We start from the raw sequence: 72,089 nt of genomic DNA, 5'->3' as shown, positions 1-72,089 counted from the left end.
CCCCATTGGAGAAGACTATTGACCCCTAAACCCTCAAAAGTGCCATTTTTGGGATCCATACCAATACGGATAGACCAAACAACCTACCCTAATGGATCCAAAAGTTTGTCCAAAAGGGTACTCGAATAAAAAAAGGTTTTGGGGAGTCCTTTGAAATTTTTCTGAGCATTTGCCCAAAAACCGGCAAGGTAGGGCTAATTGGGGCTCTAGGGCTACTAGGCCTAGAAAATAGGAAGAAGAGGGAGCAATGAGAAAATGGCTATACTATTATGATTGAGTCTTTGGATGTGCTCATCGGTTCGGGGTTGTGAGGTATTTCAATGTCTATCCAATTTGTACTTTATTGAAATCACAATTGGACCACCGGGAGAGTTGCTTGCAAAGAAGGAGAGTTACCTACACAAGAGAACATGCATTTTGTATCAAAGAAGATACAATTGGTATCAGTGTCAGCTTCAACACTTGGTATCAACAAATTGGGGTCATAATAACTTCTGCATATCAAAGGGGAGATGATGCAGTCTGACCTATGGGTAAATTATATTCATTGACACATGTTCCTTCAATTGGTATTAGACTTGTATATGCAATAGGTATATGATTTGTATATACATTTGATTGCTGAGCAATTGGTGTTAGTTGGTGTCTGAGACCTCCATCTCAAGTGCTGTGGATTGAGAGGATGCAAAATATGATGGTCAAAGGAGGAGAAACATTTGGTAGAGAAAAAGGAGGAGAGAAAAATATGTCAATGCATGGTAGAGACAAGAAGGAGATAAACCCTATCGGTGCCCTTTTGCATTGTTGTCAAAGGGGGAGAGAGAATCTGTAGTATGCTGGATACTGCATGCATGAGAATCTAAAGCACACAAAAAGGGAGAGAGAGAATCTGTAGTATGCCGGATACTACATGCGTTGACATCAATGCCAAAGGGGGAGATTGTTGGCATTGCATTGTCATTGATGTCAACCAGTATAGGATCACAACCAGTATGGGATATTGATGAGCAGTGTTATCATTGATGCATACCAGAAATTGTGTCATTGATGTCAATTAGCATAGTAGGTTACTGGTAAGGATAAGAATGTCATCCAACATAATGGTCATTGGAGTCACCAGTACACAAGTTAGTGTTGACTTGTGTTGAAGACATATATTCAAGACTGGTATGGTATAACAACCGGTAAGTGGTATGTTGGCAGTGCATTGTTGCCAACTAGCAAGTGAACAAGTAGGGTGAGCTAATACAGAAGTGGCAACCGGTATGCTATTGGATATTTGGATGTGAAAAAATAGGACTCCCACCAGATAAATACGCAGTCACTAGATGACGAGAGGACTCACAGAGAGTGTGCCCAATCGGATCATATGTGCCTGATTGAAGATGTATATGGTCAATGCCAGCTAAGGCATGTCAGTGCAATCTCAGAAGCAAAATGAGATGACAAGGATCCACTCCCACCAGTAAGTGGAGCTTATCCCCTAACATGCATGAAATGCATTACATCTCTCCAGGATAGGTTGCCAAGAGTTAAAGGCAGGTGATTTAAGGCTCACATCAGATAAACTGGTGAAACACTAAGTTGCCTTAGGTGCATGAAATCAGAGATGTGCATCATATTATCAAGGTTAGACATGATGAGTTTCCAATACAGAGAAGAAAGGATAGGTTTGTCTCTTTGATAAACCAGTTGATTGGAGAACCGGTCTATTGATTTTGAAGGTGAGTTTGAGCAGTTGTAGGTAGAGAGAGCAACTTGATTGTAAAAGTTGCAGTTAGAGAGAGCAACTGGATTGCAGATGCAGACATATGGAGACTGTTGAAGGTTGATGACATGGTGTCATCAAGGTGGTTACCGGTAAGTATGTCCACCGGTGAGTGAGCAAAAGTGTAGAAGTGAATGGTCTCATATCTGATGAAGTTGAGTATATTAAGGTTTGACAAGTGAAGTGACTAGCTTAGGTGTTCCATCGAAAGCTCAACAAAGTGCAGGTATAAAGGTTACCAATTAGGGTAGAATTAGATGGGTTAGAAAACTGGTAGATAAACCTGGTTATGTGGTTGGTTGGTGATCTTGTCTGTACCGCCACATAAGACTTAACAGAGGTGGATCTTGACAAGGATGACATGTAGGAGATAGGTGTTATGCATGCTGTTGTTGTCGGTGAAGCACTGTCAGTGAGGTAGGTGGTGACTCATCAACATTAATGTTGATAGTAGAAATCATGGATAAGTTGCAGAAGGATGCGGCTTGAGACTGATCAGAGGACAAAGATCTGATTTGGTGGCTTCATGTTCGAGGCAAAGTGTCCAGAGGCTGATCTGGGTAGGTCAAGCTAACCACGTGATCGCTCCATAGGTGATTGACAAGTGCAGACTGAAAAAGGTGCCATGTTTGCCAAATATGGCAAATGTGTTCTAGATGCAACAGGATTGGTAGAGTTTGATTGATCTGTTGCAGGTGGTCGATCTCTAGAAGGAGATCTGATTGGATTTGGTTTGCGTCGAGGTCGATGAAGGAACCCTAGCACGCTAGAAGTTTGAACATCATTTTGGTGAGAAGATGAGATAAATATGTAGATCGAAGACCATATCTATGGCTGTTGCACGAGAGAGTGAAGTTGGTGAAGGGAGTGAAACCAAAAAGTTAATCAGTCAAGTGTCCATCGACAATCACAGAGGAGACTGAGTGGGTGAGAGAGAACCAGTTAGAAGAGTTCAATTGACAAGGGTAATGTAACTGATAGAATATCATTGAGTCTGATGGTGGTGTGAACCGGTGGTGGTTGAACCTACAGAGAGGAGGTAGAGAAGAGAAGAGAAGAGTGAGAATCTGTGAAGAACTGACAAGCTAATAACCGGTAGTGATCAAAGAGAAGAGAACCATCAAAGTGAAGAAGATTGGTGGTGGCCATCAATAGTGTGTTAGAGCGAGCAGATAACTGACAGAGAGTAGAGTATCGACAGAGGAAAGGTAGAGGCTGAACCGGTAAGGTTGTAGCAAATAATTTTTTTTGCAAAGGTTACAAAACTCATTTGTAACCGGGAGATTACTTTTTTTGTGATGCTAAAAATGTGGTTAGTATAAGAGGCATACACATATAATGAGACAATAGAAGCATAATTGAAAAGCTTAATTGAAAATTTAAACCAAAGATGCAAACCATAAGCCTTCCTTGAAATGTCCCATTTTCCTCTATTCTTGAGGACCTTGAAGGTGTTGGATTGATGGGCTCTCAATGGAGCAATGACCTCCAAAGTGACAACTCAAGAGTTGAGTAGCTAATTGATCATGATTGACTATGGATATGATATGAAATGCATGATTTAAGAACCTAGATGAACATGCTATGATAAATCCAAAGCTAATTACTAGATAATTGAAATGCAAACTGCCTATAGTAATGATGCCTAAATCGATATGAGATGGGATCCCTATTGCTCCAAAATGAGGGGTATTTATAGGATTTCCAAGGCCAAAGTTGAGGTGGCAAGAATCAACGGTCCAGATTTGATCTGAAGATATCAAGGGCCAAGATTGAGGAAGTTGGAGAAGAGGTTGGAGGAAGGGACACTTGTCATCTCCGTGGTGACAAGTGTCAAGGAGCCTTGCTCATGAGAGGCAAGTGTCCAAGGGAGGAGACATGTGGCAAAAGTGACATGTGTCTCAAGGAGAGAATATCCACACCATGGGAGGTTAGGATAAAGAGGTTAGAATGTGCAAGATAGGATAGGGTTAGTTAGACCCAAGATTAGATTGAATGGGTTAAGTTAGGGGATGGTTAGGTTGGGTGGTTAAAGTTAGGAGCCATGTGCTCATTTGAATTTAGAAATTCAAATAATTGGAAAATGACAATTAATCTCAACAAACTTAGGTCTGTTAATCTTAATTAGAGATTAGAAGAATTGATTAGCATGGGGAGACATTAATTAATTGAGAATTAATTAATCAAAGGGGGATATGAGATGAACTATATAAATAAATCATTTAGATTTATTTACTAGTAGATGAATAGAGAAATTAATTAAATTGCTTGTGAATTCAATTAATTGGGAAGGGGAATTAATCAAATAACTGCGTATTTAATTAACTATCTTCAGACCATTTTTAGGTGTATACATTTTGCCCCTCTTTGAAGCGATGTGTGACGATGCGTTGGTTCAAAGAAAACTTGATTGATGATGTTGTTGATTCGATAGAATGCAGATTTGATCTTGATTTGATGCAGATTTGGTTTTGATGTGATACTGATTTGATTTGGAGATGATAAATCTTGATATGATGTCGATTCAATTTTGTAGATGATAAATCTCGATATGATGTGGTTTCGATTTTGGAGATGATAAATCTTGATATGATGTTGATTCGATTTTGGAGATGATCAAACTCGATATGATGTGGTTTCGATTTTGGAGATGATCAAACTCGATATGATGCGGTTTCGATTTTGGAGATGATAAATCTCGATATGATGTTGATTCGATTTTGGAGATGATCAAACTCGATATGATGCGGTTTCGATTTTGGGGATGATAAATCTTGATATGATGTTGATTCGATTTTTGGAGATGATAAATCTCGATATGATGTCCCAGACTCTGATTGATAAAAATTGATGCAAGGATGCCCCCTCAGGAGATGAATCAGATGATTTTCGAATGTTTTTGAATTTTTCGTGATTTTTTGATTTTTTTGAATTTTTTTAGATTTTTAATGATTTTTCGATGTTTAGAGATTTGCAGAGTCAATCTGATTCATTTCTCGATAAGAAATTTGAAAATGTCGTCCTGCCAGACTAATTAGTTGATTAGATGATTAACAATAAGTGGAATAAAAATCCCACTTAAATGCCCCATTATGAGTTTAAAAAGGTGAAATCCTTTTTTCACTCCTCATTTGTGCATTGTAGTTTTTGGAGAAAAATTGCTTTGGAGGAAGGAAATGGCGATCCCGTATCACTAGCATAGGTTCGAGTGAGTTCGGCGATATGAGCGTCCTCCGGCATACGGTCCGCCGATACGTACTTCTAGAAAACCCAGCTTTGTTGATTTTTTAAAATAATTGAGCTGTTAGCATAAAAAATCATTTTTTTAGCATTTTCATCAGATGGGTTGGGGAGAAAATTGCATTTTTGAGTTGGGTTTTTTGAATAGTGAAATGGGTTTTTTCAATTTTTTACAAAATTTTCACTTTGCATCTCAAAAAAAATTATTTATTTTATGCATGCATTTAAAAATTTGTTTTTTTGAAAAATTTTCGGGCGGGAAGGGAAGAGGCAGGGCAGTGGAGGCCCGACGACGGCCGCCACCACTGGCACCGCGGGCGCCACCACGGGAGGCGCCACCTGCACCAGGGCTTAAATTTATTTATTTATTTATTTTTAAGATTTTTCAATTTCAATGCATTGATTTGATTTTTCGGTTTTAATAAATTTTTTGATTTTTGAACGATTTTTCAATGTTGTCATTTTTTCCGATTTTTTGATGCTGTCGATTAGGTGATGATTTCTTTTTGTGATTTTGATGAATTAATTTGATGTTTCTATAAATTGATTTGATTCTTCAGATTTGCTGTCAATTGGCTTTGATTTTTTTTTCGATTTTTGAAAGGGTAAGATTTGATTTCTGATTTTTCAATTTTTGATAGGGTAAGATTTGATTTTTGATTAAGCACTCCTAATTGATAAATTTGATGATCAGTTCTGATTATCTTGATGCACGTGCGAGATGAGAGAAATTTGATAATGACCTCATGATAGATGAGCGTCATTGATAGGGGCCCAACGAGATTTGATAAAAATCTCAATTGAGTAAAATAGACTGATAGATAGATTGATTTGATAGATAGATAAATCAAGAAACTGATATGATGAGTTGATTTGATTGCAAGAGCACTTTTCCATTCTTCAGTCTCGGGAACGTTTCCTGAAGACATGGATGTTGATACCCCGTCTTAGCCAGGCAGAGCGAGACCACATTGGCAGGTGTGGTTTAGCTTCCCTTCTTGACATGCCCCGACCTTTGATAAACCGGGGACTACTGACAGCTTTAGCAGAGCGCTGGCATAGTGAACATAACACATTTCACTTGCCGACTGGAGAGATGACGGTGACACCTAAGGATGTCTACCGAATTTTGTGTATCCCGGTGATGGGCGATTTAATATACTATGATCTAAGTGAGTGGGGTGGGACAGAGGCACTTTGTCGCGTGTTTGAGGATGACGAGATAGGTGGGTATGATATTGCATGGTAGGAGATGTTGGAGTTAGGGTATGCCACGTTGCCGACTGTACTCGCTAGATTTATTGGCGGCTTCCTTTGTCCTGATCACAAGTCAAAGGGATTATCCATTGGATGGGGTCATCTTCTTGAGTAGATGGTGACAGAGGGGACCCGATTTTCACGGGGGTCATGTATGTTAGCACACTTATCATGACTTGCACCGAGTTGTCTATCAGGGGTCAGCTGCATTATTAGCAGGGGTGACTGTGCTTCAGATATGGGCCTGGGAGCATTTACCTATTACACGACCATTGGCTGATAGAGATAGGCCTATAGGGAGGCCTTATGTAGAGGGGTATCCCGATGTCATTGTCCAGTGAAAGCTGGGCAAATTAGAGCATTGGAGACGGAGCTTGGATGACCTAAATACTGTGATATGGAGGCCATACAGGGACTGCAAGATTTGGCCCGAGGATGCATTAGAGATGCCATATGTATTCATGACACGATATTTGATTGGCTCGACACCTTACATCATCGAGCGATTTCCTTGTATGAGGGTGTTGAGACAGTATGGTAGGATACAGGGGATGCCACAAGGTACAACTCATTATGCTCATTGGAGATTGGATGTGTCTACTTGGGGGCCTTCTATTTCATATGACCATGCCTGCGCAGAGTATTGATCATTGGGGCCTATGGATTGGGATTATCTTCCAGGTGTGATGGATAGTAGGATGACACATGAGTACGCCGTGTATTGTATTGCACACAGGTTTCTGAGGTTGACATGTCCGGATGAGCTAGAGCCAGTTTTAGATGAGGATGATGAGAGGCCACAACACAGAGCTCCTAGACGACAGAGGGATGGTAGAGACATAGATGGTAGTGGAGATGGAGATGGATATGGATATGGAGGAGATGCAGGAGATCAGGGTGCTGGGGATGATGATGGAGGAGATGATGATGGGGGGGATGGGGGAGATGATGATGAAGGAGATGGTTGAGCAGTGGCAGTGGCAGCGACAGGCACACCAGGAGCTAGCAGTTCCAGATCTGCTAGGGATGTATATACAGATTGGATGGCCCGGGTGGTCAGACACAGGAGATCAGGTCCAGGGGATCAGGAGCATCAGGTTCCAGAGTAGGAGGGACCCCCAGTTGAGCACGTACCTACGAGAGTATCATGGGCTGAGCAGCCACAGGTAGAGGCACCTCGGCGGATCCTCATTAGGATGCTGTCGCATCAACAACAGGCTCAGATTACAGACTTATAGGCTTAGGTTCAGTAGCTAGAGAGTTGACTAGCAGAGAGGGACTCTCAGATGGCCCAACTAAAGACTTAGATGGCTTCTCTCCTAGTCGAGAGAGACACAACTATGGATAGGTGTTGGCAGGCTGAGACATAGGTACAGTTGTCAGGAGGGTCTACTTCAGGGAAGGATGCCCTGAAGATGATGCGTCAGGGGATCCGAGAGGCTGAGTATTACAGGACATTATACTTTACTGCTGTTCCTCCTGAGTGGAGGGCCCCAGGATTTTCACAGCTGAGCAAGAGATCGGGACAAAGCCAAACTGAGAGTCGGGGAGTGATAGGGCCACTTCAGAGAGCTCCCCCAGGTGGGGACTCAGGTATAGGGGTACTAGCTAGCGCTACTCTACCTGCCGCATCAGGACAGATTTCTGCTCCATGTCCGAGTGGTCACACTGATATGGGACATTGATCTATTTATGTACACACCTTTTTGTGATGAGATATTGATGATTCCTGTGATGTATATTTGTGATGGTTCTCCTTGGGTTGGTGCTCCTTGGGTTGGTCCCCTAAAGTAGGGGTGGTTCTCCTTAGGTTGGTGCCCTAAATGTTGTAAGCATTGTTTCATTGTGAGGCTATATTGGAGTAGTAGTCTTTAGCAACATTTCTCATGAAGGTTTTTCCCATCTTGGGTTTTCCTCATATATACCAGTATTCTGTGATATTACTTTTGTGTGTGGCTGCATTTGTGCCATCCTCCTATCTAGCCAGTATATACACATAGGATATAAAAGGGTAAAGTTTGGAAACTATTGATTCACCCCCTCTCTTAGTGGCATCTTGTGTTCAACAGACTGATGCTAGTGTGCTTCCTCTTAGGGGGAGCAGGAGTGTGTTTCTCAGGGGGAGTTGTGTCCACCTTAGTCATTGTTGTCAAAGGGGGAGAGAGAGATGGTTGTGCACAAGGATGATCTTTTTTCATATTGTTGTTGTTGATGGATGTTGCCATCAATGACAAAAGGGGAGATTGTTAGCATTGCATTATGTGTTGTCATTGATGTCAAATCATTTGGTTTAGAGTAAGTCAGGAAGTGGTATAGTGAGTAGGATTATTTGATCTAGGTAAGTTGTGCAAATGGAGGTTTCTCGATTTCACCGGATGCATTTTGGTATATCAAAAGATGTTTCTATGCATTATCTTTGGGTCTAGACTGGTCCAGAGCTTGAGGCCCTAGACCGGATATTGAGGTTCTATAGCATGCGAATGCATTTTAGGTCCAACTTTGGTGATGTATGTAGTGTGTTGATATGTTTGATGAGGAACAGTGTGATATGGCCCACTTCTCATTTCTTACCACTACCAGAATGTTTAATGGAGACCTATTTTTGATCTTTGTCTCTGGTGACATTGAGAATTATATTTTCTGAAGATAGTATATATAGGAGTTTGATTTGATGACTTGGAATATAGATTTTTGTTTTGAAAACATGCAATATTAAAAGAATCTAGTGATTGTGTGAGTATAGCGTTGTAGATTACTATCGGAAGTAGTTTCAATAATGTAGATTGTGGTTTTCTTGTGGTGGATTCTCTTTGTCTTTCTTTCTTCTTCTACAGTGAGCTCACCAGCAGTGAGCACATTGGCAGTGACCCACCCTTTGTAAAAATAACCTTAACTGGTGTTTAAATATTGAGAATTAGCATTCTCCATGGTTTTTTCCCTTCTTGGGTTTTTCACGTAATTTTTTGGTGTTTCTTGTGTTTGATCTAATTCTTGCATGCGTTTTCAAATTCTATTAATTCTGTTTAAATATTCTGGATCTATGCATTAAGGTTAAAAGAAAAATTTATTGTCAACCGATTTACCTCCCCCTCTCAGTTGCTTGGATATTCAACATAAGCAACTAGATGGGTTCAAGCTTTCAAAGGATCTAGATATGGTTTTCAGACTCAAGAAGGTACTTTATGGACTTAGGCAAGATCCTAAAGCTTGGTATGCAAGGCTAGATAGGTATTTTTTGCAACAAAAATTCAGAAAAAGGTACTATAGATAACAATGTTTGTTTCAAAGTTGAAGGTGATAAATTGTTGATTGTTGTTGTCTATGTTGATGATATCATATTTGGAGGAGATGATGATGTATATAAGAAGTTTGCAGAAGAAATGCAAAAGGAGTTTGAGATGTCTATGATAGGTAAGCTATCATTTTTCCTTGGTCTACAAGTTACACAGTTAAAAGAAGGAATTTTAATTTATCAAACCAAGTATATCAAGGAGACGTTGAAGAAATTTGGGATGGATAATTTTAAATCAGTTGCAACCCCTATGGATACTGGTTGTAAGTTAAGAAAGGATGATGGATCTTTGGATGTTGATCAGAAATAGTATAGATATATGATTGGAGGATTGTTATATTTGATTGCTTCAAGATCAGATATTATGCAAGCTATCTGTTTGGTTGCCAGATATCAAACTAATCCTAAGCAATCTCATGATCAAGTAGTGAAAAGGATATCCAAATTTTTGAAAGGGACTTTGGATTTTGGTTTGTGGTATATAAGAAGGATGATGATTTTGTTAGGACCCGGAGGCAACTGAGAGGGGGGGTGGGTGGGTGAATTAGTTGTCTATTAATTTCAACCCAAATATAACTTAACCAAACTTAATGCATAATACCGGTAAACCAAACTTAATGTCGGTTGATAGTTTAACAGTTGATAATGATACCGGTAAAGATTAATGCATAAAACAAAAAGATAAATAACATCCACAACACATAACACAGATTTTTGTACATGGAAACCCTGTAAAGGAAAAAACCACAGTGGGAAACCTTACCCACAATCAGATGATACTACTGTAGATAGTATGTGTGTACAAATGGGGTCTGTACATGCAGAAAGGCCAACTGCCTAGAGCTCACTCCTTAATCACAAAATGGGAGTCACACTGACTACAATTTGATGGTTAAATCCAATGATAATGTACTACTCAAAATAACATCTTCATATGCTGGATTCAGTATTGGTTAAGCTCTGATTGTCTTCTTCATACCTTCCTTGAATCTTCAAATGATGTCTGTGTGTATAGCTCTGCTTATACCAAATATCACAACCTTGTAATACCTTATTACCTTCCCTATCTCAATCTCACAAATGAGATCTTACATATATACCAAAACCTAAGACCAAATGTGTAGGTCAACTTACTAAGAATATTACAATTAAATCAATATGCGATGCATCATGTCGGCTCAATGCATTTACAATAATAACCAATCAATAAGACATCTCCATAACGTGTCGTGCTGATCTAGAATAGATAACGCTTGCCGATCCATAACCTAGACCTATTTTCCAGTAACGACAAATATGAAAACTCGTTTAGACCAATAACCAAATCACCAAAACCAATGTCCAAATGATAACAGATCATCCTCAGTGTCGGTGAACAATATAACCTGCTGGTGAACCAAACACTAGTGACTGTGCATAAATCACTGAACATGCCGGTGAACATAACAAAAGATCTTCAGTGCTAATAAGTGTTCACAAGTGTTGATAGGTGTTGACATCAATGACAAAACCAATGCAACACATCCATAATACCAACAGATTTCACATTGAAAGCATACACAAATGTTGATTTGATTAGATGTACTAATGATAGGATAAGTACAAGTGGTGGTGCATTTTTCTTGGGTGATAGATTGGCATGTGTTGAGTAAGAAATAGGATTCAATGTCATTATCTACAGTTGACGCATAATACATTGCAACAACATCTTGATGTACTCAAGTCATGTGGATGAAGCAAACTCTTAGAGATATCAAGGTGAAGTATGGTGAGACAATTTCTATTATGTGTGATAATACAAGTATGATTAACATGTCAAAGAATCCATTGATGCATTCAAGGACTAAATACATTTCAATCCATTATCATTTCTTAAGAGAGAACACTGTAGAGAAGGAAGTTAGATTGGAATATGTGCCTATCGCATGCAAAATTCATCTTAATAAAATATCAATTAGAAACAAAGGGAAATCACGAATCCCTATCTAATCAAAGAATTCTAACAAATAGACAATGAAATAACACAATCAAGCAAATATGAATTAAAATAATTCAAATCAAGATCCCTATTGCAAGATTGCATATAGCTTCCATTGCTCTTCTCTTCTCTGTGGTATGATGACTCTTAGATATTGCGCTGGTAACCTGCAAGTGACACAAAGATTAAAAGTTTGTGATTTAGAGTAATTGTCCAAGATTGAGGAGGAGGAAGAGGATTGAAAATGGAGATTGAATGCTCAATTTATAGATTTTTGGATGAGATTGGTTGAAAGGTGGAACAGATTGATCAAGAGGTGGAACTCAGGTGAGCTCACATGAAAATTGATAGTTGAATTGCTGATTGTAGGAGTGAAACAAAATAGATTGAATAGATCAATGAAGTCAACTGATTGAGAAAAAGCTAACTGAAGGAAGAAAAAGAATGATTGGAGGAAATAAAGAAGATGACAAAGAAAGCTTTATTTAGAAAAAGCTAACTAAAAGATGGAAATAGAGATTGGAGAGATAAATGATTTAATTAATTAATTGATTGAATTAATTAATTTAGCATGTGCTTGCATTTTAACTTAGATTTTCAATTTAATCTTTGCATGATATTTATTCAAATATTGAATTTATTTTAATTCAATTTAGTACTTGAATATATTTAGAACTTGACTTTGATTTTCAATTTGGTTTTTGAAATCATGCACATGTATTTGAATTTGGAAGAATTTAGAAGAAATAGAAGAATTAATTAGTTAATTAAATAATTTAAAGAAACTATTTAATTATTTAGAAATTGAAGAATTAATGAAATTAAATGAAATTAGAATTTGGGAATTTGGAAATGGAAGAATTGATTAGTTAATTAAATAATTTAAAGAAACTATTTAATTATGTAGAAATGGAATTTAATTAAATAATAAAGATTATTTAAATTAAAGGAATTAAATCACAATTAATTAAATAATAAATATTTAATTAATATTTAGAAAAGGGTTGAATGATTAGATGATCAGAGATAGAAATTAAGAATATAATTATTTAAATAATAAAGAATATTTAAATTGGGGAATTAACCATAATTAATTAAATAATAAATATTTAATTAATATTTAGAAAATGGTTAAAATGATTAAATGATGATAGAATAAGAAATAGAATAATTAGTAAGATGACGAGGAAATATGAAATTAGAAGAATTAGACTAATTAAATTAATTAAATAATTAAATAATTATTTAATCAATTAGACGAATAATTAGTACATGATCAATGAGACATTTTTAGGTGTCTACAGTGCCTACTAAGGAATAAATTGCAGATATATTTACTAAGGCTTTGGCGAAGGAAACTTTTGAGTATCTCCAATAGAAGTTAGGGGAGGGGTTATTTCCTCTCTTTCTTTTAACTAGATGCATGAACAAGTGGCACATCTACATAGGGGGAGATTTAAAGTTTAACTTTTGTCTCCTGGATTGATGTGGGTTGCTTCTCTCAGGGGGAGAAGTATAGTGTGTTTGTTTTTAGATGGAGTGTTGTAGTGATTAGAGTTATTCCTAAGAAGAGAGAAAGAGAGTCAAGATGAAAAGGAAAGATTTAAGTAAAGTCATTGTTGTTTGCTATAAGTGTGCCCCTTGTCCTTGATGTCAAAGGGGGAGAGAGTTTAGTTGAAAATTGTGTAGAGGAAAGTGTTATTTGTTGTTGGTGGTACAAGTTTTGCCATCAATGACAAAGGATGAGAATGTTGGAAACTTGAGTTACGTTGATTTGTGTTGTCATTTATATCAACCTATTTGGTGTTGTCATTAATGTCATTGTGTTTTGTAGGTGGTTCAAAAGAGTGTTCAAATGTTGTTGTATGGTCTAGTAGTGATGTTGAGTAAGTATGAGGTGTTTCAAAAAGGTTGGTGTGGTGGAGGTTTCAATATGCATGAAACAATATTTATATGCATGAAAGAGTATTTAATGTTCCAGTGGAAGAATGCTTTGCATTCCTCTAGTTTGTGAAGATTGGGATTTGCGGTTTTGCATATAATGTTTGTATGATTTATGTATATTGCACTATCAAATTTTCAGGTCCTCTATTGCTCAAATGGTAAAGTTGGTTGTTCTTGTTTCTAACAGTAAGGTTGTCTATTAGAACTAGTCTAGAGAATTCTTGGCAGTTCTCATATCTATGGATTCAAGTGTTGTAACTTGTAGGACATGTTCATTTGGTTCGTGCAGTTTTTTTAGTTTAGTTTTCTTGTGCCAATTTGTTTGGCAATTAAAGCTGTATTTCTCTGTGTTTGGCATTCTCAGTTGTGATGGATTTTGGCTAACCCAATTGGTTTTCTTATTTGGATCATTTCTCTCTTGGTCCAAATATGCATTTGATATTGAGCTTGGATGTTAAAATAGGTCTCATTGTGTCATGTGTAGATCCACATTATGTATTTTGCATTAGAGGGTGTTTTTGGGCCGACTAATTAACATGCTTTTGATAACTTAATGATGAAAGAATAGTACCAAACCGGTACTGAGAGGGGGGGGGGGTGAATCAGTACAGACAAAATTATAGTCCAAAACCGGTTTGACAACAGACACTTCAACTGACTGGCAGACAGTGACACCGGTTTGAAACAGAGTGCAACCAGTAAAGCTAAGAATGTCTGAGACAAGCATTAACCGGTTACTCACTTAGCTTTTCACTCAACTCGAGACTACACCACCATTTCACCCTTATGCATAAACAGGTAATCTATCATCAGATCATAATAACAGCTGGTTCAACATGTTTTATTGGCAGGCATAAAACACAGAACCATCATATGCTTGATAGACAATAGCAAAGCATCACAAGATAAAAGCATCACACATGACACACATATTTTTCACGTGGAAACCCAACTGGGAAAAACCACAGTGGGGATGAATACCCACAAGCTATTTTTGAACTCTTTAGAAGTCCACTCTATTAGGAGCCTTGTCCGGTTAGAGACATTACAAAAGGTTCTGCTAGGAACCGATCCTATTAGAGATCACCCGGTTAAGGGATGGCTACAATACCCGGTTAAGGGTTAAACCCTGTTAAAGGTTACCTTGTTAGAGGATTTCAAGAACTCAATAGCTAAAGGATTCCAAACTCAATAGCTTTGAGTTACCCTATTAAAGGATTTTCAGCAAGCCGGTTAAGGCTGCCCTGTTAAGGGATTTTCCAACTGTTGAGGTGGTTAGAGATCAACAAGTATTACAATGATCTGGTAACAACACTCAATGCCAATGCATATCCGCTTAAGCTCCTCTTCACCTTCTGCACTTACACCCTGCAGGTATCACTTCTCTCCTATTGGTCTCACAAGAATCACGTATCCCTTCTCTTGGATACACACACACAACTTTTGCCAACGACCTCAGAAAGAGACACAACATCGACCTTATAGGAAAACAGATAGGTCGGTAGCATAAACCCTAAACCCTAAACCTGTTAGGTTAAGGAATTCAAACGGTTCAATCCTGACCGTTGAGCACACTGCATTAAATGTAATAGATCTTGATCCAAACTCAAGACATTCTCCATCATCCATTTCCACCGATTTTATGGCGGCTGATAACCCATCACATGTTATCACCGTTTTACAGACTTCGCACATTCCCGAGGTAGATAGGAACAATCTCCCTCATGCAAAATCCTTCACGCACACAGGCTTGCGTGGCAACACGATCTGTTCTTCTTTACAATTCTAACTCATCACACAATATCATTGGTTGAGCCACACAGGCTTGAAGCACATCAACCGGAAACCCTAAAGTTGAGACTACCAACTAGTAGTCATACAATACTTCCATATGCCGGTTCCCATAATTGTATGCCGGTTCATCATGAACAAGCACGCCGCTTCACTTTGGCACAAATGCTGGTTCACGGTGTTATACCGGTTCTCACATATGCCGGTTCACACCTCTTCATCATATTGACATCAATGACAACATACAATGTCATTATGTCCTCATACCGGTTCACATAATGCCAACAACTTTATTGTTATTCTACACATATAATTTTATGCCAACTTTGGAGAATGTGTTAGCATTTGTAGTTCACTGGAATCAACTTATAAGGATGTTTTATAATGTGTTTGGGTCCTCTTTATCTCCTAGAGTGGATAACATTATGTGTTATTAGTCTGGGTAGCCTAGTTTATGTAATATTGTTTGTGGCCAACCTAGTTGAGGGTTTTAATGAATGATCTTGTATATATAGATGTGCAGTTGTATGAGTTGATGTATGGAATGTGTGTGAATTGATGTGAAGTAGATGTGAATGATGTGCAAGTAGATTTGGTGTAACAGAAGTGCAAAAGTCAGTTTGCAAAGAGATTTGACGATGATATCTTTAGTGTGATAGTGCGTTGAAATACTAGTTGATGTTAGATGTGTTTGGCATGATATTAGTTGCTTGACATAGTGGTTCATGGACAATTTCACGAGAAAAAGATCTTGATTTTGATTCATTTATTCCTTGTACTTGTGGAAAGACAATGCGTTCTTTTGGGCAACTTGTGCAGTCCCTTGTATCTTACCTTAAGGTTGTGTACCTTAGTCTTGCAAGTCCTATCAGGTGGAGTGAGCTCCTTGGCCTTGAGCCTAAAATATTGTAACTAGTTATTCACATTGTGAGTGTAATTCTCACCATGGTTTTCCATGTAAATATAGTGTTCATGTGTTTATTGTGCTTTGTGGTTTCATGTTTCATAATTGTAATAGTAAGTTAATTGTGGTTTCAAGTTTAAGAGATAAAAAATAGAGTATTTTGAGGTCCGAAATTATTTCACCCCTCCACTCCCCACTCTTAGTCTTGTGGTGTGTTTAATAGTTTTTCCCTCATTGGGTTTTCCACGTAAAATATTGATGTTCACATCTGATTTCTCTTTTGTTTTTGAGTTCTTTACTTCCACACATATGGTAATTGGAATGAATGGTAAGTAAATGGTTAAATTGGTTAAGTATTAATATATGTTGATTCATTCCCTCCTCTTAGCATCCAAAAGTGTTCAACAAAATATTAACTATTGATCAAATGAATGCTTGTGTAACTAGATCTTACTTAAACATATAACAAAGGACAAGACATTTTCATGTGGGGTATCATGCGTACCAAAATAAGATAAAAAAATTTAATTTCAAATAAATAAAGATGAAAAGAAATCATAAAAAAATGTGAATATGTATTTGTTTAGTAGGTTGTAATATAATTTGACATGCTTTTCTACCTAGTAGGTGTTTCTCAAACTTTTTCGTTTTTTAATTTTTAAATGCTTGAAAAATTCTTTAGGTACTCATTTTGCATTTGTGATATTTGGGCAACAATACATACCTTTCATCTTCCCCTCCAATTTATCATTCTTGTAGGTTTCTTGTTTCTAAAAATGTGCTTAGAACTTCATATGTATCCTTCTATATTGAAGTATATATTGAACTAAACATCCCATTCTTTAAAGTCATACTCCATTCACTAGAATTCATTATTGATATCATTTGCATTGAATCTATATACAACCATAACTTTTCTGCTTTGATTAATATTGTAATGGTGGAAAATTAGGGTTCCCATCGTAGATGGAAGAAACTGCTAATTTTTTGACTTAAAGACCATTACATTCAAAGGAGGGTTCCAACCCAATAGATCTAGTCACAAACCAACAAGGATTAGGACTGATAATTCTGATTGGATTGGGGTTTTTTTGATGATATGAATTAATAGACCCTCTTTTGTGAGTTGAATTGTTGAAATTAGGGTAAAAGTATTGGATATTGAAGTAGAAATGCATAAACAGTAAGCTATAGTCACCAGATTGAGCCACAAACTTGGATCTGAGTAATGTAAGAAGATTCAAACCTATTCCCACAAAGAGCTCCTAAAATGCCAAGATCGTGGTGCTCGTCACCTTGGTCTTTCAAACTTTCTGCACTCAAATGGGGGATCAATTCATCATTGTAAATAATGCTTATTTTGAAGATGACAAGTTTGTACCTATTTCCCGCACATATAAAAAAGGGGAAATAGGTTGGGAATAGGGATTTTCTTAAGTCAAACCTTGGTTTTGGAATTAACCATGAAATAGAAATGAAAGATAATTGAATTGCAATAGTGGAAATATTCTCCTTTTGAGGGATATGTTGAATAATGATTGAAAACACAAATGATGTACCTCCTTGTGAATTTTTGTTTGTCTCCATATGAAATTAGGGTTTTATGAAGTCTTCAGTAACATGGAACATGAATGTCAACTCCAATGCTTGAATCTTGGCCTTATTGTTGCTCCAATGCTTGAAGGAAGACTAATTTCTTGCTCACTTGACTTGAATGCTTGATGAAAAATTGAATTTAATGTGTGTGGATTCTCAAAATAAGAGGGGAAAGCCTCCTTTCATATTTGCCAGTTGAAAAACATGTTATTTTTTTGACATGAGCCGACATAGGGCTAGATTTCCCGTTCAATTTTTGAAATGGCCAAGGGGACAAAAGCAAGGCCCTAATTGGGAGGATCAAGGTATGATACCCTAGTCATATTAAGGACCAAGGCGCCATGCCTTGGTACCACCCAAATTTGGGGCCAGGACAAGGGTCTTGGATGATGCACGGGGTCATTATGAAGTCATATTTGCATAATATGAGCAAAATTAGGTCCTCATCAGGCTTAGGGGCGCAAATGCTAAGGTGATGACCCAAATGCACTCAAAATTGTAAGGGAGTACAATTTAGGATGCTTCATTTAGCCCCCAGTTTAGCGGGAGTATGAGGTTAAGCATACTCTTAGTAAAGTACAAATGTACATTGAAAGGATTTCATCAATATGCTAAGGAGGCAAGACACACCAAGCCCCTAGTGGACTGTAGGTATCATACGACTTCAAGATCGAGATAAAAGGACATCACAGGAAAGAGAAAGAGAACAATGACTACAAGCCCATTAAGGTTCACTTACCATGAGTCATGAAAAGAAAAATAACAAAATTATAAAGAAAAAGACAAAGTTTGCAAAGTAACTTGAGTATCTAGATATGCAAAGAGAGAAACATTGAGCCGAGTGTATGCCCCTACGTTAAAGTGATTGTGCATGCCTTATTGAGAGAAATAAATTTAAGGTAGTATACATTTATCCAAAAGGGAAATACGTTATCACAATGATATGCCCCCAAGTAGGATACAAATCAAAGGATAATGATCACAAAACACAAAAAAATAAGGGTTCTACTTAAATCTGGGGTCAATATGTTCTCATGATAAATAATGTATATCATATATATATATATATGCATTGAATTGTCCTCATCCCCCAAAGAAATTAGAACCACTATGAAAGAAGGGCGCATGTGTCTTTTGAGTCAACATGGGAGAGACCAAAAGAGATCTCAATGGTTTGCATCATCATCAAGTAGACAACACTAGGGCCAACAAATATAAGAATTGATAAAAAAATAGAAGAAGGTTACAAACAAGTGAGAGAGAGAGAGAGAGAGAGAGAGAGAGAGAGAGAGAGAGAGAGAATCTACGACATGAATGAAGCTAATCAAGTAAGTCATCTGCCTCCCCATCTTGCTAAACATTATTTTGGGAAGGTGGACTATATGCAAGATAAGCCACTTTGAGAATGGTAGATGAAGCTACCACAAGTTCCAAACAAGGACCATGCTCTAATGATGTGTCACTTTGTTTTTTACTAGGAGATAGGATTAATGCTTGTGAATATTGTTTAGATAAATCATTGTCAGCATCAACATATTCATATTCATCACTTGAATCAACATTGTTAGCGTGAACATCATTTTTATTCATGTCTTCATCAAGATTAATAAAAATAGGATATATAATTGGAATAAAACATGAACCATCATTTTTATTAAGCATTTTATGTCTTGTAGATTTAGATTGAACTTCCTCCCTATGGTTAGGCAAAGGCTGGACAAATGGGATCGTGTCAATATTTGGAGTCTTTAGGGAGGAAACATTTTGAGAAGAAAGTTCACGAGCTCTAACACGACGTCTCCATCAACATCTCACACAATGATTTCTTTTAGTTTTAGCTAAAGGTTGTAAAGGTTTGGGATTAATAGGAATAGGCTTATTCTCTTCCTTTAAAGAAGGATGCAAAGGAGAAGGTTCTTTAGGTTGAAAGATGGGAGATGTTAGGCACTTTCCTTTGTAAGATGAAGGAGGAACCACAAAATATAAAGGAGTAGAAGGTGTAGGAAGAAGACTGAGTCCATCATGAGGAGGAGGAATAGGTCTATTATAAAGAAGAGGAATTGGATTAGAATCTCTAGGCTTACTCAAGGATAGGATCATCTCATTCTTCCATCTTTGATAAGATTGAAAAAGAGCATCACTTCGAGGCTTAAGTGGTTCAAATTGTTTAGACCAAAAGTAATCGAGATTAACATCTCCTTTCCTAATCATGGGTTGGTAGATGCTATGATTAATTGTTATGATCTTATCATCAAGAGGGAATTTCAAGCACTTATGAATAGTAGAAGGGATCACTTTCATGGAAGAGAGCCAAGTATGTCCCAACTTCACACTAAATTATTTTGATGTAGGAATAATAGCAAAATTAACATTCTAAATATTTAGTACCAACCTCAATGGGAAGGGTAATAGAACCAATAATGGGACAAGAGACACCATCAAAGATCTTAATGACCTCATATTTATCATATGTCACTTGATGCAATTGCAAAGTATAAAGATATTGTTCAATTATCACATTCACAATGCACGCGAGATTAATGAGCATGCCTCGTGAAAGCATGTTTTTGATCCTCATAGTGATGTATAGTGGGCCATGAGGTATTTCAATAGTCTCACTAGGATCAAAGGTAATACATAAGTCCTTAGGAGGTGTAGTTTTATCAATAAGATTCACCACATTATTATGTTCAAGGCCAAGATCATTAGGAGAAAAGGAAAGATTCTCAAACTCAATCACATTAGTAGAATGGGAAGAAAAGGATCGGTAAAGATTTGGAGATTTTGATTCAGAAGAGCTACAGATTTCTTTCCCTTGTCATTTAGACAAGCTGCATGTATGGTATTGTTGTCAATAAGATCTTGGATTTTACTCTTTAGGGAATAACACTTTTTAATGTCATGACCAAGTTGATGATGATATTGACAAAAAGATTTGACATCATAATGAGGTGGAAAAGGTTTGGTTGTATCGATTGGCTTGATGGGAGGAAGTTTCAACACATTGTTACTCAACAACCGTGTCATAATGTTATGCAAAGATTCTTTAAGAGGAGTAAATTCTTTTCTAAAATATTTGGATAAAGGAGACAACCTTTTGTCGCGGTTTCTACCTGGATATTGTTGTCATTGAACTTGATGTATCCTTTATTTTGATTTAAACTTCACAAAAGGCTGTTAGTACTTTCATTCTTATCAACTGGAGCCATTGAAGGAGATGATTCAAAATGACTCACTTGAAGCTGATAGTTATGAAGTATTGAACACAATTGTGTAAAGTAAACTAAAAAAAGAGAAGCTTTTCCCTAATGTCTTTTTGCAAATTAGAAATGAAAATTCTTTGAACATCTTGACTAAGCATAGGATAAGAAATTTGAGAATACAAATTCTTATGTCTACCAATAAAATCAATCACTTTTTCTTTAACACCTTGCTTACAATGTATTAAATGAGTCAAAGTAATCTTAGGACCAATATTATTGTGAAATTGTTGAATGAAAGCATTAGGCAATTGTTGAAATAATGTAATAGAATAAGGAGGTAAAGAACAATACCATTACAAAGATTTATCTCTAAATGAAGAACAATACCATTACAAAGATTTATCTCTAAATGTTCTAGTATACAATTGAGCCAAAAGTCTTTGATCATAGGCAAAATCACTGCACAAAGTTTGAAATGTTTTCACATGAGTCATAGGATCACTTTTTCCATTATAAAGCTCCAATTGAGTAACTTCCACATGTTTGGGAGGGGAAACATGAGCAATATCATTAGATAATGGTCTTGCTACATCAAATGTGGGCACATTATACTTTGATTGGTTGATGGAAGCTATTTGTTGTTGCAAGGATGACACAGTTTGAGCTAGGCTATTAATGGTTGCTTCAGTGGATGGGTTGAAATTGGACATGTTTGATAGGGATGGAGGAGTGACATTGTTAAATGAAGGAGGAGTTTGAGAATAAGGAGGTGAAAATTTATGATAGGTAGGAATGGGAGATGATTGGGTAACAAATGGAAGACTCATAAAAGGAGGGATGAAAGAGTTTTGATTATTAATATTGCCCCCTTTACTAACATGTATAGAAATAACATTTTGTGTGGAAGTAGCCATGATGTTGGATGTGAAAGTACGCACACAAGGAATAAAATTAGGCACGGGAATATAATGATTAATTTCAATAGGAGGTTGGGTGTAACCAAGGGCTTCAACACAACTTTTCAAAGGTATGATATTAATGTCAACAATATGAGATAGTCCACACAACAAATCGAAACCAATTTTATCACTTTGAACCATTCTTTTTAATCCTTCAATCAACGGTATAGCCTCAATTTCTGGGTATTTTTGACTCATCCATTGTTGAAGATTTTCAAATTCATTATCAATATTTTCCAATTGATCAACACAAACCCTAGTTATTGAATTACTATCATCATAATAATTGTATGCGGGAAAAGTGGGCTGATAAAACTCAATATGTGAAAATATTGTTAGATACTAGTCCACACACACACACAGGACTTCTTGGTGCAAGCTATGGAGCAATGACGTTTTACTCAGCTTCCCAAGGAGGGTCCCATGGTTCTCTATCTCACAATGTCCCTCAAACCATTGTTTTTGCTCTCAGATCACTGAGCAAAATGGTTTAGGGATGGCAAATGCAAGAACGAGGGATGCTTTGATAGATTTTTAGTATGAAATGGATGTTAAGCTATGTATGATTCTAGAAATGCAATAAACTAGATGATAAGATGACAAGGTTAGTATGAGTACTATCCTAACATGATATATTTAGTCTATGATTGAGCTAAATGATAAATAAATTATTCTAAACATGCATATTTAGTCTAATTCCTGATTTAAAAGAGGCTAAAATGATGAGCATAAAAATGATATGAAAGCTTGAATGTATTTGAGCATAAGTGTGATGCTACAAATTTGGAGGATGATTGTTGAAAATGGAGGAATGCGAGCTCTATTTATAGCAAGAATAGGGCAATGGATGGTCAGGATCGAATGATTTAATCAAGGGTTGAGTTTGAAAGTTGGGGATCCATGTTTGCAAATTGCACCAATGAAATGGTGACAAGTGTCAACATAGGGTTGGGTTGAGAGAAGGGGTTGGAGACATTAAATACCCGAGAAGACCTCATGGTTATCTAGAGGGTAAGGGTCAAGTCTAAGTTAGGCTTACCTAATGGATTAAGAGTTAATCTAAGGATAAACCTTTGTGCAAATGATTAAGAGATAATCGTGGTCAAAGAATTAAAGGCTTGATGAGACCTTTGGGTTGGGTAGAGGTTGAGTCAAAACAAATGTTTTAACCATGTAGGAGGGTTTGAGTTAACCATTAATGGTTATTGGAGACTTTGGGGATTAAGTGGTTGAAGGTTGAAAACTTTCAATGGTTATCAAAGACTTTGAGGAATTAAGTGGTTGAAGGTTGAAAGCCTTTAATGGTTATCAAAGACTTTGAGGTTTTGAGAAGTGACTTCCCCTTGCTTAGGGATGTGACAAAGTTTAGAGGAGGGGTTAGGTTAATTAGAAGCGATTAGAAGATTCTAGAAGGGATTAGAAAGGGGTTTGGGATTTTGCAAGTGGATGGAGGGATAATAGGATTTAATTGAAATAAAGTAATTTAATTCAATTTGGTTGCAATTTGGAGAAATTAAATAAATTAGATTTATTCAATTTAGGATAACTATTTAATTAAATTTGAATTTAATTAAAAGTGGATAGGGGGATTTAATTGAATAAAACGATTTATTCATTAAATGGGTATAGTGAATTTTATTTAAATAAATTGAGTAATTTATTTAATAAAATAGAAGAATGTGGATAATTTAATTAAATTGGATTTAATTAAATAGAGAAATGAACATAAAATATTCATTTGGGAATATGGTCATTTTTATACGTCTACATTTTGCCCCTCTTTGAAGTGACGTGTGTGCACATGTTATTTCAAAGAAAATGATGTGTTTTTGTGATTTATGATCAAATGCAATTTTTGTGTCGCTCTTATGATTTGCCAGTGATGCCCCAGATTTGATTTGATGTGATGCCCCAGATTCGATATTTGATGGTGATGCCCCCTCAAGAGATGAATCATTTTTTCTGAATTTTTTTGATTTAATTTGATGAGTTGTGTATGATGTGTATGAGTTCGTGCATGTGAAAAGTGTGCAAATTGAGTCATCTCCCGATAAGTTACAAATGTTATGGTATAGGGGAGACCGCAACCATATTACAGGTCCATTTGGCTAACCCTAATTTCATTTTCCTCCTATAAAAGGGGAAAAGGGCTTGAAGTAGATTCATTTGTGCTTTATTGACTTTGGAGAAAGAGAATTTGGTCTGCAGAGAAAATGCCTATTCCGTATCATAGACGCCGTTTCGAGCGCGTTCGGAGGTACCGGAGACCTGCAGCGCGTGGACCACCAGTAAGTCAACAATTTTGACCATTTTTTGACTTTTTATTTTGTCGTTTTTAGTCATTTTTTGAATTTCAAAGTTCGGGTTTAACGGTTTAGCGCGTCTAGGGCTTAGATTAGTGCATACGAAGTTTGAAGTAGCGCATCAAGTTTAATATTAGGGTCGCGTCCGAGATAGATAGGATAGCGCATAAAACTTATAGTTTAGCGCATACATGTAGAATAGTGCATGGCAGTCATTGGGTAGCGCATTGGGTCAACAGGTTAGCGCGTAGGGTAGACCTAGCGCATAGGGGTCGCAGGGGTTCACATAGGTAAGGGGGTTTAGCGCGTAGGGTTAACCTAGCGCATAGGGCCAAACGGGTAGCGCATAGGAAGGATAAAGTAGCGCGTAGAGTCATTCTAGCGCATAGGGTAGGTTAGGTGGCGCATGGGGGGAAAATATTAGCGCGTAGGGTCAACCTAGCGCATAGGGTAGATAGAATAGCACATAGGAAAGACAGCCTAGTGCGTGGGAGTTTTTTAGCGCATGGAGTATCTGTTTTAGCGCATCTGAAATTTTTTTTGCACGATGGGCCGATTTGAAAATTTGTTTTGTTTGCCTGTCATGATGTGATGGATTTATCCAATATGAGTGTTGGTATAACTTGTTTTGATTTACGATTTTCCAAGTTATGTATAGACATCAATGTGTTATATTGATCAGAATATGATTTATTTGTGTGTTCTGTTTCAAGTTCAATGTGTGTGAAGCCTGAGTTGTGTTACAAGCTGATATGGGTTGGAAACTTGAGTTGTATTACAAGCTGATATGGGTGGGAAACTTGAGTTGTTTTACAAGTTTATGTGATGGTGGAGACTTGAGTTGTTTTACAAGTTTTGATATGGTTTTTGATAACTTGAGTTGTTTTACAAGTTGATATGAAATGATAGGATTTTGAACTTTGATATAGATGAGCAAATTGTTTCATGTTGTTGATGTAAGTTTGATTTTGATATCTTTGTTTTGATGTGGAAACTGATATTGGATTTGCTTTGCTTGTTGACAGGAGCGATTGGGTGTGGTTCAGTCACGGGAGAGATTTCTCAGACCGTGGACATTGATATCGCGGTTGTCGCAGGCTGATCTGGATATTATTGAGAGATGTGGATTGACCTCTCTCTTGGATATGCCTCGCTTCACTGTGAACCGGGAGCTTTTGATAGCTTTGGCAGAGAGGTGGCATAGCGACATCGACACCTTCCATTTTGCCACTGGAAAGATGACAGTCACACTTGAGGACTATTACCAGATTCTGCGCATCCCTGTGGTAGGTGCACTACTACCATACGAGCAGTCAGAGGAGGGTGGTACAGAGGCACTGCACCATATTTTTCAGGATGATACTGTTTGCGGCTATGAGATCCCATGGCAGGAGTTTCTAGACCTGGACTACGCACCACTGCCATCCGTACTAGCAGGGTTTATTGGTGGATTCCTTTGTCCTGATCGCAGGTCAAAGGGATTCTCGGTGGGATGGGGGCTAGTTTTGGAGGAGATGGTTACGCAGGGGTGAAGGTTTGCATGGGGGTCAGCTATGCTGGCTCATCTATATAGGGGTCTGCATGAGGTAGTATACCTCGGTTACGACAGTTTGTCAGCTGGCGTGACTTTATTACAGGTATGGTGCTGGGAGCACATTCCAGCAATGAGGCCACTAGCAGACAGGAATAGGCCCGTAGGATGTGCATACGCCTATGGATACAGGGGTCTAGTTGTCCAGCATAAGCTGGGCAAACTAGAGCATTGGAGGAGAGTGCTGGATGACATATATACGGTCACCTGGCGACCGTATACAGGATGTGAGGTGTGGGCTGAGGATGGGCTGGAGATGCCCTTTGTATTTATGACCAGGTACCTGATCGAGAGGACCCTGTTCATCATAGAGAGGTTTGTAGTTACCTGAGTTTTGAGGTAGTTCAGGCGCCAACAGGGTATTCCTCAGGGAGCGTGCCTATATGCACGACGATAGCAGGATGTGGCTGATTGGGGGCCGGCCATTGATAGTGCCATGGTGGTGGAGGAGTTTGTGGGGTTGGCCGGGCAGATATGGGACTATGCCCTAGAGATTCAGGATGCGGGTATGACATATGAGTTTTCCCGATTTTTTTCTGCGCGGGCGGTGGCCAGGATTTCGGATCCTGAGGAGATGAGGCTAGCCTTTGATTCAGATGAGGAGGAGGGAGACGGGGGAGACGACGGAGATGATGGGGAGGATGGAGGAGGAGGAGGAGGGAGAGGAGCCAGGGGGAGGCAGGGAGATAGAGGGAGGAGAGGGGATAGAGGTGTGGATAGAGCAGTTAGACAGGGGAGGATAGAGAGGGGGAGAGGTGGATTGGCTATCGGAGTCGGTGGAGAGGGGAGAGTGGGGCAGCTTTTTATACGTCTACAATAATTATGTAAAGAATGGGTATAAATGACATCATTTGCTGGAATAGAAGAACCACCCACATTCTCATGAAACAAGTTATCCAAATTAGGCTCCATATCCTTAGTAATTAAACCTTGGGAAGCCTTAATTATACAACTTCTTCTCACAGGAATATTATAGGTAGGACTAATAGTGGTAAAACCCATGCACAAAGGAGAAAATTTTGAATTTGAATTTGAAAATTATGATTAAGCAATACAAAATTTTGTGAAAATGATTAATTAACCAACAAATTGATTTGTGAAAGAGAAATCCATTCATAAAAATCAGATTAGTGTATTAAATTGGAAAATTTATGCAAACTTCGTGGTAAATTTTAGAATTATAAATTAGGATTTTTGTAAATTCAACTACTAAATGTAATTCAATTTAAAAATGAGATCTAGGAGGAAAAAATTGAATTTTAAATGAATAATCAAATCTGAAATAATCCATCCAAATTAGACAACCCACAAACTCAATTTTAGAATTAAAAATTAGGGTTTTTGTGAATTTAACCTCTAAATTTTTAAAATTCCACGAAAAATTTAAACTTGCAAATGTAAATTTGAATTTGAAATTGCATACACATTCAAATCTAAAAAGAAAAATTAGAATTGCAGGTGTAAGGAATTGGGTTCACCAAAATGTAATGGTGGAAAATAAGGGTTTCCACCATAAAAGCAAGAAATCACTAATTTTGTGACTTAGAGACCATTACATTCAAAACAGGGTCCCAACCCAATAGATCTAGTCACAAAATAGCAAAGATTAGGACTGAGAATTTTGATTGGATTGGGTTTTTTTTTATGAAATAAACCCTCTTTTATGAGTTGAATTGTTGAAATTAAGGTAAAAGTACTGGAAATTGAAGTAGAAATGCATAAATAGTAAGCTATAGTTGCGAGATTGAGCCATGAATCTGGATCTGAGTAATATAACTAGATTCAGATCTATTCCCACAAAGAGATCTTAAAATGCTGGGATCGTGGTGCCTATCGCCCTAGTCCTCCGAACATTCTGCACTCCAACAGGGGATCATTTCGTCACTATAAATAATGCTTATTTTGAAGACGGTAGCTTTGTACCTATTTCCTACACATAGAAAGAAGGGGAAATGTGATACAAGAGCATCCCTGGTTCTTGGCAATCTTGCATTAACCAAATTTAAAAAAAAAAAAACATTTTCTTTCAGTTTGTTCCTATTTTGCAGTTTCAACATTTCATTTTGTGTTTCTTTGCATTTGCTCACCAAATCTTGTAGAGCTGGATTTTGATCGTGAAAATATTCATCTACCTTATCCTTGTTCTGCAGGACGTTTGGATATTTTCTCGGCAAGTTATCGCTTCCAGAATCTGAGATAGTTTTCTCGCTTAGAACACCGAAACCGCTTGGACCTATTTGCTATTGGTGAATCTTGTGGATCACGTCTGTAGCTTGCAAAGATTCAATTCATCATTTCCAATATTCCTTGGCGTGTGGCCAACCTTTCCTTGGGTTCGCACTTCATTCTATGGATTTTTTTCGAAGGGATCTCTTTGGTGGAAGCCGACCTTGTTGTTTTACACATTTCAACTTGTTCATCAATTATTGTTTCATCTTGGACCGACGCGGATCACCCTTGATCATATAAATCAATGTAATTAAACATTTAAAATCAAGTTTTAGAAGATAGAAGAAAGATTTAAGGATTAGGAGATCTGGAGTTGGCTCGCATTTTTGTTGGAGCCGAATGTTGCATAATACACATGTTTTGTACTCAGGCCTGTGTGTCGAATCTTGTGAGCCCGCATGTTGCCGAAAATTTGTAACTGATTTTCATGATTTAATATAGTTTGTTTCTACATTGCCTCAATTACTTCCAGTTGTTTCTACTGTGTAACTCTTGCTGCATGGTCCAGACTGTTCTCTTTGAGGACCCTCCTATCGTGACTACACCAAGTGGTATCAGAGCTAGATTTTATTCTGGAGATTGCATCGTCCTGTAAGATTTTATTGTGGGGTGGCGGATTGAAGATTTTGCCTGCAACTGCAGAGGACTTGCGTGAAGATGGCGCAAAGAGGAAATAGAAATGGTGGACCACCTGGAAATGCAGACCCTACTGTGATGGAAATGTTGAGAGGAATTGCAGCCCAATTAGAAGTTCTTGAAATTGCCCAGAGAAGAGGTTGACATGTTGAAGATGTGAGTGATGAAGAGGAAGAAGTAGTAGTTGGAGGACAAGAATAAAATCCACCGGTGAATGATCCAGATGAAAGATTTATAAGAGCATTGACAAGAGCAAATACTAGACCACATTTTACCCCACTAGATTATGATGACAAGTTGGACTCAGATGAATTGCTAGATTGGATCACGAAGATGGAAAAGTATTTTGATTTTGAGGGCATCACAGAAGATAGACAAGTGAGATATGCTTTCACTAAGTTTAAAGGTCATGCATCTCTTCATTGGGAACATTTATAGGTAGATAGATAGAGAAGAGGTAAAGAGAAGATCAAATCTTGTGAGAAGATGGTTAGTAAGCTTAAATCAAAGTTTATGCCTACCGATTATCAAGTTAATCTGTTATGGAAGTTGCAAAATCTGAAGCAGAAGGAATCTAGTGTGAATGAGTATACAAAAGCATTCTACAAGTTGAATATCAGATCTGGACATGTTGATGATGATATTGAACAAGTTGCTAGATATTTGAATGGGTTGCGAATGTCTATACAAGATGAACTCTGTTTAATCAAGTTGTAGAGTGTTGAGGAAGCCTATCAATATGCCTTGAAGGTCGAAGAAAAGTTGAACAAAAGACAAGAGCATAAACAAAGGGGTAGAGGTGGAAGCTTTTCTAGAGGAAGAGGACCCTGTACAGATCAGAACAAAGATAAGGAAATTAGCAGAGATGGTAGTTCATATCGAAAGGATGACAAAAAAATTTATCGGAGAAGAGAACTTGATGGATATCAGAATGAGAGTTATAGCAAATATGACAGAAGACAGGATTAAAGAGTGTTTAGAGGAACCTTCTTTAAATGCAGAGGGGAAGGACATCGTGTTTTTGAATGTAAGAAGACAAAGTACACTCGAAGAACAACATTGGTAGAAGAAGACCATACGGGACCAACTAATAAATCAAAAGATGAAGAATTGTTGGTGATGAGGAGAGTGTTGTGTCATACTAGAGATGATGAAGAGCCCTTGCAGAGGAGGAATTTATTCAAGACCAAATGTAAGGTATCTAGTAAGTGTTGTAAAGTTATAATTGATAGTGGTAGTTTAGATTATCTTGTTTCGGAGGAGATGGTGAACAAGCTGAATTTGGAAATATTATAGCACCCTAAGCCTTATCAGATAGCATGGATTCACAATGATCATAAGATACTAGTAAGTGAACAATGTTTGGTGAAATTGAAGATTGGATCTTATCATGATGAAGTATTGTGTGATATTATGGCTATGGATATATGTCATATCTTGTTGGGTAGACCTTGGCAGTATGATATATAAGCAATACATGATGGAAGGAAGAACATATACACTATTGTTGCAAATGGGATGAAGCAGACCTTTTTGCCCTTGGAGGAGCCCCTGAAGAGTGAAGTTTGTACCAGTGCTAGAATTTGTTGTTGGTGGAAATAAGCCACACCTTGACCGATGATGGATTGGTCCAAGATGGGCTAGTAGCTTAGTGGTAGAACACTCCAGCAACGTATGAAAGGTCCTAGGTTCAAGTCCTAGCTGGTCCATATCTCAACATGGTATTAAAGCTAGGTCCAGACTAGGAGCCCCGAGAACAAGAGAGGTGTGGCTTAAGGGGGGGTGTTGGTGTTGGAAATAAGCCACACTCAGACCGATGATGGATTGGTTCAAGAGGGGCTAGTAGCTCAGTGGTAGAGCACTCTAGCAACGTATGGAAGGTCCTAGGTTCAAGTCCTAGCTGGTCCATGTCTCAACATAGTATCAGAGCCAGGTCCAGACTAGGAGCCCCAAGCACATGAGAGATGTGGCTTAAGGGGGGGTGTTGGTGGAAATAAGCCACACTCGGACCGATGATGGACTAGTCTAAGAGGGGCCAACAACTCAATGGTAGAGACATAAGAATGTGTGTTTTGCTTTAGTTCCTAAGAAGACTAAAGATCCAGAGCATAAAGAAGAACAACCAAAGGAGATAAAGGAGTTGCTCACGGAGTATGCAGACATCATTTCAAATAATGTACCTGATGGATTACCCCCTGTGAGAAGTATCTGTCATTGCATGAACCCGATTCCTGCAGCTGGTTTGCTTAATAAAGCAACACACTAGATGACACTGACAGAGAATGAGGAGCTGAATAGAAAAGTGAAGGATTTGTTGAGGAAAGGTTTGATCAGAGAAAGTTTGAGTCCTCGTGCAGTTCTAGCAGTATTAGCACCTAAGAAGAATGGAGAATGAAGGATGTGTATCGACTCTAGAGCAATAAACACGATCACAATGAAGTACCAATTCCATTTTCCTAGGATGGATGACATAATGGATTGTTTGAGTGGAGCTAGATACTATACAAAGATAGACTTGAAGAATGGATACCATCAGATCAAAATCAGGGAAGGAGATGAGTGAAAGACAACATTCAAGACAAATGAAGGACTATATGAATGGTTGGTGATTCCTTTTGGATTGACTAATGCATCGAGCAGTTTCATGAGGTATTGAAGAAATTCTTGGGTAAGCTTTTTATTGTATATTTGGAGGACATTTTGATATTCAGTAAGATGAAGGAAGAACATATGTTACATTTAAGATAGGCTTTGCAAAGATTGAGAGAAGAGAAGTCGTTGATAAACATTAAGAAGTGCAGTTTCATGAAGGAAGAGTTAGTCTATTTGGCATTTATGATATCCGTGGATGGATTGAAGATGGTTCCTGAGAAGGTAAGAGCAATTATTCAATGGCCTACATTGGAAAGCATTCAGGAGGCAAGATCATTTCATGGATTGGCTAGTTTCTATTGGAAGTTTATTAAAAATTTCAGTTCAATTTGTAGCCCTATGATAGAAGCAATGAGAGGGGATAGAAAGGATTTCAATTGGACAACCAAAGAAAACAAGAGATTTGAATTGTTGAAGCAAAAGGTAACAGAGCAACCTGTGTTGGCTTTACTAGATTTTAACAAAGTATTTTAAGTGGACTGTGATGCAAGTGGGAATGCAATTGGAGCTGTGTTGAGTCAGAATGAAGATCCAGTAGCTTATTTTAGTGAGAAGTTGAATGATGCACAAAGGAGATATTCAGTGTATGATCGATAATTTTATGCCATAGTTCAAGCATTGAAGAAGTGGAGACATTATTTGTTTCCTACGGAGTTTATGTTGTATACAGATCATCAAGCTTTGCAGTAATTGAATAGTCAGAGTGAGTTGAATCAAAGACATATGAGATGGGTAGAGTTCTTGTACAGTTATACCTTTGTGTTGAAGCATAGAATTAGAAAGTCAATAAAGTTGCTGATGCACTGAGAAGAATGAAGAACTTGCTGCTAGAGATGAGAGTGGAGGTATTAGATTATGAGTGATTGAAGAACTTGTATGGAGATGTCCTAGATTTTACAGAGCCTTGGAAAGCTTTTAAGGAAATGGTTATGGTGGATAGAAGTAAGTGGTTGGATTATTTAATTCAAGATGAGATGTTGTTTAGAGGAGTTCGGTTGTGTATACCTAGGAGTTCTATGAGAGAGAGTCTGATAAAGGAGAAGCGTAGTGGAGGATTAGCCAGACACTTTGGTGTTGATAATACAATAGCATTGGTCAGTGAGAATTACTTTTGGCCTCAGATTCATAAGGATGTCAGGAAATTTGTGTAGAATTGTAGAATTTGTCAACTTGCAACATGTAGTAGTCAAAATGTTGAATTGTATAAGCCTTTGATAGTTCTAGAGAGACCTTGGGAGGACATAAGCATGGATTTCATACCTGGATTGCCTAGGACACAAAGAGGAAATTATTCTATATTTGTGGTGGTGGATAGATTCTCGAAGATGACACATTTCATACCTTGTAAGAAGAAAACAGATGCAGTACATGTTGCTAACCTATTTTTCAAAGAAGTGGTGAGATTACATGGATTACCTAAAAGCACGGTTTCTGACAAAGACACTAAGTTTGTTGGATATTTTTGGAGAACACTTTGGAAGACGATGAAGATAGATTTTAAGTTCAGTTCTAATTTTCACCCACAGACTGATGGGAAGACAGAGGTAGTGAATAGGAGTTTGGGAAATTTGCTGAGATGCTTAGTGGGAGAGAAAACTAGAAATTGAGATTTTATTCTTGCACAAGCATAATTTGCATACAATAATTCAGTGAACATGAGTACCAGAAGAACACCTTTTGAGATTGTCATTGGAGTACACCCTAGAGGTATACCAGAGTTGAGAGACATTAGTAATGAAGATAAAAGGAGTGTAGAAGCAGAAGAATTTGTAAAGCATATGAAAACAATACATACTTAGGTTAAAAAACATTTGGAGGACATGAACAATAAGTATAAGGAGAAAGAAGATGAGAAAAGGAGACATAAGGAATTTGAAGTTGGCAATGAAGTGATGGTGTATCTGAGAAAGGAGAGATTTCTAGTTGGAACCTATAATAAGTTGCAGATGAGGAAGTTTGGACCCAGTAAGATCTTGAGGAAATTTAGTTCTGGAAATGCATATGAAGTGGAGTTACCAAATAGCTTGAGTATTTCACCTATATTTAACATTACAGATCTACATCAATACCATGAGGCAAAATTTAGTAAGGAGAACATTGCAAACTTGGAGAAGCAAATACCCCAGAGGAAACCAGACCATATTGAAGAGATTTTGGATAGCAGAACTGGGCGTAGCACTCGAAGCAACCAATACATACAATATCTTGTGAAGTGGAAATGCAGACCAGTTGAATATTCATAATGGATTTCTTAGGCAGAGGTAGACCATCTTGGTTTTCCTTTGACCCTAGAAAAGTGAGGGACTCACTTTTCAATCAACCTCGGATGTCTGATGCAGAAGTATACTTGGTTCTTGGCAATCTTGCATCAACCAAAAAAAAAAAACATTTTCTTTCAGTTTTTTCCTGTTTTGTAGTTTCAACATTTCATTCTGCGTTTCTTTGCATTGGCTCACTGGATCTTGCGGAGCTGGATTTTGATTGTGGACATATTTATCTACCTTATCCTTGATCCGCAGAACATTTGGATCTTTTCTCGGCAAGTTATTGCTTCCAGAATCTGAGACAGTTTTCTGGCTTAGAACACTAGAACCGCTTGGACCTATTTGCTATTGGCAAATCTTGAGGATCACTTTTGTAGCTTACAGAGCTTCAGTTCATCATTTCCAACATTACTTGATGTGTGACCAACCTTTCCTTTGGTCCACACTTCATTCTATGGATTTTATGGAGGGATCTCTTTGGCAGAGGCTGCACATTTCATTTTGTTCACTGATTATTGTTTCATCGATTATTAATTCATCTCGGGTTGATGCGAATCACCCTTGATCATATAAATCAATGTAATTAAGCATTTAGAATCAAGTTTTAGTAGATAGAAGAAATATCTAAGGATTAGGAGATTTAAAGTTGGCTCACATTCTTACTGAAGCCAAATGTTGCATAACACACATGTTTTGTACTCAGGCCTATGAGCCGAATCTTGTGAGCCCGCATGTTGCCAACAGTTTGTAACTGATTTTCATGATTTAATATATTTTGTTTATGCATTGCCTCCATTACTTCGAGTTGTTTCTGTTGTGTAACTCTTTCTACACGGTCTAGACCATTCTCTTTGAGGACCCTCCTGTCGTGACTGCACCAAAATAAGTTGGGAATAGGGGTTTGCCTAAGTCAAATCCCGGTTTTGGAATTAACCATGAAATAGAAATGAAAGATAATTGAATTGTAGTAGTGGAAATATTCTCCTTTTGAGGGAGATGTTAAATAATGACTGAAAAACACAAATGATATACCTCCTTGTGAAGTTTTGTTTGTCTCCACACAGAATTAGGGTTTTATGAAGTCTTCAGTAACATGAAACATGAATGTCAACTCCAATGCTTGAATCTTGACCTTATTGCTGCTCCAATTCTTGAAGGAAGATTGATTGCTTTCTCACTTGACTTGAATACTAAATTGCTTGATGTCATGCTTGATGTCAAATTGAATTTCATGTGTGTGGATTCTTAAAATGAGAGGGGAAAGCCTCCTTTTATACTTTCCAGCTGGAAAACATGTTAACTTTCTAACATGAGCCGACATGGGGATGGATTTCCTGCTCAATTTTTGAAATGGCCAAGAGGCCCAAAGCAAGGCCCTAATTGGGAGGACCAAGGCATGGCGCCCTGGTCCTATTGGGGACCAAATTGTCATCCCCTGATCCTACCCAATTTTGGGGCCATGACAAGGGTCTTGGATGATGCATAGGATAATTATGCAGTCATATTTGCATGATATGAATAAAATCAGGTCCTCATCAGGCCTAGGGGTAGAAACGCTAAAGTGAGGACTCAAATGCGGTCAAAATTGTAAGGGTAAAATTTAGGATGCTACAAATATAAACATACATATTGTGATTTATAACAATTATTTGTTCTCTTATATAGAATTAATTTTAAATTTTTCATACTTTCGTTAATTAATATTTTCTCACATCATTTTGGTGTGAGAAAATAATTATTTACTATGATATAAACAAGATATATAAACTAAAAAAAAACTAGTATTATATTAAGATTCACAATTTCCAACTTCTTAAAAAACTTAACAAAAAGGAAAGAAAATGATACCTTAAACTATTAGTCAATCACACGGCTCGTTAGAAAAAATACTTTGTTTCTTATACACAATTGTATTGTAAAATACTATTTAAACTATACAAAGCTAAGCTATAGCTATTTTTAATGGATGTTTAATTGAATATTGACTTTTGATCAAATTAATGTTCTTTTTTCTAGCCTACACATGCATATAACAAAGATGGAACATTTGCATGCAAACTATCAAGCATACCAAAATAATATAAAATAAATTGATTTCAAATAGCTAATGATATATTTTAATATGTGAATCAACATTTGTTTGGTAGGTTGTATAAATAAATTGATATATGTTCCTATTTGTTGGCATTTGCATGAAGATTGCATTAATGATATGTTATGTTGTCATTGATGTCAATTAATTGGTAATGATATTATTGTAATGTTGTTTTGTAACCAGTAGGAAGAGCTAGTGAACGAAATTGTACTTGGTAGGTAAGTGTGGAGTGAACCGGTATTGCTAAGTATTGGAGAGTTGAACCGGTAAACCCTACCTGTTGATTTGATAAACCCTAACCGATTAAGTTTGGTGAATTGGTTGTATTGGTTCATGATTTGATGATGAGCAGTAATGATTATGACACATATGCATATTGTATGAAAAGAGTTTCAAAGTATTTTTGGCGCGTTGAGGTAATGGGTTTTGTCTAGGGTATGAGCAAGTATATTGGATGTAATGCAAACCATGTGATGAGTTACTAAGTTCGATGAAGCGATGATCAAGGAGCGGTCGAGGCTTTCTTGAATGATGTATAGAGATTGTTATGTAATCCAACGGTCATACTTGAACTGACTTGTTTGTAATCTCTATGAGAGAATTATGTTTTTGTTGTGTTACCGACCTAAATGATTTGTTTATAAGGTCGATGAGTTGTTTATTTTTAGAGTTAGCAAAGTTTCAGTTGAGTGTGTGGTTGCTGAACCAGATGATGTATCTGTAGTTTGAGTAAAGGTAGATAGGAGCATGAAAAGGATCTGAACAAGCAAGTGTAGTTCTATTCAAACATATCAACAAACCCCTATTGTTTTCTAACAATTACAATAGTAAAATCCCCTAACTGGGTAAGCTCTAACAAGCTTGTTGTTATTAAAATCCTCTAACTAGGTGGTCCATTAGATTGGATTTCAAATCCTCTACTGAGGTTACTCCTCATAGGGTATTTCTTCTAACAAGGCATTATAGTCAATCCCTTAACTGGGTGGTCCCTAACAGGATCTGTTCTTAACATGACTTTTTGTAAAGCTTTAACAGGCTTGGCTCTTAACAGGGCGAACTTCAAAAGAGTTCAGATAGTTATCTTCTGAGTCTCATCTCACCATGGTTTTTCCCATTTGGATTTCCACGTCAAAAATATTGTGTCAAGTGGTGAATGTTTTTGTGGTTATGTTTATTATGGTTGATTTGCTTAACTACTTAATCCACTTTGATAAGTCATGATAACCGACATAAATATGAAATGAAGTTTTACTTATGTCAGTAAAATTATCTGGATGTTTATGAGTTTCAAGTTGTTTACTATTAATCTGTTGTAACAGACAACCGATTTAACTTGATAGTTTAATCTTGACAGCGATATTGCATTGATAGTTCTAAGTTTAATTTGAGAAGTTGATTTTGAGATTGGTGAAGTTAATATTAGTTTTTCTATCTACTGATTCACCTCCGCCTCTCAATAGTTGACTGGATCCTTGTTCTTTCATCATAACATCAATTGGTATCAGAGCCTCTCAGGTCCTCTAAGGTCTAAGCCTAACAGCTTGAGGTAAAGATATTGCAGAACATGATGAAGAAGGAAGGTCCAAACTTTAATAGAGAGAAATATAGAATATGGATTGATAGAATGAAAATTTTTATCAAGAGTCTAGGAAATCAATATTGGGAACATGTTGGTACTCAATATGTTGCACCTAGTGGGATTATGATTGATGATCAGAAGAAAGAGCAACAAGAAAACAATCAAGCACTGGAGGCTATTATCAGTTCTTTGTCTGATGCAGAATATGTTGATGTCCATGGTCTAGAGACTGCATATGAGGTATGGAAGAAACTTGAATAGATTTATAGCGGTGATGAACATGTGAATATTTCCAAGGAAGAGATTCTAAGAGGAAAGTTTGATGACATGCAGATGGCTGAAGGTGAGAATATACAACAATATGGTCAAAGGATAAAAGAGATAGTTGGTGGGATCAAGAGTGCTGGTGGTAAAGTGGAAGATGCCACAATGGTTAGTAAGGTATTGAGAACCCTGCTACCATTCTACGCTATCCGAGTTACAACAATTCAAGAGCTAAAGTCTATTGACAAAACTATGGTAACCCTTGACTCCATCATTGGTAAGCTTACTACTTTTAAATTAAATGGTTATGATGGTAGTGTTCAGAAATTTGAATCTACATTTAGAGCTTTAGTTTCTAACCCATCTATGAGAAAAATAAGAGATGTTAGTCACAGTTATGAATCTAGATCTAGGAGAGAAGTTGATGATGAAGACAATTTGGTTGAGCTTGAAGCATTGTTGGCCAAGCGGTTGCCCAGAGGAACCGGTAAATATAGAGGTAAATTACCTTTGAAATGTTTTACATGCAACAAGATTGGACACATTGCAGCTAATTGTCTAAATGGTGATAATGAGCACAAACAAGACAAGTTCAAGAATTACAAGGGAAAAGGCAAAAGAGATTGTCTTATTGCAGTTGATGGGGGTATCACTGATGAGGAATCTGATGGTGATGCTAATGCAGACATTGTGTTTGTAGCCATTAAAGAGGAAACATCTGATTAGAAAGATTTAGTTTCTCGCATGGATAATTCTGATGATTGGATCATTGATAGTGGTTGTTCACATCACATGACCGGTGACCAGAGCAAATTTCTTTCTTTGAAGGAATTTGATGGCAGAGTTGTAAGATTTGGTAATGACTCACCCTGCATGGTTAAAGGTAAGTGAACTATTTCTCTTAATGGAAAGAGTAGTGTAGATGATGTCTACTGGGTTGAAGGTATAAAGCACAACCTTTTGAGTGTTTCTCAACTCAATGACAAAGGATATCCATTGGAGTTTAAAAATGGTATGTGCAAAATCTATGGGAGCAAAGGTGAACTGATTGCAACCGGCAAACAAACTAAAGGTAACCTATTTCACCTGAATCCTAAAGTCAGCAACTATTTAATTGTTAGAGTAGATGATAGTTGGCTTTGGCATAAGAGATTTTGTCATATAAATTTTGATAACATTGTTAAAGTGAGCAAGTCCAAGACAGTGAGGGGTTTGCCTCAGTTGGACAAACCATTAATTCTCTATATAAGGAATGTCAGTTGGGAAAGATGACATCCTCAACTTTCAAGAGCAAATCTTTTTCAGCAGAACATCTGTTAGATTTGATTCATACAGACCTCTGTGGAACAATAAGGACTAAAAGTATTCAAGGTGACAGATACTTTATGATCTTTACTGATGATTGCTCAAGAATGATGTGGGTCACATTCTTGAAGGATAAAACAAAAGCATTTAGTAAGTTCAAGGCATTTAGGGCCTTAGCTGAAAAGGAGAGTGGTAAGAAGATAAAATGTCTGAGGAGTGATCAAGGCGATGAATTTACTTCTAAGGAATTCACTAGATATTGTGAAGAAAATGGTATCAAATGACAAATTTCCACACCGAAGACACCACATCAGAATGGTATTGCAGAGAGGAACAACCATTAAGTTGTTGAAGCATCTAGGACAATGTTGATACAAGGAGGTGTGGAGAAAAATTTCTGGAGGGAAGCTGTCAGCACAATTGTCTACACTATGAACCAGATTTTAGTAAAAAGAGGTAAGGACAAGACTCCTTATGAATACTGGTCTGGTAGATCAACTAATGTTAGTTATTTCAAGATATTTGGCAACAAATGTTTTATTAACAGAGGTGACTATGTTAGCAAGTTTGAGGCTAAAAGTGATGAAGGTATATTTCTTGGTTATTCCACCAAGAGTAAGGCCTACCAATGTTATAACAACTAGACACAAAGAATCATTGAGAGTGCTGATGTTCGAGTAGATGAATATCCTGAAGTATCAGAGGAAACTAGTTTGTAGAAAAAGAATGAATATCCTTGCATTTTGTTTTTGGAACCAGAACCTATGAAACTTGAAACCGGTAAAGAGAATGTTGTTGTACCAGTTCAACCGAAGCAGGTAGATTTAGAAGAAGATGATGATAATGAAGAAGATGAACCTGAAGATAATGATCATGTTATTCTGAGGTATGTGATACTCAATCACAATCCTGACCATATTTTTGGAGATAAGGAAGATGGAGTGTTAACCAAAAGAAGAATCAAAGAAAATTCTTGCATGATCTCCACTATTGAGCCTAGAAGTGCTAAGGAAGCATTTGGAGATGATCATTGGGTCAAAGCTATGGAGGAGGAGCTTGAACAAATTGAGAAGAACAATACATGGACCCTAGTACCCTGACCGGTAAATAAAAATGTGATAGGTACTAAGTGGGTATTCAGGAACAAGCTGAATGAAGATGGTGTTGTAGTTCACAACAAAGCTAGATTTGTTTGTAAAGGTTATGCACAAGAAGAAGGAGAAGATTATGGTGAGAATTTTGCACCAGTGGCTAGACTGGAAGGTGTTAGAACTTTACTTGCATTTGCAACACATAAGGGATTCAAAGTATATCAGATGGATGTGAATTCAACATTTTTTAATGGAATACTGGAAGAAGAAGTATACATTGAGCAGCCAGATGGTTATGCTTTGACTGATGAGAAAGACATGGTATGTAAGTTGCGCAAAGCACTATATGGATTAAAGAAAGCACCAAGAGAATGGTATGAAAGGCTTCATACACACCTGATGAAGATAGGTTTTCACAAAACTAGTGAAGATAGCAATATATATCTCAAATCTGAAGGAGATAAGGTACTGGTTAGTGAAGTGTTTGTAGATGATATCATATTTGGAGGGAATGATGACATGAGCAATGACTGCAAATGAAATGAAAAGTGAGTTTGAAATGTCTCTAGTGGGAGAGATAAAAAATTTCATAGGCTTGCAAATACAACAAATGAAGAGTGGTATTTTCATCACATAGTCTAAGTATGTGAAAGAGGTATTAAAGACATTTGGTATGAGTGACTGTAAACCAGTTGGGACACCAATGGTTACAGGTTGTAAGTTGTCTAAGGAAGATGAAGCCACATCTGTTGATGAAAAGGAGTATAGGTCAATGATTGGAAAATTGCACTATGTTGTTCATAGCAGACCGAATATAGCTCATGCAGTTGGTCTAGTTGCTAGATTTCAGAAGAATCCGAAGGAAACACATTTGATAGAAACCAAGAGGATTTTCAGATATTTGAAAGGTACTGTTTACTATGGGTTATGGTATCCATATGAAGGAAACTTTGACTTGAAGGTGTACATAGATGCAGATTGGGAAGGTAGTGTTGATGATAGGAAAAACACAATTGGTGGAGCATTCTTTCTTCGAGGAAGACTTGTTTCATGGAGTAGCAAGAAGCATAGTTGTATATCACAGTCTACTGCTGAAGCTGAGTATGTTGCAGCTTATATGAATTGTACCCATGCTATCTGGATGAGGCACATTTTAGAAGGTTTCAAGATGAAGTTTACAGAACTTGTAAAGATCTTATGTGACAATACCAGTGCCATAAATATTTCAAAGAACCCTTTTTGCACGCACGAACCAAGTATATTGAATTGAAGTATCATTTCTTGAGGGAAAAAGTGCAGAGTAAAGAAGTGATCTTGGAGCATGTTTCTACCAAGGAGCAACTTGCGGATATCTTTACTAAACCTCTGCCTAAGACTACTTTTGAGTATCTTAGAAGTCAGCTAGGGGTTGTACCCCTTCATGATGTGAATTGAGCATGATGTAGAGTACATTAGTCCCAGAGCTACTTGCAGAATTTCATAGCAGGATTGGTGTAGAAGTGGAGTTATTCCATAGGAGGAGCATCAAGTTGTAGGTTGTTGATGATGAATAATGAAATTTGACATTGCATGTTTTACTTTCAATTTGGAATTGTTGTCAAAGGGGGAGAAGAACTATGTGATTTTGGGGAGATGAATTGTATGATTGACAGAGGCAAGATGTACAACCAGCTACAAGCTGATGACAAGGAGAGTACATGGTAAAATGTAAACCAGGATTCCTATTCACAATCACAATGATCAATGATATTGATATTTGTATTTCCATCAATGCCAAAGGGGGAGATTGTTGGCATTTGCATGGAGATTGCATTAATGATATGTTATGTTGTCATTGATGTTAATTAATCGGTAATGATATTGTTGTAATGTTGTTTTGTAACTGGTAGGAAGAGCTAGTGAAAGGAATTGTAACCGGTAGGTAAGTTTATGGACTGAACTGGTATTGCTAAGTATTGGAGAGTTGAATCAGTAAACCCTACCTGTTGATTTGATAAACCCTAACCGATTAAGTTTGGTGAATTGGTTGTATTGGTTTATGATCTGATGATGAGCAGTAATGATTATGACACATATGCATATTGTATGAAGAGAGTTTCAAAGTTTTTTTGGTGTGTTGAGGTAACGGTTTTTGTCAAGGGAATGAGCAAGTATATGGCATGTAATGCAAAGCGTATGATGGGTTACTAAGTTCGATGAAGCGGTGATCAAAGAGCGGTCGAGGCTTTCTTGAATGATGTGTAGAGATTGTTATGTAATCCAACGGTCATACTTGAACCGACTTGTTTGTAATCTCTATGAGAGAATTAGGTTTTTTTGGTGTTACCAACCTAGTTGATTTGTTTATAAGGTCGATGAGTTGTTTAGTTTCAGAGTTGGCAAAGTTTCAGTTGAGTGTGTGGTTGCCGAACCAGATGATGTATCTGCAGTTTGAGTAAAGGTAGATAGGAGCATGAAAAGGATCTGAACAAGCAAGTGTAGTGCTATTCAAACAGATCAACAAACCCCTTTGTTTTCTAACAATTACAATAGTAAAATTCCCTAACCAGGCAAGCTCTAACAAGTTTTGTGTTATTCAAATCCTCTAACCAGGTGGTCCATTAGCTTGGATTTAAAATCCTCTGCTGAGATTACTCCTCACAGAGTATTGCTTCTAACAAGGCATTATAGTCAATCCCTTAACTGGGTGGTCCCTAACAAGATTTGTTCTTAACATGACTTTTTGTAAAGCTTTAATAGGCTTGGCTCCTAACAGGCCAAACTTCAGAAGAGTTCGAATAGTTATCTTGTGCGTCTCATCTCACCGTGGTTTTTCCCATTTGGGTTTCCACGTCGAAAATATTGTGTCAAGTGGTGAATATTTTTGTGGTTATGTTTATTATGGTTGATTTTCTTAACTACTTAATCCACTGTGATAAGTCATGATAACCGACAGCAATATGAAATGAAGTTTTACTTATGTCAGTAAAAGTATTTGGATGTTTATGAGTTTCAAGTTGTTTACTGTTAATCTGCTATAACAGACATCCGGTTTAACTTGACAGTTTAATCTTGACAGTGATATTGCATTGAAAGTTCTAAGTTTACTTTGACAAGTTGATTTTGAGATCCTTGTTCTTTCATCATACCATCACTATCTAGCGGATATTTTCAAAACTTTTTGTTTCTTATTTTCAAATAGTTGAAAACCTCTTTATTAGGTATTCATTTTGTATCTATGATATTTTGGCATCAATATTTCCCTTCTAATTTCTCATCCTTGTAGGTTTCTTGTCTCTAAATTTGTGCTTATAAGTTCTTATGTATCTTTCTATACTGAAGCATAAACAAAACTAATTTTCTTATCCTTTATAGGCAATGCTCCATTGAGTCAACTCCTTTGTTGATATCATTTACATTGAATCAGTATACTAACTCATTCTTTAAAATGAATTTCAATTATAGTGGTTTGAATAACTATATTTGTAAATACTATGCTAAAAATAATATAGGTGTAAATTTTCTTATTTTGTTAATGCACACATATTTGTTGCAATGTACAACATTAACTTGTGTCTTTATACCCTGGTTTAATTTAAAGTTTGTCATGCTTTTGTTAATTCATATTTGCTCACATTATTTTGATAAAAGGAGATCACTATCTAAATTAATATAAACAAAATATATTGATTAAAGCCAAGCTAGCATTTTTTTTTGTAGTTCATCAAAGTGTATTTTTAAAAAAAATTCGCATTATTTTGGTATGAGGAAATCATTATCTAATTTAATATAGATAACATTTATTATTAAAGCCAAGTTAGTATATTTTGTAGTTCATAGAATTTTATTTTTTTAAAATTTAACATTTTCTTTTCATAACATTTAAGTCCATACATTAAAAAATTAAAAATATTCTTATTTTGACTTTTAAGGATTTAATGACTAAATAAAAAATTGAATTTGCATCTATTTAAGAGATTTTTTTACAAATCATATGTCTATAGTAACGCACATTTTGAAAACAATACTATTGATGGTGACATTAACACAACCAATGTTAAGTAAAACAATAGAACACATTCTTCTCTTCAAAAGTTGAGAGAACAACTCCAAGGTATCTTTTGAACTAGATCTTGACCATGTTCGAAGGCTAAATGATCTTTGCAATTTATTTACAAGGGACCTTTCCTTGTTTTATGAAACTGGACAAAGATTTGTAGTTAAATATTCTATATTTTTCAAAGAATAATAATCTTTAAATACTTGGATGGGAATTGGTGAATACCAAGGGAGACTACTCCAATTTTGCAAAAACTATCTCTTTTTCTTGCCTAAAATTTATCTTCGCCAAAGATTTATGAAAAAATTATTGTGAAGTCTTGTTTAACTGTGTTAATATAAAATTTTAATATTTTAAGGAATTTCTAGGCAACGAATTCAATTTGTAGGTATGACTAACCTTTAAATTTGTAAAAGACACAATTTTTTTTTTTATCTAAGTAGGGCTACAAAGATACCTCATGTGGAGTTTATGAATTCCAACAATATTTTTGAAGATGCAAAAGATTCGGCTAAAATTTTGGTGAGTGAACTAAATGTCATCTACTCTCTAGATGACGATCTAGCAAAAATGCAAGGGATAACTAAGTTGTGGTTCTAACAAGAATTCTCTAAAGATACTTCACCATCCTTGTTGCCTACCCAAAGTTCACTTCCACTAGTGATCAAATATATATGATTCCCAAGAATGTGAGATTGTATGATTGGTATACTACATGAATTGTCTTTTTATTTTATAAATATGATTATATAGATTATTTTTATATTGAGTTTGAGTGTAGAAAGGTTATAACTAGACATGAAAATAAGAGTGTTATCTAATTGACAAAAAATCTAGTGTGCCATGATCATACTAAGCTTATTGATGTTTAGTATCACTTTATTGTGTGAGATGGTTGACAATAGAATCATAATGTAGAAGGTCGATGGTTTAGATAATATTGCAAATTATCTCACTAAGTTAGTGAGAAAAATAAGCTATTTTGGTATAGAGAGACTACAAGCCTTGCCTCTTCTAGCACCTTATTCATTTATTTTAATTTCTTATTATGTCTTTAGATTATAAATTTCAAGTGGGATAACATTATTATTAGGTGTAACATTCACCTTGCTAAATCGTGCAACTAATAAATAATGTATGATCTCCAAACATCATGGTATTTACTAAATGGAATGCCCTTGGGGAACATGATTATTCTCTAGGATACTTGAAACACATTTTATAACAAGATATTGAATAGGGGTTTACTTGAAAAAATGTCAAACTAGAAGTTATAGAGGATCTTTCTAAGATAGTTGTTATGATATAGCATTGATTTCCATCATGGAGTTCCCGAAATTGGGAAAGTGGTGAATATGTGGTGGTGGTTAGGACATAATCTATGACATGTAATGTTTATACTTTAGGTCAATTGACTATGACCATGGAGCATTAGATATTTGCATGTAGACTTAAGCATCTAGTTTTGGGCCCTTGGTTTTAACTACTTGTTTTGGAAACTATTATGGTTTGTAAATTTTTATTTTCTATATATTGGAGGATGTGATAATGGTTTCTTATATCATGTTTCTAAATTTTTTATGTTGTTAGATTACTATAAATTAGATAGATAAGTAGATTTTATTATTTTATTCTATTGTTTCAGATTAATAAAAGCTTGGGTATATTTGGTGGTGGTTTTTTTAGTGTTTCTCCATGTATATCTAATGTACATATGATTTGTATATTATTTCTTCATATTTGATTTTTGTTTGATGGTTTAATCAAATACTTTTAATTAGGTAAAACACTATATTCGATAGTGTTTCTGTTATGTCATCTACTCTCATATTCAACAAAAGAGATGCAATAATTATTATTGAGAAGATTTAAATTTTATATAATATTTTATCCCACTTACAGGGATAAAGTCTTGAAAACAATGTGCAACAATCAAAATAATAATTGATAGGAACTCCATTATATTCAAATATCCACCTCATCAAGTGGTTAGATGACCAACACTCGACCCTAACTCATTCTCAAACATTTTTTTTTTAACTTCCTATTCATTCAAAATGATTTTGAATGCCCCACATATGACACTTGTTTGAATTACAATCAATTTTGGCATTTTTTATATATTAATTAGTTCACATTACATGATCTAAAGGTATATAAACAATGATTTTACATGGGTTATAATGTTAGATTTGTGTGAATGTTGTCATTGTTGTCATTGTTGTCAAAATTGGTGATCTGGTTGGACCAGATGTAGCATATTGAGCAGAGCAGTGATAATGAATAGGTAATGTATGTAGTAAGAAGAGCAATGACATTGAATAGACACTGAGCAACTAAGTACGTATGATCTACTGGAGTTATTTCTGGAAGACCCCTTGTTCTAGAATCTAGTATTTGCTAGTCATGGTTGAAGTTGTATCAGTTGAATTGCTATCCAAATGGTTGTATCGCATTATGTTCTATGAATTCTATGCTCCGAAATCTATGGTATTTGTATATTGAAGTTGGAAGTTGTTATGTTTGGATTTTGTGCTTATGGGTTCGTATCTATGGGTCCGATAGATCCTTGTTTTGTTTCAACAATTGAAGCGTGTAGAAGATCATTGAAGGCCGACTTGGTTACTCTATTTTTGATCAAAACATATTTTGGTAACGTGTTGATCTGAACAATGCTTTATTGTATAAACCTTTTGTGTTTGGCCGACATATTATCTCAGTGTATGTGTTGACCGGTATATATATATAGACATATGTATGTGTATGTATGATAGTGTATGGAGTGTGCAAGCGACAAAGTAGTGGTATGCAAGTAAAGTGAGTAGTAGTAGTGCGCATGGGATTTAAGAGAAGTGGAGAGACAAATGAACAAAATGTATGCAAGAAGTGTGCAGTGTGAACAATGGAGTATGGTATATGTGTAAGAGCGAAGGTGTATGTGAAAAGGTGCGAGTGTTATGTTGCAGTAATGCTTTACCGGATTTGCTACAAGTAGTTGAATTGACAGAGGGCAGATAGTGTTGCAGTAATCCCTTACCAGATTTGTTGAAGGCAGTTGTGGATAGGTTGGAGAGATCCCTTACTAGATTAGTTGTGAGTTGTTATCTGAGCTTATCTTGGAACTAACCTCATGCATTTGGAGATGCAAATTTCCTTAGTTCACTTATTTCTATTGCAGTGAGCATTCCGGCAATGAGCTGAATTGTAATCAAGTAGTGAGCCATCCGACAGTGAGCCACCATTTAGTAAACACCATATAACTAGCTATATTATCTCGAGAGTTAACCCTCTCCATGGTTTTTCCAATTTGGGTTTCCACGTATAAAATTTGGTGTCTATCTTGTGATTATGTTTTTCATTTATTCTGCATTTGCTGATTCATATTGATGAGATTAATTGCTAACGTTAAAATATCAGTAAGAGTTTTATTGTTGTGGGAATACTGATTCACCCCCCCTCTTAGTATTCTGGTCCATTCAACCATTCAACGTATAATACATCCACATGACTTGGATACTTTGGTTCATCCTTCATATATTTTAAATTTTTATAATAAATAATTTGAACAAGAATCAAATAATCTATTATATTACTTTTTTAGAGACAACCCAAATTATATAGGAAAGAAAAAGAGACAATGTTAATTATAGCTCCTCTACTACTATAGCTTAGCATGCAGATATAGAAAACTATAATTGTCTAGTTTTCCACATAAGAACTAGAACACAATTAAGTTTGTTGCTTTGTTAATTTTTTTTGAAATATTTTGGAGTGATAGTTCATCTATTAGCGATGTACTTTCAAAAGGTTTATAAAAGCTTACAACTCTAGAATGTTGTGTGTTTTGAATGTAGGAAAAATAAGTGTGCTCTACTATCCTTATAACTGAGTTAGATATCATATTTGAATGATAAATAACTCAATATAATCAACGAAGCCCTCAATTAAATGAATGGGTTGAGAATGATAAATATCAACATAGATATGTAGTAAAATTGAAATAAACAAATAGATTAGGGCTTAGTTCAAAATTAATGTAAATTGGACCTCAAGAGTGTTATGAAATTGTGACAAAGGCATAGATTAAAATCTAAAAGTAGATGTTTCTTTAGAGACCGTAAGAATTTGAGGATCTAAGATGAGAATGTGCCTAAAATTTAGTTAACCTACATGGTTTTATCTTAATGACACAGTTTTAGAGAATCAAATATTCAATACCTACAAAAGATATTAATCTTGATGATATTTTCTAAGGAAAAATGGGTAGTGCTAAGGACCACTACTAGGACTTCCTATTTTCTTGCCCATGGTCAAGCCCTCGAACCAATTTAGTAGATTGAAATAAATAAATAACAAAAGTGTTGAATGTTGATGTAGACATAATAGAGTTTGATTAGTAAACATGCAATTGACAACAACTGACAACAATTGAAATGCTTTTGCTGTGTTACCTAAATTGCCATTAATTTGTGTTCAAATAAACTGGGTTGATATCTTTAAATACTAGCCTATTGGTAAACAATAGCCTTAGACACACAATTTAAAACCTTTATTGTACTAGTCGATAAGTAATGGCCATATTCTAAAAGAGTCAACATGGCAAAAGGATAAATTTGGGTTTGAAGATAGAGGATTGAGGCTATGCTTGTGGTTCTGATTCAATAGAGGCAACAAAACCACATGCATTATCTAGTCCAAGATGGGGTAATGCTCTAGGAAAAGGATTAAGATTTCTCTAAATGGAATGTTTAACATAATTGAGTGTCAGATTTGGGTTTAGGTTCATCAAGTACACCACAATTGACCAATTAAATGTTAGGAGCTGGATTAGAAAGATCCATACATAGTAACATAAACACATAGAAAAAAGTGTGAAGATATACACTTCTCTACATATAAAACTTAACATATTTTTTACTTTAACTTACTCTACCCTCAATGTGATGTATTAACCATCCCTCTCACTTTATGTTGTATTAAAACTTAATTGATCTATTTCTCATGGATTATACTTATCAATATATAATGAACTCCATTTTATATAGACTTTTATTTAAATACATTTTAAAATATTATTTATAATATTTTTGAATATATTTTTCCACAAGCTTTTTTCCACTTTAGATAGCTAATTGAAAGATCTTAAAAGTGGTCAAAGATGTTGCTGATAAAACATCTACTTGATTGGAATTATCTCAATATGCTCATCCTTTATTGGATTATCTGATGTTCACAATACAAATTTATCTTTTTGTAAATGCTAATCTAATCAAAATTCGGAATATCCAATAAAATGTACATGAAACTTATATGATTTATACATAGTAATCTTATATTTCATAATAATTTATAAATTTCAATATGAATGAAAATCATCATGCCCACTAAAATGTTTGTCTCCTTTGATTGATATTGTTCATTTCCCCGATTTTGATACTTGTCCCTGTCTCCTCCTAGATTGATATTGCTCATTTTCCTGATTTTGATACTTGTCCGTGGCCCCTTTAGTTGGTCATGTGTGCTCATATTCATTTAGCCCGAAATACATTTTTTATTTACTCTACAAAAAAACCTTCTACATAAAACTTAGTTGATTTTTTTTTTTAATGGAGGATTATCATTCTCTTCAGCTAATAGTCAAAGGACTGGGGGTATCTATTCAGCCAAATTGATCTAGGGCACATCCCCTCATCCCTTAAGATATCAGAGCCTTGCACTCAGCAAGCCTTCGACTCATTAAGAACCTTTCAACTTCACCAGCAAACCAAGAGCCCATTCACAGTTTTTTTTTTATACAAAAAATTTCATGAAAACTATTTTGCATGGTCTTAGATTAATAACTCCACTGTTGAATCTCTTTACTTGTGTCTTCTTTATGGCCTGCACATTGATGTGGGTGTCTTCTTTATCAGAGTACCACTGTTGAGTGGGGTATGATATGTGCATCCACAGTCAAAGTACAATTGGGTGCGTGGGTTGGTTCTCATTTGGTGCTTGGTACCCTGCAGTCCAAGCAAGGTTTGGTGTACTGTGAACTAAACATTGTGGAAACTTATAGAAGACCTTTGCTTTCCTCTTTTTTCTATATCCAAGAGGCCTATCACGGTCTTTGCCTCACTCCCGGAAGGCCCAGCAGAAAGTGTGTTTGACATGAAAACTGCACCGAATCATTGGACCACTGCATCCATAGCACATGCAGCAAGAAACAAGGTGGCTACCTCTGAACAAAACCCATCAATTTTCAAACTATTAGAGTCTAGTCTGATGTTACATGTGAACTTCCATAAAGGAAAAATATTTACAAGGTACTGTGGACCCTCCATGGAGAATCATTTGTGGAACAATACAGGTTGAACTTACTCTCTGTTACCTACTTTACAGGACTTGATGAAAGGCGAAGGTAGGATTAGAAAATTTTATGATCCAGTCAGATCTAAAGAAACAGATTTTGTCAGTGACCTTCAATGGGATGAAATTCTCAAAGGGAGAAATAAGTATTGATTTTAGTTTCCAATTCATGTTCAAAGTTCACTCTAAGTTATGCTTCCATATTTACAGGTTTATATGTTATAGAGTTGACTGGCTTAAAATAGTAAGCTTATCTTGTACTTATATCAGAGTAAGGAAAGAGTTTGAAAAGCTGCACAAATAAAAATTTCACATGTAGGATATCATGTAATTCATTTTTTAAAATAATAAATATCCCATGAATCTCAGATAACTTGGCCAACTAAATAAGTGACACTTTAGAGATTCATAAAAGGAATATCTCAGCCTGCAAAATTCAGAATCAAGCCAGGAATCACTCATGGACCATCATAACCTACATCAGACAGCCACATCATGCAGGGAAGTATCTCAATGGTAGAGCAGACACCTGCAAGATGGACAAATCCCCAAAAATAACAGATGCCCAAGCCAACAAGATTTCTACCTTCAACTGCAATGCAGTTTGCTAACCAATCAACAAGCACCAGAAAAAAAGAAAACAGACAGGATCAAACAGACTCATTGAAAGGCATAGGCATGATCATCACCCATGTTCATCCTTAGTTCTACCTACTCAAAGAAACATAGTAGCTAATTCATTAATCACCATCATGCTATACATAAGCTGGTATACAAAATTACTTGTTTCCTGGAGCATCTGTAGATGAGCTTAAATTAACCTCATCTTGTAGAGATTGAAGAAATGAGTCAAAATGGGTATATAGCTATTGTTCAGAAGCTGCATGGTCAATGCACACTGCAAACTCCCAAACCCTATATTAAAAAGGTAAAATGTAAGTTATGCCCTACTAGGCATAAAGAAACTCATACCCTCACAACAGTAAATGCTTTTCTCCTTGAAAATATGACCTGATATATCGACCTACCATCACCAGATCCTTCATTGGTGAAGACAATTTTGTGATCTTGAAAACATGATTTGCTACCATACCCATTGTTACTGTCAACAAATCCTCAGTGGCTTAAGATATTCACAAAATTTTCAATTGTAGAATACCACAATTTGGTTGGATTAAATAAGAGAGTTTGTTGGATCCAAAGAAATAATTCTTTGCCTCTTATTTGAAGCCAACAATTCATTAGAGGCAGCTCTTTCAATCACAGCTCTCAGGGCTTCCTGCACACAATTCACAGAGGGGTTTTCCTGATCTTTCCCAGAGATTTTCTCGTTGGTGGTTGTCATGATAAACACATTTTTCATCCTTCCACCAAGTGTAGAAATCTCTGCCTTAACAGTTTTTAGGCTCAGAGAGTGAAGAGTGCGGTTCAAATCAGCAAGAAGGTCAGGCCTATCATCACAGCATAGAGATGCCTTAATAAGAATCCTACCTTCATTATTCTTGCCATCTCCATCTGCTTCCACTCTCAGTTCATCCACATCTGTTGGCACAGGATTTCCCTTGGCAATTTCTGAGGCGCGCCTCTTTAAGTCTTTTACATGATCAATCACCTCTGCAAGGAGTGAAGCTTTGTCTGTCTGCATAAGAATAGAAAAAGGACAAATTAAAACAAAGTAAAAGTGTAATAGATGAACACCAAACAACAGTTTTATCCCCACTAATCTCTCTCAAACATAAAATACCATCAGCAGCACCTTAAACCATGAAACTGAACCCATTTTGAGGAGTGAAATGAGTCCACAGCACTTCAACTAAGGAACACCCTTTGGCAAATGACAATCCCTAAGGGCAAAATAACTTCACATTTGAATTACACCATGATCGGTACTCTGATCACCTAATATGTTTGGGTATGAGTGGATGACAAAGAAAGAGGTTGGATCCACTCAAGGGACTGAAAATAACTTGGTACTAACAGTCATTAACAACTAGATGGCAAACGACAATCCTTAAGAACAAAACTACATTTTTCATTTGCCCATTAGGACTCTAATCAGCTAAGATGTTTGGGTGTAGGAAGAGGTTCAATCAACTTAGGTGATTCAAAACCATAAACACTAGCATATCATGCATCTGATAGTTTGACGTAACATACATACAAGATTGAAAGACAGCATACACCACCCAGGCTAATTCTACAGAACACCCTTAACAAATTAAGGCGTTTACCATGCCAATATTGGAAAGTATCTTGATAAAAATATCAGTATGCTAAAATTCGTTCCACTGAGCAATGCGCGAAAAGCAACAAAGAGAATGGAAAAAGGCAAAAAAGGACAAAATTTTCACCCAAAAGGAGTGTTACAGGAATAAATTTAGGAGACCTTAGTAGTACTGGGGAGAAGCGTTCTGAGGGTAGCCAAATGAGAATTGATTCTCTCTCTTCTTCTTCGTTCCGCTTCACTGTGGCTCTTGGAAGCTGCCACTGCCTTGGCTTCCAATATTTCTTTAGGAGTCATCATTTTTGAAGCATTCACCAGCTCTCCTCTTGCACTATCTAAAACCAATGAACCTCCCCCATTCAAATGCGATGAATACAGTCTCATTTGCTCACATATTTCAGAAACATCCCCAAACTGATTGTTCTGATTATTGTTATGATTTGTCCTTCCACCACCATAGGAATATGGAAAATTGAGGGCTTGAAAATCAGGAAGCCTGGGATGCACATATAAATCATCAGGAAATGACAAAAACTGCTCAGATTTAAGTCTATGACTTCTGTTATCAGCAAACATTGCAGTCCATGGAGGCCTAGCTGGTTCAGGCACGGAAACAGAAACCGAAACAGAGCCCTCATTTATCAGCTTCATTGGGCCTCTGAATCCTCTCATCTCTAGTCCATTCATTGCAAAAACAGACCCAAAAAATCCAAGTGGGTAGATTTGGGGAAGCTCGAAATTGAAAATTTTCAACAATCTGCAAGGATCGAAACAGTGGGTATTCAAGGTCTGAAGAAGAAAGAACAAGTTGAATCCACCGTCTTGTGCTAATACTAATACTAAAACTATTTGCTGCTGTTCCACTTGTGAGTGTAATGATCTGAGTTCCATTCCCACCATTTGTTAAAGAATGTACACCATTTTTTTTTGCCTTTTCACTCTACACCATTTTTTGGGTTTTCCCCAATAGCTATTGATTGAGTGCCTCAAGAAATTGTAATTGATTGATAGCAGCTCAGGATGCCTCACACCATATATCTCATCATTCCCACTACTCTACTGGACTTGAAATCATGATAAATCCCCTCCTAATGGTCCCCTAAACCAAGATTAGTTTTCTTTCATTTCAATCTTTTATTGATTTAATTGAGAACAGTGTCAAGACAAAATTCCTCAAGCCACCAACCAACAAAATACACACCATCAACACTTCCTATCCCTCGTCTCTTGTCATTTCATTTGTCATTCCACATACTCTATCACCAAAAGTTACTGTTCTTTTTATTTATTTATTTACAAAGTTTTGTACTTTGTTTCGATGGGTGGTTACAAAGGCATGTATTTTAATGGGTTGTTACAAAGGCATGTATTTTAATGGATGGTTTTTATGTTTAAATATTTAGTTCATCTCAAAGTAGAGTTTTGATCGTCCACATTCTCCCTTTTTTATTTATTTGTTTGTTTTCTATAATGCTTTTAAGAGTAAAGGAGTACAATTAGATAACATTCAATACGAATGAATGAAAGATTTTAATAACGTCTATGAGATTAAAGCAGTCTATGGGACCCAAGGATAGCACACACATTCAAAATAGGACACCAAAGCCTTAAACAATTTGTAACCTCCTCTTTAGATCTGTCCTTCGATAGTAAATTTTGATAAATAGATTTGCTGTATATAAATTCAATACTTAATATTAACACAAATGTATATATAACTTTCATGTCTTTTATCAAAAGGAAAAAAAAAGTTGCAAGGAATCAAAGTATTGATTTAGGATGAAACATATAAAATATTTAAATATGAATGATAAAGATAAAATGTACAAGAAGTTGTCTGCAATTATTATAGACTTTATCATGATATTGATGAAAGGTTATCATGCATTGTCTTGTACATCTCTTTTATAAACATATAGTGTAAGATGTTTTGATTGGTTTTGTCTTAAACACTACAACATGAAATTAGTAGTAAGAAGAAAAGATCTTCTAACAATGAGTACGTTGATAAATTTGGCAAGGTCTTAATGATAGCTTTTAACTTAATAAAGATTTGGTCTTATAATAAAAATAAGTAGTTATATAAAGTTGTAAGGAATCAAAGTATTTATTGAGGATTGAACATCATATTACATATAAAATATTGTTAGAGGAATGATAAACATAATATGCACAACAAGCTATTTGTAATTATTATACAAACTTTATCATAATATAGCCTAAGATGCTTTGATGGATCTTGTCTCAAAGAGTACAACACAAATTAGTAGTAACAATAAAAGGGGTTTGAAAGATAGTGAAATCAATACATTTTTATTATTGGAAATATGCATTTATATTAAAAAAAATAAAAAAATACAAAGGAGTTGTCTTTTAGGAGACCTTGAAAGAGCAATAAAACCGAGTACAAAAACTTTACAACGAGGAGCATAACAACAAGAAATCATTAGACAAAACCAATCAAAGCATCTTACACTATATGTTTATAAAAGAGATGTACAAAACAATGCATGATAACCTTTCATCAATATCATGATAAAGTCTATAATAATTGGAAACAACTTCCTCTACATTTTATCTTTATCATTCATATTAAAATATCTTATATGTTTCATCCTAAATCAATACTTTGATTCCTTACAACTTTTTCTTTTTCTTTATAAAAGACATTTGGCAAGACTTTCTTGAATAGTTTCTAGCTTAAACATTTGATCCTACTTCTAATACATTTATTTCGCTACATGTTGATTGATTTTAAAAACATCTTAAACCCTTTTTCTTGTACATGAGAGAGTTGAATAACTTAGGTATGTTTTATTATGATAGTTATCTAACCCCTTTTATTTGGATAAGCAGTAGATCTTATTAAAGGATGTACTTAAAAAAAAAGCTTAAAAAATATTATAACAAAAAATTAGATTTTTTTATTATCTTTCATGTATTTTTATTATATAAATTTAAAAAAGTTATTTTATTTTCAATATTGTTTAATTTTTATTATATTTTAATATATCACAGTTTAAGAACAATTTAATATTTAACAAAATTATTATAATCAATATTTAAATTTAATATATTTAAAGAAATAAAAAGATTCATAGATTTCAATTTATTTTTTTACAATAATATTTTGCACTAAAATTAAGTTACTTCAATTCATATTTGTAATAGAGGCATGATTTTCACCTTATACTTCATATATTTCATAAAGAGAAACAAATCTAGTATTTAACTAAACAAAATTTATAAAATATTAATTATAAATACAATATTTTCACTATCTACACTATAATAAATATTTGAATCTAATGTATTTAGAAAAACAAAAAGACTCATAGATTTCAACTTCCAATAACAATTGATAAGAACACATTAAAATAAATGTGGTACATCACTTCAACTTATACTTTCAATATAAAAAATTCATATCCTCTACATTATAATATGAATGATCTACCATTCAACTAAATTAAATTAATAATAACACATTAACTATGAATATTAAAATACATCTCTTTGTTTGTTGAAATATAAAATTCTCCTACTTAATCTCAACCATACATACTTATAGTACAATCTAACCAACCTAAATTAATACTTTTAATTCTCACCACATATTGTAAAATCTCTCCCCTTGTCATTTGATTTGCCTTTCACATCAATTTTATTTTTTAAATAATTTTTCTTTGTGTCTTGTTTAATCTTGATAATTGTTAACATAGACTGTGCACCAAAAGTTCAACCTATTAGTAAGAGGATCCCGTGCGACAACAGTAATATTTGCAAATCTATTGATGTGATTCATATATGAAATCATTAATGTTTGTAACTTGAATTTTATGAATGATTTTAAGATAATATTTTATAGCTTATAAAGTTGAATATGACCTTTGCTTGAAGGAGGTTTTGTATGGCCCTCACATGAAATTAAGTTGCAACAATTTAATTAAGTTGACTTGTTAGATGCCACTTAGACATGCTTTCATATATAGTTTGACACATTCATTTCCTTTTTTCTAATTATCATTCTCTTAATGATATATAATTATTCCTTATTAAGTGATGACTTGTACAAACTCCCTTTTGACACTAATGTCCATGTATTCTCGAGCCAAGTTAAATGAAAACAACAAATGATTTTGTTTTCCTATTTTATGGACAAAAAATATATTATAATACCAATAGTGGAATTTACGCTTTATCTTATAAAAATATAAATAATAATTATATATACATGGATGGAAGGACCAATTGCAATTAACAATAATTTTAATGGTTAGTTTCTTCATTATTTTTTCTTAGTGGAATTTTAATTGATATCTATATTTGCAAAATTATTTGAATGAAAAAGTTAGTCAACTATTGAAATATATAATATATTATAATTATGGTTATGGTGACATGATTTCAAATATTAATTTATAAAGTTCATCTAATTTTAAGGAAATTAAACTATTTTAAAAAAAATTAATATTTCTATTTTATTTACATTTTTTAAGTATTAAATTTTTATTATTAAATTGGTGTAGTTTTATTACTTAATTTAATTTAAGATTGTGATTAATTTGTTATAATTTGATGATGACATTTACTTGTAAGATGTTTTTGATTAATAAAGCAGTGAGAACAAGGGTACTGATCCTTTACATAGCAAAACTATATAAAATCATAGTGCAGAAACAACACTATAACAACGATTAACAACAACTATCAACAAAAAGGAACCAAGTCTTTATAAATCAGAAACAACAATAGAAAACAAAAACAAGCTACAGGGGTGCCTTGCGCACCCCAGTGGCATCCATAGCACTATTCCATTCATTGGACAAGAACTTGTAGAGGTCCCTAGCGTCCTGCTTGTCCTCCTCAGTGTCCGCAGAATGTTCCCTCAGCAAAGAGAGGGTGAGCGCGAAGCTGTGTAATACCTGCACATGGAATTTGTTAAGGTCCGCCATTTGGGCTTCCCAAGCCTCCATCTTGTTCTTGAGCTGGTTGACTCCCTCCTTGATAGTTTGCAAATCAAGCACAGGGTCGAGGTTTTCAATTCTTTGCGTAATGTCCAACACATCCATGCTCAACATTTCCTTTTGTTGAAGAGTAGGGGCATCCTGGGGGTTCTCAACAGCCATGTCATCCGTAGTCTCTTCGGTCTCTTTGGGCACACCACCAGTAAGTGAGTTATCACTGTCATTAACTCGACCCATCAGAGGGATAGATTGCCTCACCTGTTCAACCATTTTTAACTTCGGTTATAAGTTACTAGAGTCTAAGGCTTTGCTATCAGAGATTTCCACGCCCATAAGACCCTTAGTGTCCGTGTTCATAGGGGTCATATCCTTAACATCAATGGGGTCTTGGGTTTGCATGTCAGAGTTACTCATGTCAGCGGCACCAACAATGGTTGGAACCATGGGGTCCCTAGTTGTATTCACATCCACAACATACCCATCAGGGCCCCCTATAGTGGTATTAGGGTCCTCTTCCTCCTTGACCCTAATGGGGTCCTCCTTGGAGTCTAGATTCTCGATCACCGGGGTCTTCTTTTTGCGGCTTTTGGAAGCAAGTCTTGAGGATCTCCTTTTAACCTCAGGGGATGGATTGTCATTCTCAACATCCTCAGAGGAAGAATTTTCATCAAAGACAATGCATTTGCGTTTAGCGGGCATTATCATCAATATTTATTTGTAAAATAATAATTATTGTATAGTTAATTATTAAAATTTGTTTTAAATTAGTTATAATCACATTGCTTTTGAATTTTTGTTATAAATTTAATTATATTTTCCGAGGTTATTAAATTGGTGTTAGGATATGTTTCGATATAGGGTGTGCATGCAAAACCCTTTTCATATTTTTGAGCAAATCGACAATAATTCGATGGGGGGAGAGAATATTGACCTATTGTTTAGGTCTTGGGAGGACCCAAGATTTTATTTGATGCAGAATGACTTCCTAAGGTCCCCAATAAATCATTTCTTAGAAGGATGAAGAGAAAAATATTGGTAAAGATGTTGTATACATTGTATTAAAATATTTGATATATTCTAAAGTTGCATTTAATTATTTTATGTGGGATAGAATAATTTTTAATTTTTTTTGCATATGACAAATATCCGTTATTTAACTTAAAAATGAAATATTTGTTTGGACTGTATATCCATTTCAAATGGATGTCTATTTTATTTGGTTCCTACCATGGCAAAATATACTTTTTACATGACCCAAGTAAAAAAGTCAAACTAAATTCCACATTTTTGGGTAAATGAGAAATGATGTTTTTTAATTATCGCTTTTTGAACCTCCATGATCCTGCACTCACCCAAATGTCACGTCTTTTACTACTATCTAAATTTCATGAGCTAACTATAACCAAAATTTTTTATTTTATGAATCTCTCTTCTTCCTCTAAGCTTCTTCATTTTAAACAATATATCCTTCTTCTTGTTTGCAATGTATACGAGAAGGTAAAATAAAAAAAGTTTAAAAAATCCCTATTGCAAAGCCATCATCAATAAAGGCATTAAGAAATGAAACCCTAAAATAGGAATTTGTCACAAAAACCTACTTACAAGTTATATAATTATTAGCTCCTCCCACTTAAGATTTTTTTGCACTAATCTAAGGATGTTGATAGGTGAATTAAAAATAGGAAACTACCAAAATCTAGGACCATCAATCCTAAAATAAACTTCATTATTTATTGTTGGGTGCTCTTGCATCAAACTCACTAGGTAAGAAGTTTGTTGAACACAAAGTACCACTGAGAGGGGGGTGAATCAGTGGGTCCTAAACTCTTACTACTTTTAAAGAAACTTCAAAATACTGGTTGTTGTCTTAAGCACTAAACAATCAAACCTATAAAGCAGATGATGAAACCAAAGAAGACAACCACACAAATGCAACCCACAACACCAGATGTACGAGGAAAACCCAATATGGGAAAAACCTCGGTGAGAAATGTTGTTGGAGACTACTGCTCCAATCTAGCCTTGCAAGTAAAACACTGAATTAAAAAGATTTAGGGAACCAACCCAAGGAGCACCAACCCCTGCACTAAGCTCCAACTTGGTGATGTATATTGAGATACAATTTAGATACAGTTATTTCTTCTTGTTGCAAATGAATTCTGCAACTCTTGATTAAGTAGGTCTCTGCCGGTTAACAGTCTTCTCTTCTTTACAAGATCTCACACTACCGGTTATGGGATCTCTCTCTCTCTCTCACTCACACACAGACACACACACACACACACACACACACACACACACACACACACACACACACACACACACACACACACACACACACACACACACACACACACACACACACACACAACCTCACAACTCACTGTGTCACACTTGGATGCTTCCTTGCTCAACCACACCTCACTAGTTTGCTCAAATGTTGGACTTGCTACAATTATATCAATACTCTATCCATGCTGGTTAAACCCTCTCACCGGTTTTCTTGTTAACTCACTCTACAACTTAGAATAAACTCCAAGGGAGATAATTATTCTATGCACTCAATCTCTCTTCACTCGTCTTCTTCTCCTTAAGCATCATTCTTTTCTATTTTGAGCTTATGTATTTATAATCGTGGATTCCCGCCAAGAACGTATTCAAACATTGTCGTGTTAGTTTTTCCTTCTCCAACTCGATCCGAATATGATTTGATTTGATCTTCTTTTCCAGGGATAAGATCTTCATGACATCGATCAATCACCAACAAAGCTTCACATTCCAATGTGCATTTTTTAAATTTGGAGGTTTGTACCATGCTTTTATGCTTTTCTCTGTCATTCACCATTAATGGCTTTGATGTTTCCTTCACCAAATAGGTACGAAGATCAAATCTTCTTGCAGGATCAGTTTGGTTGCTTTGCGAGCTTGCCTTCCTCGATCCACAATCCTCTGGCATCCTTTGTGACTTGCGGGTTCCTCATAAAAATGACCTGCTTGCAGATTTGTTGCGTCGGTGCACACTCCACCGACTTGTGCAATACCTCCACCTGGCATCCAGCTATCGTGCTTGTCGACATCCACCTTTTCTTGGATTTCTATGTCGCTTTGACTTACTTTATCGACCAAGGTTGACTACTGATTTAGTTTATCTTACCGGTATGACCATCGAACATTCTCTCCATTCTGTTCACCGGTTGTTGTGCCTTCATAACGAACAAACAACCTTCATCACGGTTTATGCCTTACTGGTAGATGACACAAGTCACATTTACCGGTAGCCTTCCTTCTGTCTTGCTCTTCTTATACCTATCACCATTTCTTACTTACCGGTGACCTAGCCAAACCGGTTGACATCAATGACAACTTAATGCCAATAATGCCAACAATCTCCCCCTTTGGCATTGATGTCAACTTACTGTAAGACAATTCATACCGGTAGATTTCTCCCCCTTTGACACAATGACAAAGGGTACTGTAAACCCCCCTTTGATCCATACCGAGCTCCCCCTTAGACTGCTACTAGTGATTGCAGCCGGTACTGAGATGAGGTTCAAGAGTTATAGATGTTGCTATGAACTCCCTTTGAACCATATAAATCCTTCCTTTCTCAAGTGCATAAGGTAGATGACACAACTCCCAACTTGTGTCGTAGGTACTCAAAGGTGCTTACCGGTAAGGGTTTGGTGAAAATGTCTGCTGCTTGTTCTCCGGTAGGAACATATTCCATCTTTACTTCTTGTCCTTCAACCTTCTCTCTGAGAAAATGATACTTGATGGCTATATGCTTTGTCTTGGAATGCATCACCAAATTCTTTGCTATGTTGATTGCACTCGAATTATCACACCAGATGAGAATAGGATCAGTGATGTCCACCTGTATGTCTCTGAGGGTCTGCTTCATCCAAAGCACCTAAGAGTAGCATGTAGCAACAACAATGTATTCTGCTTCAGCAGTTGATAGAGATACTGAGTCTTGCTTCTTGCTATGCCATGAGACCAACCGACCACCTAGGAAGAATGCACGACCACTTGTGCTCTTCTGGTCATCAATGCAACCTTCCCAATAAGCATCGATGTATGCTTCCAAGGATGCAAATTGGGCAGGAGATGTAGAATGCGAAAAAGAATTGTGTGAAGGTATATGCGAGATTAAGCAGAGCTATACACGAAGACATCATTTGAAGGTAAAATGCAAGGAACCTATTACTATATATTGTGATAACACTGCAACAATTGATATATCTAAGAATCCAGTATTACATTCTAAAACAAAACACGTTTCTATTAAACTGAATTTTCTAAGGGAAAAAGTTGAAGAAAAGGAGATAAAACTGGTTTATGTGAATACTAAAGAACAACTTGCAGATATTTTCACAAAACCTTTGCCTAAGGAGACTTTTGAATATCTCAGAGATCAGCTTGGAGTCATACCACCACCGGTAGAGACTTAGACAGTTGATGATTCTCATCAACCGGTAGAATTAAAAGACAAATCTTTTACTCCGGTCTTTGATGAGGAAGCTACTTCTCAGGGGGAGTAGTTGGTATATTGAATTGATTAGTATTTTGTATATGAACTTAGTTTTGTTGTAACTTTGGCATTTGATGTCAAAGGGGGAGAGATATCTATGGAAAAACACATTGTCTTTTAAGGAGAGATTGGTATTGAAAAACTTTGGATAACACATGTTGCTCCCAAGGGGAGAGATTGTTGTTTAGGAGAGATTGTTGGTTTTTTGTATTTGGCATTTCTGTTTTGGCACTTTGATGGTTTTTCCATCTTGTGTTGCCATCAATGCCAAAGGGGGAGATTGTTGGTATTTTGGTATGGTTTTGTCATTGATGTCAACACCTACTAAAACACTAGCACTTTGGAGATCCAATAACATTCACCGGGTTTCCTCATTAAATCATTGTGTTATGGTGTGTTTCTTATGTGGTTACTTTCATTTTTGTTTATTGCATTATTTCTTGCATACCGGTACACTGTTATAATATGTTCTACATGTTTTAAGTTAAGAAATTATATTCACCGGTTAGATACTGATTCACCCCCCCCTCTCAGTATCTATGGGAATCCTAATAGAATTCCCCTTGTTTAGGGTACCACAATCCATAACTGAGTGTTCCTTGTAGGTACCTAAAGATTCTGCTTACAACATTCATATGTGACTGCTTAGGTGCAGCTTGAAAGCTAGCCACCATACATACTACCTTTACTATATCCGGTCTAGAAGCAGTTAGATACAATATTGCCTATCATGGATCTATACAATGTTTGGTCCACCACCGGTGATTCATCATTCTTGCTTAATTTACTTCTGATCACCATGGGGGTACTTACCGGTTTACAATCCTCCAATTGAATTTTTTTCAACATTTCCTTTGCATACTTGATTTGTGAGATAAAGATTCCCTTATCTTGCTGTAATATCTATAAACCAAGGAAGTATGTGAATTCACCAAGCATTGACATCTCAAATTCTGACTGCATCTGATCAACAAATTCTTTTCAAAGGGTGTCCTTATTGCCTCCAAAAATAATGTCATCTACATATACAACCACAATAATCATGTGGTTTCCATCTTTCTTTATGTATAAATTGCTATCAACACTCCCCTTTTTGAATCCCTGCTCCTTTAGGTATTGATCTAATCTTGAATACCATGCTCTAGGAGGTTGCTTTAAGCCATACATGGCCTTCTTCAACCGGCACACAAATGTTTCATCATCATGTAGCAGGAACCCTTTCGGTTGCTCCATGTACACTTCTTCTTCCAAATTTCCATTTAGGAAGGCAAATTTTACATCCATCTGATATACTTTATAACCCTTGTAGGCAGAGAAGGTAGAAACATTCTAATTGCTTCTAATCTAGCTACCAGTGCAAATGTTTCTTCAAAGTCAATTCCCTCTACCTGAGAGTATCCTTTGCATACTAGTCTAGCTTTATGACTTAACAATTTTACCTTCTTCATTCATCTTATTCCGGTAGACCCATTTAGTGCCAATGATGTTCTTGTCTTCCAGTTTAGGGACTAATTCCCAAGTCTTGTTCTTCTCAATCTGTTGCAGTTCTTCTTCCATGGCATCCATCTATTCTTGTCTTTTGCTGGCCTCATTGAATGTTTTGGGTTCTACTTCAGTCATGAGGCAGAAGTTGACTTGTTCATCATTCTAAGAAAGTCTTCTTCTAGTCTGCACACCATCACTCTTATTTCCTAGAATTTGCTCTTTCGGCTGATTCAACTACACAAACTGGTTGTGAGCCTTCTTGGATGCTTCTTTTGGTTCATTGTCTGACTTAGCTTCCTCACCTTCATCACTAGAATCATCACACCGGTTTACCTATGGTTGACTTCCTTTGTGCATATCCTCATCAACTTTTACATGCACACTCTCAATGACTCTTCTTAGTCTTTTGATGTAGCACTTGTAGGCCTTGCTATTAGAAGAGTAACCAAGGAAGATTTCTTCATCACTCCTGGAGTCAAAACTACCTTGTCCATCCATATCTCTTTTGATAAAACACTTACTTCCAAATACTTTGAAGTATTTGACTGATGGCTTTCGGTCATACCACAACTCATAAGGTGTCATTCTGCTATTTGTTCTTAATTGAACCTAGTTCAAGGTATATGCAGCAGTATGAACAACTTCCTTCCAATATGTGTCTGGCAGACTGGCCTCATTTAACATGGTTCAGGCCATATCCTTAACTGTCATGTTCTTCCTTTCTACCACACCATTTTGTTGTGGTGTCCTAGGGGCTGAGTATTGCCTTCTAATTCCATGTTTTTCACAATAATCTTCAAATTCATTTGATGTAAACTCTCCACCCTAGTCTGATCTTAGACATTTTAGCTTGCACCCACTTTCTTTCTCCACCATCTTCCTAAAGATCTTGAATTTGTCAAATGCTTGTGACTTATCTTGGAGGAAGGTGACCCATGTCATTGTTGAGTAATCATCAATAAAGAGCATAAAATATATTTCATTGGCAAGAGCTCTTGTCCTAGTTGGACCACACAAATATGTATACACAATTTCAAGTGGTTTGGAGGTGTTGTGCTATTGTATCCTGAAACTCACCTTAGTTTGCTTTCCTTTCACAAATTCATCACAAAATGTGCTTACCGGTTTGATGATGGGTGGAATATTCCTCACACACCCCTTTCTTCTTACTACAACTAAGTTATTAAATTTTATGTGGCCTAATCTTTGGTGCCACATCCAGCTTCCATCAACCTGTCCTATCATACATTGGGACTCATAGCATTCCTTCAAATTGTAAACATTTCCATTTGTTCTCTTTCCATCTGCCACAACCTGACAGGTACTCCCTTTATTTATCTGGCAGATGGTTGAGTCAAAGGTGAATTTATAATCTTTGTCACACATCTGACTCACACTTAGCAGATTGTGCTTTAGGCCTTCCACATAATATACATCATGTGCCTTCAATTTTCCATCAATATTTAGAGTACCTTTTCCCTTTATTTTGATGGATGAGTTGTCTCTGAATCTTACTGAACCACCATTCCAATCTTCAAGTTTGATAAATTTCTTTTTATCACTGATCATGTGGTTGAAACAACCACTATCTACAACCCACAAATTTTTCTTTTTAGCATGTAAGGCAATCTGCACTATTAGACTTGATTCTACCTTTTCTTTTTCTTTATCAACCCATACCGGTTTGGTTTCCTTCTTCTTATCAACTGCTATTTTGTGCTCTGGTTCGACTATTGGTTCTTGATTAGGATTTGTCTTCTTCTTCTTGATCTTCCTATTTTAAAAAAACCTTTCTATGTGTCCAAACTCTTGACAGTTATAGCATTTCACATTTTCTCTTAAAGATAAATCCTTAAAATTATTGTAGCACACCGGTTTATTCTTCCTATGTATTCAAAACTCCTATGACCATATCCATTGCACTCATAATAGAAAACATTCATATCCCAGAGTGCATTAAAAGGATTTCTACTTTCATAACACATAGAGGGCTTAATGGTTAATCTACAGTCAACTATTCTATGCCCAAATTTGTTACACCGGTAACGATAACCATGAAAGTTTGAAACATACCGGTTAGGTTTCCTTGGTCCTACAAAGGACTGCCTCATCGGGGGTCTTCCCTTCATGCTGCTAACTCTGGTGAATCCTTCATGGTCAACTCTTGCACTTCTCCTTGAATCTACATGTCGGTACAATGAGTATGGCCTCTAGTTCATTTCTTGAGTATACCGGTTTGTGTGGCGATTTCCAATTACCGATATCCTTGCCTATAGTGAATGTCTTCTTCTCTTTACCTTCATTGGAAGAAGTGAACTATATCTCCTTACCGAATGTGTCTTTATTGCTTGAACTTTGACCTTCTTCAAATCCTGAGCCATCGGTATCTTTGGATTGCTTCTGTTTTCTCAACATCTTGTCTAAGGCTTCAATGTTGCCTTCATATTTGCTTCTCACTTTTATTTCTTCCTTACTTTCTTCAAGTTCATTTATGAGCTTCACTATTTTTTCTTCCAGATCTTGATGCTCCTTTTCGTTCTTCATTAGATCAAAGGATGTAACTTCACTTATCCTCTTGGCTTCTTCTAACTGTAGTTTCAAGTCAGATATAACTTGATTGGACTCATCCAGGGATTGGTTCAAGAGATCTTGTTCATCTACTGCAACAAACTTGACCTTCTTGAGTTCTCTTCTTGTTTTACTTAGCTCCTCAAGAGCACTTATAAGCTCTTCTTCTATATCCACTTTAGCCTCAATATCCTCTTCTTCCTCATCTTCACCAACCGGTTCATCAAGTGCCATAAAGAGATTAACTTTTCTGTCATTTTCATAGTAGGCATCTTCAGATGCACTTTATTCATCGATGGTATCATCCTCAATAGTATAGAGGTTGTTCTACTTCTGGTAGCCTCTTTTTCCTTGCCGATAGAAATTTCTTTCTTTATCTTTGCCAATAGATCTGCTAAACCCTCTTGACTCATCTCTACCGATTTCATTATAAGGACATTTTGTAGAAAAGTGTCCAACTTTACCACAGTTGAAACATTTGAGTGGTAGCTTTCCTTTATACTTGTCGGATCCTCTTTTGAGCTTTCTGAAAAAGTTTTCTACCTCTGCATCAAAGTCTTCACTAGATCCTTTATGAGCAGCTACTTCTTTGGCCTTCTGGGTGGTGTTGAATGCTGCCTCTTTCCTAGGAAGCATCACTAGTTGTTCTCATTTCATAGGTTGTTAGTGAGCCAAATAGCTCATCCATTAAAAATATCTTCAGGTCCTTGGCCTCTTCTATGGCAGACACCTTTGTATCATACTTAGGTGTAAGGGACATAAGTACCTTCTTGACAAGGATCCCATCTGCAATTTCTTCCCCAAGTCCTTTGATGGTATTCACAATTTCATCAAATCTGTGAAGGTAGTCTGCAATCTTTTCTTCATCCTTCATCTTGATGCCTTCAAGTTGGCCCCTTAGTGCTTGCAGCTTGGCCTCTTTGACTTTTGCATCTCCTTCAAATAACCTCTGCATTTTATCCCAGGTCTCTTGATAGATGCACAATGCATGACCTTGCCAAACTCGTTATCAGACATCCCACTCAAGATAACATGTTTGGCCTTTGCATTGTTCTCATACTCCTTCTTGGAATTTGGATCAATGGGAGGAACACTAGGGACATCATGCCCATTCTTGATAGACATCCACACATCAAAACCAAGGGAGGAAATATAGGTCTCCATTCTTCTTCTCCAAAAGGCATAGTTGGATCCATCAAACATGGGGGATTTTGAGCGAGAAGACTCATTTCTTGCCATTGTGTTCTAAGTCCATAATATATCCAAGGTTTAAAAATAAATGGGAACCTAGGCTCTGATACCAATTGTTGAAACCAAAGTACCATTGGGAGGGGGGTGAATCGGTGGTTCCTAAACTCTTACTACTTTTAAAACAACTTCAGAATACTGGTTGTTATCTTAAGCACTAAACAATCAAACCAGTAAAGCAGATGAAGAAACCAAAGAAGACAACCACACAAATGAAACCCACAACACTAGATGTACGAGGAAAACCTAATATGGGAAAAACCTAAGTGAGAAATGCTGCTGGAGACTATTGCTTCAATCCAGCCTCACAAGTAAAACACTAAACTACAAAGATTTAGGGAACCAAACCAAGGAGAAGCAACCCCTTCTGATTTAGGGCACCAACCCAAGGAGCCCCAACCCCTGCACTAAGCTCCAAGTTGGTGATGTATATTGAGATACAATTTAGATATAGTTATTGCTTCTTGTTGCAAATGAATTCTGCAACTCTTGATTAAGTAGGTTTCTGCTGATTAACTATTTTCTCTTCTTTATAGGATTTCACACTACCGGTTATGGGATCACTCTCTCTCTCTCTCTCTCTCTCTCTCTCTCTCTCTCTCTCTCTCAGATTCAGAACTCACCATGTCACACTTGGATGCCTCCTTGCTCAGCCACACCTCACTGGTTTGCTCAACTGTTGGACCTACTACAATTATACCGGTACTCTATCCTTGTCGGTTAAACCTTCTCACCGGTTTGCTTTTTAACTCACTCTGCAACTTAGAATAAAATCTAAGGGAGATGATTCTTCTGTGCACTTAAGATCTCTTCACTCGTCTTCTTCTCCTTAAGCATCATTCTTTTCTGTTTTGAGCTCATGTATTTATAATCGTGGATTGCTGCCAAGAATGCATTCAAACACTGTCATGTTAGGTTTTCCTTCTCCAACTCGATCTGAATACGATTTGATTTGATCCACTTTTCGAGGCATAATATCTTCATGACATCGATCAATCACTAGAAAAGCTTCGTATTCCAATGTGAGTTTTCTAAATCTGGAGATCTGCACCATGCTTTTCTGCTTTTCTTTGTCATTCACCATTAATGGATTTGTTGTTTCCTTCACCAAACAGGTATGAAGATCAAATATTCTTGCAGGATCAGTTTGGTTGCTTTGCCAACTTTCCTTCCTCAAGCCGCAATCCTTTGGCATCCTCTGTGACTTGCGGGTTCCTCATAAAAATGACTTGCTTGCAGATTTGTTGCATCAATGCACACTCCACCGACTTGTGCAATACCTCCACCTGGCATCCAATTGTCATGCTTGTCGACATCCACCTTTGCTTGGATTCCTATGTCAATTTCACTTACTTTGTCGACCAAGGTTGACTACCGGTTTATTTATCTTACCGGTATGACCATCGAACATCCTCTCTATTTTGTTCACCAGTTGTTGTGCCTTCATAACAAAAAAAAAACCTTCATCATGGTTTATGCCTTACCGGTAGCCTTCCTTCTGTCTTGCTCTTCTTATACCTGTCACCATTTCTTACTTACCGGTGACCTAGCCAAACCGATTGACATCAAAGACAACTTAATGCCAATAATACCAACAAAGTTTGTTACCATAGTTCACAAATTTGAACCAGTAAAATCATATATTTGGAAACAAGCTCTATAATTTAACAAATACCTCATAATATTTTCTCCTTCACTTCATTGTGTTGGTGCAAGATCATTGTAGCTGTTAGACACACTTTCTTTGGATACCTTGCCAATACTTGAGATATTGTCTTTGATGGCTCTTTTAGACTGTTCTTTAAGCTGCTATGAAGTTTGCTAAGGTTATTTTGATGGCTCTGTTAATAATTCAAGGACTTTATTTTTGTATCATGCTATCTTGATGTTAAAATAAAAGAATGATTCAACTCATTGATGCTTGCAGAGGACCTTTTAACTATGATAACTGTTACCTTATGAGCTTATGCCTGTACTAGGATAGTTATGTTAACTTTGTGACTTGTATGCTACTGCAGGTGATCATTTAAGTCTATCTTTATTGTGATTGGGTTAGCAGTTCTTTGTGTTACTGCAGTTTCCTTTTAACTGTAGTAACGATTGTTATTCTTCTTTATGGTGTAAGATTAGGCCACTGTCATGAACTCTAGACTTATATGTATTTACTCAATGGCATCTCCATACAATCTATTGCTCTTATATTGATGAACTCTATCAAGAACTTTGTATTCAATGTGTTCCTTGATGACTGCAATAATTAATGAGCCAAGGATCCTTTGTCTACATAGAAGCATTTCCATTCTTACATGCTCTTCTTTAGATCTGTTCCACTCACTATGCTTCTTTTGTGACTACACTGTCACTGTACATGGTTTGTATTTCCTCTATTTGACAATTTCATGATAGCTCTTTGACTGCTATAACTTGGAAAACTGCTCTGTTGTTTGGACAATGTTGAATAGGGTATTGATTAATCAACCCCCTATTGTCACTATTTCCTTTTGATCCTATACTTTACCTTAGGTGTCATGCTCACTATATCTGCTAGACTGGAAGCTTCATGCTATTGCCCATCAATACATTTTCGTTATCATTTTTACTGTCCATTTGATTGTCACTTCATTTGATTTGGAAAGTATGCATTCATGTGACCATGACAATCATCTTGGACTATATTATGGTGTATTATGCTATTAGGACAATGATATCCTATTAGCTATGCAGTGTCCTGAAATGCACCTAATGCATTTATGACACTTACACATGATGCCTAGTACATTTATGATGAATCCATGATCAAAATTGTGTTATTTTGGCATCATGGACTCGAAAGACAAGGTGCCTTAAAATGCCTTGAAATCCTCTTTGGGCCTACTTTTTGATGGACGTCAGCGCGACGCGGGGACGTTCGCGCGCCGTGCTAATGTCCTAAAAAGATAGCCGAATCTCAAATCTCAAAGAGAGTCAAACACTGGCCGACGCATATCCTTTGGCTTGCATTTCATCATAACGGATCTTTGCACCCCTTTCAGGTTCAAGAACCCTTCCTAGCTCATTTTGAAGGGTTCCCAATTTTGGGTTCTTGGTTTTTGGCTCTCATTGTGCTCTTGATATCTCACTACTCTCTTTATGCTCTTGGACATACACTCTACCAATATCAAGCTACAATTATCTTATGGTGGCTTCTTACCAACAAAGTGATCAAGTGGGCTTCGTCACACTCACAAATCCAAATATCGAGAGGTTTGGCTTCATGGTCATTATCTCTCTTTTACCAATCTCTTTCACATGCAATGAGTCCTTTGCATTGTTAAATATTTATTTCTAATACTTCAATATCTTCCAATATTTATTGCATGCAATAGGAGTTAGCTTCTTTTAAACGAATTTTAGTTTCCATTTGCATTTACTTTCCAATTTACCAAGTTCCAATTTATTTTTCCAATCTATCTATTTGGCTGTTTGTGATGGTGGAAACACCTAAATGAGGGTCTAACTGAGGCAGGCCCCTCTTTACCCCAATAATTTTCCCTGAATCAGTGTGTGCAGGTGACAAACAGGTTTTGCACGCGAGAAACCATTTACAGGCTACTTTTTGGACTTTTCCTTATCCGTGGGCTGTACAGACTACAACGCGCCGCGCTAGCATCCAGAACTCGAGAGCTCCCCATCCAGAAGGTATAACCTAATTTTGATATTGCACTGTTCTGTAAATCCAATTTTTATATATTTATCACTTTTGTGTTTTAATTTTGTGTTGTAGTTAGTGTAGCTACTTGTTATCCCCTGGCTCATCTTAGTGCCTGTTCGAAGAGATAGCGATAGATAGATTTTCCTTCTAAGATTTACCATCTTGGAGGGGGAAAATCTCCTCCCCTACATTTTTGGTGAACCCAATGTGAATGCCTAATGTCGGATATTTTCCTTTTGGAGTTCGATGCCTTTGATAATGCTTTCTTGAAGGATGATTTTGATATGTTGGAAGAAGTCTTGGATGACTTCCTTGAAGCACCTTCTCCTAAAAGAGATGTAAAGGGTGAGTCGTTCTCCGTAACATCCTCACATGAAAATGAAGGGTTTGTGAATGTCATTGTTGTCTCTGTGGCCCCACAAAGGCCTAAGACCTTACATCCATGTGACAACGACAAGTCCTTCTCCTAAGAGAGTTAAGACCATTAATGGAAAACGTTTCAAAGGAGAAGCTTCTGATTTGTATCAAACAAGTTTTTGAACCTTGAACTTCTCTACCTCCTTCTCAACCTATCCTTCCTAAGGTACCTTTGCTAGAAAACAAGCGACCAAGTGATTATGATCTTATCGAGCAACTCATGGTTACTCCGGCTAAGATCTCACTTTGGGATTTGCTTCAAACCAACTCGATGTATCAAGGTATGCTACAGGAAGCTTTGCAAAAGATTTTGCTACCTTCCTCTACAAGACTGGCTGATGTGAATGCGCTGATAGATCATATTCGCGCAGATTCACTGAATATTACCTTTTATCCGCATGAACTCCCGCCTCCCAAAGTGAGGAATTTAGCATATCCATTAATGATTATTTTTTATGTGAATGGCGTTGGTATTAGTTGAATGCTTGTTGATACAGGTTTAGCACTGAATGTTTGTGGTTTAGACTTGTTACCAAAGATCAAGGTGGATCCAAATTCTTTGCCAACCTCCTCCTTGTTCATCTGAGGTTTCAATAACAGTGCTAAAACCTCTGTGGGGATAGTCATACT

The 72,089-nt window shown here is 36.3% G+C and overlaps 1 protein-coding gene across 1 annotated transcript; it reads right to left on the bottom strand.

Annotated features, from left to right (window-relative positions):
- Positions 1-51,043: 51,043 nt before the first annotated feature.
- LOC131071361 (transcription factor bHLH30) lies at positions 51,044-53,648 on the bottom strand. Its single transcript, XM_058007167.2, has 2 exons — positions 52,715-53,648; positions 51,044-51,967 (listed from the first exon to the last, which is right to left on the bottom strand). Exons 1-2 carry the CDS (start codon positions 53,450-53,452, stop codon positions 51,503-51,505), a joined length of 1,203 nt encoding a protein of 400 aa, XP_057863150.1. The 5' UTR covers positions 53,453-53,648; the 3' UTR covers positions 51,044-51,502.
- Positions 53,649-72,089: the final 18,441 nt, after the last annotated feature.

Source organism: Cryptomeria japonica, chromosome 2 (assembly GCF_030272615.1).
Source record: "Cryptomeria japonica chromosome 2, Sugi_1.0, whole genome shotgun sequence".
Lineage (NCBI taxonomy): Eukaryota > Viridiplantae > Streptophyta > Pinopsida > Cupressales > Cupressaceae > Cryptomeria > Cryptomeria japonica.
Note: the sequence above shows the minus strand (reverse complement) of the source record. Positions and strands in the feature narration are given on the sequence as shown.

What these genes read in the sequence shown, in the direction of transcription:
- LOC131071361 (XM_058007167.2), bottom strand. Translation starts at nt 53,452, where the DNA reads ATGGTGGGAATGGAACTCAGATCATTACACTCACAAGTGGAACAGCAG. An exon ending in TTCTCCCCAGTACTACTAAG is followed by an intron (nt 51,968 to 52,714) that starts GTCTCCTAAATT and finishes ATTCTTATGCAG; the next exon opens with ACAGACAAAGCTTCACTCCT.